The sequence below is a fragment of the Triticum aestivum genome, chromosome 1B (assembly GCF_018294505.1).
Source record: "Triticum aestivum cultivar Chinese Spring chromosome 1B, IWGSC CS RefSeq v2.1, whole genome shotgun sequence".
NCBI lineage: Eukaryota > Viridiplantae > Streptophyta > Magnoliopsida > Poales > Poaceae > Triticum > Triticum aestivum.
This window is the reverse complement of record NC_057795.1, coordinates 173,974,483-174,046,571: the sequence shown is the minus strand read 5'-3', so window position 1 is coordinate 174,046,571 and position 72,089 is coordinate 173,974,483.

Below are 72,089 nucleotides of genomic sequence, written 5' to 3'. Positions count from 1 at the left end.
TAGAACGCATATGAAGAATTTGTGAATAGATTGGGTTGAGTATAGCATAGAGGGGGAAGGGTCCGATCACATTCACTTAGCAGAAAAAGCAGCTTGAAGAAATAGCTATAAGTGAATGCTGTAGAGGACATAAACTCATATATACATATATAGCCAATGAAGAAAAACGAAGGAATCAGTGAAGATTTTGAAAAGTTAAAGAATTTTACAAAACTGAAGAATTTCAAAACTAAGGAAAAACTCAAATTGAAGATTTTCAACTTTTTGTGGTGGCGTGACCCACCGTATAAGAATGATGATTTCAGACACCGCGTACAATTGTCGTAGGGTTCTGAGAATCAAATTCTTCATTAATTTCTTCACACTTAGAGTGTTATTCTTCATTGATTGAAGAAAAACGTTTCTTCATGTGTTGCACATCTAAGTCATCAATTTTGCATAAGTGTTAGGATGTGTGTCCTTTTCAAAGAACATTCGAAGATTCTAAGATATTTAGCTCACACCGCAACTTGCTAAATCTCTTCTCATCCAAGGGCTTAGTGAAGATATCAGCTAGCTGTTCTTCAGTCTTCACGTGCTCGATGGAGATGTCGCCCTTCAACACATGATCACGAAGAAAATGATGACGAATCTGAATGTGCTTTGTCTTCGAGTGCTGAACTGGGTTGTGAGCAATCTTGATGGCACTCTCATTGTCGCAGAGGAGAGGCACATTCTTCACGTTGACGCCATAGTCCTTGAGTGTTTGCTTCATCCAAAGCAGTTGAGCACAGCAAGAGCCAGCAGCAATGTATTCAGCTTCCGCAGTGGACAGTGATACGCAGTTCTGTTTCTTCGAGGACCAACAGACCAAAGATCGTCCGAGGAAATGACAAGTGCCAGAAGTTGACTTGCGGTCCACACGATCACCAGCATAGTCAGAGTCAGAATATCCAATGAGATCAAAAGCAGAGCCCTTGGGGTACCATAATCCTAGTGTTGGTGTGTGAGCTAGATATCGAAGAATATGCTTCACAGCCTTATGGTGTGATTCCTTCGGTGCAGCTTGAAATCGGGCACACATGCAAACACTAAGCATTATATCTGGCCTAGATGCACATAAGTACAATAAAGAACCAATCATGGAGCGGTATACCTTGTGATCGAAGTCAATACCATTTTCATCAGTGCATAGATGGCCATTTGTGGGCATAGGAATTTTGACGCCTTTGCAATCTTGCATGCCGAATTTCCTCAGTACATCTTTGAGGTATTTCTCCTGAGATATGAATATGCCATTGCGCTGTTGACGAATTTGAAGACCTAAGAAGAATTTCAACTCTCCCATCATAGACATTTGATATTCTTCACTCATCATATAGGCAAATTCATCACTATAACGTTGGTCAGTACAGCCAAAGATAATATCATCAACATATATTTGGCACACAAACAGTTCACCATCATAAGATTTAGTAAAGAGAGTAGGGTCGAGTGAACCGGGTGTGAAGCCATTCTTCACGAAGAATTCCTTCAATGTATCATACCACGCCCGAGGGGCTTGCTTGAGGCCATAGAGGGCCTTATTAAGTCTGAAGACTTTGTCAGGATTCTTTGGATCTTCAAAACCTGGGGGTTGAGCAACATATACTTCTTCCTCAAGCTTACCATTGAGGAATGCACTTTTCACATCCATTTGATATAAGATGATATCATGATGGTTAGCATAAGCAAGTAATATGCGAATAGCCTCAAGTCTAGCAACAGGTGCAAAAGTTTCATCGAAATCAATTCCTTCAACCTGTGTGTAGCCTTGAGCTACCAGTCGTGCCTTATTCCTCACCACAAGGCCATTTTCATCTTGCTTGTTGCGGTAGATCCACTTTGTGCCAATGATATTATGCTTGCGAGGATCTGGACGTTTGACCAGTTCCCAGACATTGTTGAGCTCGAACTGATGTAATTCTTCTTGCATAGCCTGAATCCACTCCGGCTCCAAAAATGCTTCATCTACCTTAGTGGGCTCTGTGATAGAGACAAAAGCATAGTGCCCACAAAAGTTAGATAAATGTGAAGCTTTTGAGCGTGTGAGAGGACCTGGTGCTCTAATGTCATCGATGATCTTCTCCACTTGCACTTCTTTTGCAACGCGAGGATGAGCTGGTTGTCGCTGAGGAGTTTGGTCAGCATTTTCTTCAGCACCATTTTCCTCAGCATTTTCTTCAGGTGTATCAGCTCGATGTTCTTCATGAACTGGAATGAATTCTTCAGCAAATTCTTCAGTAGGAATGACATCCTCAGTTGCCTTGAACTTGATAGAATCCTCAGGTGCTGGTTCATCTAACACAGAAGGTAGGTGCTCTCTTTGCGAGCCATTAGTTTCATCGAACCGCACATCTACAGTGTCAACAATCTTGTGAAGAACAATGTTGAAGACTCTGTAGGTGTGCGAGTCCTTTCCGTAACCAAGCATAAAACCTTCATGTGCTTTCGGTGCAAATTTAGAATTGTGGTGAGGATCTCTAATCCAACATTTAGCACCGAAGACTTTGAAATAACTCACATTGGGTTTCTTGTCAGTGAGGAGTTCATAGGCCGTCTTCTTGAAGAATTTGTGAAGATATACTCTGTTGATGATGTGGCACGCAGTATCAATTGCATCAATCCAAAAACGATGAGGCGTTTTGTATTCATCAAGCATAGTGCGAGCCATCTCAACAAGAGTTCTGTTCTTGCGCTCCACGACGCCATTTTGCTGAGGAGTATAGGGAGCAGATAACTCATGAGTAATACCAAGTTCATCAAGATAGTCATCAAGACCGGAATTCTTGAACTCAGTTCCATTGTCACTTCTGATGTGCTTGATCTTCACACCAAAGTTGGTTGAAGCCCTCGAGGAAAAACGTTTGAAGACTTCCTGCACTTCATGTTTGTAAGTAACAATGTGTACCCATGTATATCGAGAGTAATCATCAACAATGACAAAACCATATAGAGATGCATCATTAGTGACTGCTGAGTAATGATTAGGTCCGAAGAGGTCCATGTGAAGCAATTCGAATGGACGAGTAGTGGTCATGATAGTCTTCGCTGGATGCTTGGCCTTGGTCATTTTTCCAGCTTCACAGGCTCCGCATAAGTGATCCTTGAGGAATTTGACATTCTCAATGCCAATGACATGCTTCTTCTTCGCAAGCGTGTGCAAATTCCTCATGCCTGCGTGACCAAGTCGTCGATGCCATAGCCAGCCTTCTGAAGCTTTTGCAAGTAGACACACGGCTGGTTGTGGTCCTGTAGAGAAATCAACAATATACAAATCTCCTCTCCTAAAGCCTTCGAAGACTTTGGAATTGTCAGCTTCCATAATCACAACACAGCGATACTTGCCAAAGACAACAACCATATCAAGATCACAAAGCATTGAGACTGACATGAGGTTGTATCCTAAGGACTCAACAAGCATGACTTTGTCCATGTGTTTATCCTTAGAGATCGCAACCTTACCAAGACCCAATACCTGACTTTTGCCTTTGTCAGCAAAGATGATGTGCTTCAGATGTGACGGTGATAAGGGAGCATCCATCAAAAGATTCTTGTCACCAGTCATGTGATTTGTACATCCACTATCGAGGACCCATTCAGTGGTTTTGGGTTGATCATCCTGCAGATGAATTAGTGTAACTTACAATCTCATATGCTTCATCAATGAAGAATATGATATCAAGTTCATCAGATGAATTTCATCAAGCAGTAAACAGATATAGCAGTAGGAGGACGTGTGAAAGTTTATTTCATCATGATTCGCCTGCGTCCTTTCAGGCAATTTTGTCAGGTCCCCAGCAAATTCTTCAGACGTTAAGGCACGTCTGGAGACCTGACCCTGCAGAAGAGATTAGTTCTTTTTCTTCACCACCCACATCTGAAGGGGTGGCAAAGAGTTCATCACTCTGCGAGCACCATACGAGAATGGTGGCATAGAAGCCAAACCATTTCGTTTCACATAAGAGGGGTTAGGGTAAGCATATGAATAAGCAGAGAAATTCTTCGAGGACTTATGAACATAATGGTTTGAAGAATAATGCACATATTCATAGCCCTTAGCTCTACCCTGCGAAACAGAGTTGTTAGCACGATGATAATCATATGAGGACTTTGATCCATTTGAGGAATTTGATCCATATGAAGAATTTGATCTGGGGTTCCTGTTCTTCACTGGTGGTGTCATGAGGACATTCACCTGAAGACTTTCAAGGCACTTCTTGGGAACCCAGATTTTCTTCATAGGAGAACCGTTCCTGCAGTTAGTGCCAACATATCTAGCAAATACTTCACCATTCTGATTTTTGAACAGTTTATAGTTGGAGTCAAATGACTCATCAGAAGGATGAGGAGATTCACATGTAAAGCCAGATAAGTTAGATGGATCAACTGGAGGTCCCTTTGCAGCAACCCATGAGGTTTTGGGGTACTGCTCAGGCTTCCAATATGTTCCATCAGCATTAAGTTTCCTCTCAAAGGCGATACCCTCTTTCCTAGGGTTTCTGTTGAGGATCTGCTTTTTAAGCACATCACAAAGAGTCTGATGCCCTTTGAGGCTTTTGTACATGCCTGTCATGTACAATTCCTTCAGCCCTGCATCGTCAGTGATACTAGCAATGTCCTCAGATGAGGAATTAGTGATAGCAGAGGCAGGTGAAGAATTTGTAACAGTTGAAGCATTTGAACATTCAGGTGAAGAATTAGCAGATTCACGTTCAATGCACTTTAAGCATGGAGGAACAAATTCTTCCTGAGAAGCGCTGATTTGTTGAGCTAGTAATGAATCGCGCTCCTTCTGAAGATCTTCATAACTCACTCTTAGCTTCTCAAGATCTTGCTTTCTTTGAAGAAATTCATAAGAAAGTTTCTCATGATCAGATAAGAGAGTGTTATGATGACTTTGAAGGTTATCAAACCTAGACTGAAGTCTCTGAAGATTTTCAGTCAGGGCTTTAGTGCGATCCATTTCTTCACCTAACATATCATCACTTTTGTCTAGCATGTTTTGAACCTTTTCAAAAGCCCTTTGTTGTTTTACAGCAATCTTAGCAAGTTTAGAGTAGCTGGGCTTGAGATCCTCATCAGATTCATTTTCACTAGATTCAGAGGAGGTGTATTTGAGTACCTTTGCACCTTTTGCCATGAAGCAATAGGTGGGAGCGTAGTCATCATTATCTTCATCAGGCTTGTCGGTGGGGTCAGTTTCTTTAGTGTTGAAGATGGACTTGCGAGCAGTAGCGAAGGCCAGACTCGCCACACCAGATTCGGATTCTTCAGACGCCTCCTCTTCCTCATGTTCCCCAGATTCAGCTTCAAAGTCCATTTCCTTGCCAATGAATGCCCGAGCCTTCTTGGAGCTTCTCTTCTTGTGAGATGAAGACTTCAAGGATTTTGATGACGAAGATTTTGACGATTTTCTTCTTCTTCGCATCATCAGAACTGTAATCCTTGTATTTCTTCTTCTTCAATTCCTTTTCCCACTGAGGACAATCTTGAATATAATGACCAGGTTTCTTGCATTTGTGGCACAGCCTTCTCTTATAGTCACTTGATGAGGAATCACTGCTTCTTGAGGATTTTCCAAAGCGACCACGTCTTGAGAACTTCTGGAATTTCTTCACGAGCAGTGCTAGCTCCTGGCTCAATTCTTCAGGATCACCAAGGCTACTACCAGAATCCTCACATTCAGACTCACACACAACCTTGGCCTTCAGGGCACGTGGTTTGCCATAGCTCGAACCATAGAGATCTCTCTTTTCAGCAAGCTGGAACTCGTGAGTATTTAGCCTTTCGAGGATATCGGCAGGATCAAGAGACTTGTAGTCAGCCCGTTCTTGTATCATCAGACCCAGAGTATCAAATGAGGAATCAAGCGATCTCAACAGTTTCTTCACCACCTCATGGTCAGTGATGTCAGTGGCACCGAGGGCTTGAAGCTCATTTGAGATGTCAGTGAGGCGATCAAAGGTTTGTTGGACATTTTCATTGTCGAGTCTTTTGAAGCGGTTGAAGAGATTCCGAAGAACATCAACTCGAGAGTCACGCTGAGTTGAGACTCCTTCATTCACTTTGGACAGCCTATCCCAGATAAGCTTAGCAGTTTCCAAAGCACTCACTCTTCCATACTGTCCTTTACTCAGATGGCCACATATGATATTCTTCGCTTGAGAATCGAGTTGCTTGAATCTCTTCACATCGGTAGCGTTCAGTGAGGGTGAGACAGAGGGAACACCATTTTCCACAACATACCAGAGATCGTTGTCAATTGCCTCGAGATGCATTCGCATCTTGTTTTTCCAGTAGGGGTAGTCCGTCCCATCAAAGGTAGGACACCCAGCCGAGACCTTGATCATACCTGCGGTCGACATAACTAAAACTCCAGGCGGTTAAACCAAAATCACACAGAACAAGGGAGTACCTTGCTCTGATACCAATTGAAAGTGCGTTATGTCGACTAGAGGGGGGTGAATAGGCGATTTTTATGAATTCTTCACTGAGGAATTTGCCGGTGAGGAAATTCCTTAGCGAAGAACTATTAGCAGCGGAATAAGTACTCAGAAGTAAGCATAACAGAATACAAGCATGGTCATCATGATGAAATGAAGACTAGCACAGAGTACAGAAAGCGTAATCACAGGATAACACAAGATGAAGACAAACAGACTGAAGAAATTGAACTGAGGAAATTGAGAAAGTCTTCAGTCAAAGTCTTCAAACACAGATATGAACAAACACTCAACACAGTAATGAGGAAATGAAAGGGTTGAGGAAATAGAACCAGTTAGGTTGGTGAAGACAATGATTTGGTAGACCAGTTCCAACTGCTGTCTCAGTTGTACGTCTGGTTGGAGCGGCTGAGTATTTAAACTCGAGGACACACAGTCCCGGACACCCAGTCGCTGAGCACGCAGCTCAGGACACCCAGTCCTCACCGTATTCTCCTTGAACTAAGGTCACACAGACCTCGTCCAATCACTCGTGGTAAGTCTTCAGGCGACTTCCAAACCTTCACAGACTTGGTCACTCGGCGATCCACAATTCCTCTTGGATGCTCTAGACCTTGACGCCTAACCGTCTGGAAGAAGCACAGTCTTCAAAGGTAACAAGCGTCGGATCCACGCAGGATCAATTTCTTCAGTGATGCTCAATCACTTTGGGTTTGTAGGGGTTTGGTTTTGGGTTTTCCTCACTCGATGATTTTCGCTCAAAGTCCTCGGAGGATGGGTTGCTCTCAAATGACAAGTGTCAAGTTCTCTCGGAGCAGCCAACCAGCTAGTGGTTGTAGGGGGCGGCTATTTATAGCCTAGGGAGCAGCCCGACATGATAAGACATAAATGCCCTTCAATGATATGACCGTTAGGTGGATAAGATATTTTGGGACAGCTGGCGCGCAGCACAGCAACGGTCGGAAATTTGACTCTCAAATTCCTCAGGGCTATCATGTTCCTCACTGTGTAGGTAATTCGCACTGACGAATTCCTAACTCCTCAGTCAGAACAAATTCATCAGCGACCAGAAGAACTTCGTCTCTGTCACTGAAGAAAGTGACTGAACTGTATGAGATTTCCAAAGGCTTCACTCGAAGGGATTGGTAGGTGCAGGATTTTGAGTTGAGCATCACATGGAAATTTTTCCTGAGTATTTCCTCGACCCCCTTTAACAGTACGGTGTTTCCTATGACTCAAGAAAGAGAAAATGAAACTACGAAAACAAAAGTCTTCACGCTTCATGTTCCACAAATGAATACCAAGTCTTCAAGGTCACACCAATTTCTTCACTTTCAAAGTCTTCAGAAAGTCTTCAGAATATCAAAGTCTTCAGTTGAAGAACTTCATTTTTAGGGGTCGACTTTCTCTGTAAATATCAAACTTCTCATAGACTTATAGACATGTGTACACTCACAAACGCATTAGTCCCTTAACCTATAAGTCTTCAATACACCAAAATCACTAAGGGGCACTAGATGCACTTACAATCATGAATTCCCCAAAGGGTTTAAACCCGTTAACATCGAATCATACGATGGCACAACAGACCCTGCGGTATGGATCGAGGATTTCCTTCTCCACATTCACATGGCCCGCGGAGATGATCTACATGCCATCAAGTATCTTCCCCTTAAGCTCAAAGGACCTGCCCGACACTGGCTAAACAGCTTGCCCGCAAATTCCACTGGCAGTTGGGAAAATCTGGAAGACGCATTTCTTGACAACTTCCAGGGCACATATGTGCGACCTCCGGATGTCGATGACTTGAGCCACATTACTCAACAGCCCGGAGAATCAGCCAGGAAATTCTGGACTCGGTTCCAAACTAAAAAGAACCAAATAGTTGAATGTCTGGACGCCGAAGCCCTGGCGGCTTTCAAGCATAATATCCATGACGAGTGGCTCACCAGACACCTCGTCCAGGAGAAACCCAAGTCCATGGCAGCTCTTACGACACTAATGAGCCACTTTTGCGCGGGCGAGGACAGCTGGTTGGCTCGCAGTAGCACTACACTACATTCTGGAACTTCAGATGTCCGGGACAATAACGGCAAGCAACGGCGCAACAGACACAAGCGACGGAACAACAGCGACAATACCGAGGATACGACAGTCAATGCCGGATTCAGCGGATCCCAATCCGGTCAGCGGAAGAAACCATTCAAGCGTAACACTCAAGGACCGTCCAGTCTGGACCGTATACTGGAACGCTCGTGCCAAATTCATGGCACCCCGGACAAGCCAGCCAACCACACCAACAGAGACTGCTAGGTATTTAAACAGGCCGGCAATAAACGCCGAAAACAAGGATAAGGGGCTGCACAGCGACGATGACGATGAGCCCCAGCGTCCGAACATGGGGGGACAGAAGAAATTTCCTCCCCAGGTGAAAACGGTCAACATGATCTATGCCACCCACATCCCCAAGCGGGAACAGAAGCGAGAACTGCGGGACGTATACGCGATGGAGCCAGTCGTCCCCAAATTCAACCCATGGTCAGCTTGTCCGATCACCTTTGATCGTAGGGATCATCCTACTAGCATCCGTCACGGCGGCTCAGTCGCATTGGTCTTAGACCCAATCATCGACGGATTCCACCTCACGAGAGTCCTCATGGACGACGGTAGAAACCTGAACCTGCTTTACCAGGATACAGTGCGAAAGATGGGCATCGATCCTTCAAGGATTAAGCCCACCAAAACCACCTTTAAAGGTGTAATTCCTGGAGTAGAGGCCCATTGCACGGGCTCTATAACATTGGAAGTGGTCTTCGGATCTCCGAATACCTTCCGAAGCGAAGAGCTAATCTTCGATATCGTCCCTTTCCGCAGTGGTTACCACGCACTGCTCGGGCGAACCGCATTTGCTAGATTCAATGCGGTACCACACTATGCATACCTCAATCTCAAGATGCCAGGCCCACGCGGGGTCATAACAGTCAACGGAAATATGGACTGCTCTCTTCGTACAGAAGAACACACTGCAACCCTTGCGGTCGAAGTACAATGCAGCCTCCTCCGGCAAACCACCAATCCAGCGACAACAACTTCAAGCTCCGTCAAGCGAGCGCGAAACACCCTGCAGCAAGATCAGCAGGCACGACAAGAGCAGGGCTAGCAGTCCGGCCTCCGCTCAAATCCCATCAAAGCAGCATTCCTACAACGCGTACACAATTACGCACTCAAAATACCATGGGCACAGGCGGAGGCGTATCAGGGGCTCAGTCAACAGTACGGTATCACTTCGTAACCTTTCCATTCACCCTTAAGGACATTGCTTTAGTGCAGCTTCTCCAGAATAGCCGGATTGCCGGACTCACATAGGAGAGGAAACCCAGGAGGCAACATGCTTTGGGCACAGTAGGAAACACCCAGGTGGAATCTATTTACGATTGTTGTTCCTGCTTTATCTATTTGTACGTAGCCTGCCCCTGGATAGGATATGTCAAATAATCCTATTTGTCTCCGCTTAATGCATACATTGTAAACATACGCCTAAACATATTATTTACCAATGGGAGACCACATATAGCGTCAGCTTACTTATTTTTATTTAAGCATTTTTTATAAATGTCTATTTAATTTTGCATCCGTACACTTTGGTATGCTTCGTTTGCCAGGGGCTTCTTATGGCACCCCATAATACGGCAAGTCAAGTCCGAACACTTTCAACAGTGCGGCACCCCGAACTTATAGCATTATTTGCATCAGCTCCGAATCATGTCTTGGGTTATGGTTGGGATAGCCCGGCTCCCTTGTTTTGGTGCCTTACGTTCCGTTAATTCGGCTAAGGTAGCGCAGGGAGAACTACTGCGATTGTGCCCTGGTTTTTCCGGACAAGCACCTCGGTAGAGAAAGCACAAAACTGTCCGACATGATGTGGCGAGAGACTGGTCGCTGTTCGAGAGGTCTTAAAATCCTTAAAGATTTTTCCGCTTTAGGCGCTAATTCGGCTTTGTCCGATATAGGCGTGTATAGCGCCCCAATTCGGCCTTCCGAATTCTAGGGGCTTCGCCGGAATTTAAAATTGTAGACTTCTATGGCTAAGTGAAAGTTATAAAGCCGCATAGTCCGATTGCCTTATTCGCTACGCTGGACACCTCCTTAAGGAACCAAACATTTGGATAAAGAGTGTCCGGGTTTTCCACGAACACCCCAGTACTAGTTACACGGGGGCGGAAGCCGACGACCGGCCTACTTTCAGAATTTGATAAAAAGTCGCACATAATGTAATATTTTAAATAACAAAAAGCGCTACATAGCGCAAGTAACTTCGTCTTTAAATTACAAACATGACAGAAGTGAATTCATTCAAAAATTATGTCTTTGGTACATTCATCGGCCACGTGGCAAGCACCCTTCATAACGCCATCATAATACTTCTCGGGGACGTGATGCGGCTTGCCCTCCGGCGGCCCGTCCTTCACCAGCTTCTCCGCATCCAGCTTGCCCCAATGCACCTTGGCGCAGGCAAGGGCCCGGCGGGCACCCTCAATGCAAACGGATTTCTTGATGACTTCCAGTCGCGGACAGGAATCCACCATCCACTTGATCTGGCCGAAGTAGCTGGTGGGCAGAAGCTCGCCAGGCCATATCCGGACTATGAGATCTTTCATAGCCACTTCGGCCGCCTTGTGGAGTTCGACCAGCTGCTTCAGTTGGTCACTCAGAGGCGTTGCATGTTCGGCCCCAGCATACTGGGACCAGAACAACTTCTCCGTTGAGCTCCCCTCCTGGGCACGGTAGAACTCTGCGGCATCTGATACGCTGGATGGCAGGTCTGCGAATGGCCCTAGAGAGCTCCGGATTCGAGTAAGTAAAAGAAACGCCTCCTCCACATGTTTGCTTTGCATAAAAAATTTCTTATCCGCCGCTATCTTTTTGGCCTCCTGGATCTCTTGCTGAGCCCTCTTGGTTTCGGCCTTGGCGTCTTTTATATTTGTAAGGGCCTTCGCAAGCTCGACCTCTTTTGCTTTAAGCTCCTGCTCCGCAGACTCGAGCTTCTTGTCGAGCTCCTGGAGCTCTTCTTGTACCTCGCCCACTCGGGCCTCTTGCTTTTTGTGCTCCTTGAGTTCCAAGGCCGCTTTGTGTTCGGCCTCGGACAACGCCTTCTTGAGAGACACCACTTCGGTGGTGGCCTCTGTTACCATATGAAGACATTTCATCGTTAGCATAATCAAATTTTATATACTATTCATTATATGAGAGAGGGGAATCATTCACCTTTGCTCTCTTCGAGCTGCCTCCTCGTGAGGTCGAGCTCTCCTTGTTACTGCTCTAAGTCCTGCGTTAGGCCGACGATTTCGGCCGTGCGAGCAGTAGCGGCCAGCAGCACAACCTGTTTATTTACATTCAAACTTATTGTTAGACTCCTACAGATTATAATTGACCCTCTGTTTGGTTTTTCTTTCTGAACACCAAACAAAGTATCAGGGGCTACTACCTATCGGGTGGTGATTTCACACATTTTTACTTACCTCAAAGCCTGTCAGGAGGCTGGTGCAGGCTTCGGTTAGTCCGCTCTTGGCGGACGAAACCTTTTGAATCACTGCACTCATGAGAGTATGATGCTCTTCATCTATGGAAGCGCCACGAAGCGCTTCCAGCAGATAATCTGGCACCTCGGGCGCAATGGAAGTCCTCAAGACAGACGGCCCTCCCTCCCTAATGAGGGGCTGCCCACCTGAATCCAGAACCACTAAAGGCTCCGGGATAGTGTTCGGCTGAGAGTCCGGCTTACTTTGGCAATCCGCGGGGATCTTGAACCCTGCAAGTCCGACGTCTGGGACCCCGCCTTCAGGCGCCTCCAGGGCCACCTCCCCCATTTCTAGGAGCCTTTGGGACAACACCTCCGTGTCGTCCGCAGGCCGAGGAGAAGTGGCCGTCGGGAGTGAGTTCATTGCTGACTCACTCGGGGACCCGTCCGAAGACGACACTTTGGGATGGGCCCTGGCCAGATTGCATGCAAGTTCGGCGTTATAACAAAACTATGAAGCGAAATTACGATGGAGTGCGGATACTTACGATCGCACTAGGGGCTTCTGCCTGGGCCGCCACCCTTCCTCGCTATCGGCGGCGGTGGCGGAGTAGTCCGGAAGGGACACCTTTCCCTTCTTGGACGCCCCAGTCTCCCCCCACCGGGGCGGCCTTCCTCTTCTTCCCTCCCCCGACACGGGGAGGTGGTGTTTCTTCCTGTTCCCGCGGGAGGAATCTGTCTCGTCGTCATCAGACGACACGGGTATGACGGCCTTGCACCGAGGGCCTCTCCTGGTCCCCTGGTCCGCCGTCTCAGGCCCCCTGTCCTGTCCGGATGGGGTGGCCTCCTCTTCTTCTTCTCCTACTTCCCCTTCGGGGGAGGAGTTTTCCTCGTCCTCTTCGGACAAGGCTTTGGGTGCAGCCTTACGCCGGGGACCCTTTCGGGTCCCTGGGGCCTTCTTTTCGGCCTTCTTCTCCGGCCCCTTGTAGGGTGCCGGGACCAACATCCTCGTTAGGAGATCGGTAGCTGGGCTTTCTGGCAACGGAGCCGGACTGTCAATCCGCTCCGCTGTCTCCACATACTCCTAAACAAATATACACAGTCGCTTAGGAATTCTCCATTAATACATTGTGAAGGACCGAACCCGGTGGTGGCCTGAGAACTCACCTGGGTAGGGTGCCGTGCGGCATGGAGCCCACGGTCCTCGGTTATGAGAGGAGGTACTTCGGTGGCCTTGAACAACGCCTTCCATGCGTTCTTGTGCTTCATGCCATAGAGCCTCTGAAGCGTCCGGTGTTCGGCCGGGACGAACTCCCACAGATTGAATGCCCGCCTTTGGCACGGTAGAATCCGGCGAATGAGCATGACCTGGATCACGTTGACAAGCTTGATGTTCTTGTCCTTCATGCCCTTGATGCAGTTGACGAGTCCGGTCAGCTCTGAAGATTCGCCCCATAACAGGCCCTTCTGTTCCCAAAAGGTGAGCCGCATAGGGGTTCCAGATCGGAACTCGGGGGCAGGCGCCCAGTTGGCATCACGTGGCTCGGTGATGTAGAACCACCCCGATTGCCACCCCTTCACGGTTTCCGCAAAGGAGCCGTCAGGCCAGGTGACATTAGGCATTTTGCCCACCATGGCTCCTCTGCACTCCGCTTGCTGGCTGCTCACGATCTTCGGCTTCACGCAGAAGGTTTGGAGCCACAAGCCGAAATGAGGCTTAATGCGGAGGAAAGCCTCGCACACGACGATGAACGCCGAGATGTTGAGGACGAAATTCGGGGCTAGATCATGGAAATCTAGCCCGTAGTAGAACATGAGCCCGCGTACGAAGGGGTGGAGTGGATGAAGGAAATATGCCCTAGAGGCAATAATAAAGTTATTATTTATTTCCTTATTTCATGATAAATGTTTATTATTCATGCTAGAATTGTATTAACCGGAAACATGATACATGTGTGAATACATAGACAAACATATAGTCACTAGTATGCCTCTACTTGACTAGCTCATTAATCAAAGATGGTTATGTTTCCTAACCATAGACATGTGTTGTCATTTGATTAATGGGATCACATCATTAGGAGAATGATGTGATTGACATGGCCCATTCCGTTAGCATAGCACTTGATCGTTTAGTATGTTGCTATTGCTTTCTTCATGACTTATACATGTTCCTGTAACTATGAGATTATGCAACTCCCGTTTACCGGAGGAACACTTTGGGTGCTACCAAACGTCACAACATAACTGGGTGATTATAAAGGAGTACTACAGGTGTCTCCGAAGGTACATGTTGGGTTGGCGTATTTCGAGATTAGGTTTTGTCACTCCGATTTGTCGGAGAGGTATCTCTGGGCCCTCTCGGTAATGCACATCACTATAAGCCTTGCAAGTGATGTAGGTAATGAGTTAGTTATGGAATGATGTATTACATAACGAGTAAAGAGACTTGCCAGTAACGAGATTGAACTAGGTATTGAATACCGACGATCAAATCTCGGGCAAGTAACATACCGATGACAAAGGGAACAACGTATGTTGTTATGCGGTTTGACCGATAAAGATCTTCGTAGAATATGTGGGAGCCAATATGGGCATCCAGGTCCCGCTGTTGGTTATTGACCGGAAACAAGTTCTAGGTCATGACTACATAGTTCTCGAACCCGTAGGGTCCGCATGCTTAACGTTTCGTTGACGATATAGTATTATATGAGTTATGTATGTTGGTAACTGAATGTTGTTCGGAGTCGCGAATGAGATCATGGACATGACGAGGAACTCCGGAATGGTCCGGAGATAAAGTTTGATATATGGGATAATAGTGTTTGATCTCCGGAAGAGTTCCGGAATTCACCGGAAGGGGTTTCGGATGTTTCCCGAAATGTTTGGGTACGAGAACACGTTATTTGGGCCAAAGGGGAAAGCCCACAAGGTTTTTGGAAAGCGCAAAAGGAAGTTTCCCGGAGTCCAGGGGCCAGACGCCAGGGTGCCTGGTGTCTGGGTCCAGACGCCGGGAATCCTGGCATCTGGCCCTGGAGTCCGAGAAGGACTCTTGCCTTTCGGGTGAAACCGACTTTGTGGAGGCTTTTACTCCAAGTTTCGACCCCAAGGCTCAACATATAAATAGAGGGGCAGGGCTAGCACCAAAGACAGATCAAGAAACACCAAGCCGTGTGCCGGCAACCCCGTCCCCTCTAGTTCATCCTCTGTCATAGTTTCCGTAGTGCTTAGGCGAAGCCCTGCAGAGATTGTTCTTCACCAACACCGTCACCATGCCGTCGTGCTACCGGAACTCATCTACTACTTCGCCCATCTTGCTGGATCGAGAAGGCGAGGACGTCATCGAGCTGAATGTGTGCAGAACTCGGAGGTGCCGTGCGTTCGGTACTTGGATCGTTCGGACCGTGAAGACGTACGACTACATCAACCGCGTTGTTCTAACGCTTCCGCTTTCGGTCTACGAGGGTACGTGGACACACTCTCCCCTCTCGTTGCTATGCATCACCATGATCTTGTGTGTGCGTAGGAATTTTTTTGAAATTACTACGTTACCCAACAGTGGAAACCCCAGTCCACGGATGAAGTGGGCAAGGAACACGACCCTCTCGTGAGGTCCTAGAGTTGGAATGACCTGCCCACCGTCTGGTAGCCAGTGCGCTATGTCTGCGGCCAAGTATCCGGCCGCCCGAAGACTTGCGATGTTCTTCTTCTTCACGGTGGAAGCCACCCATTTGCCTCCTGCTCCGGACATGTTTAGTTGTGCGGAGGAGACTTGGACTAGGGCGTTGGAGCTCGGGGAGGCAAGAGTGGGCAGAGGAGGAAGAAGGCGTGGGTAAGAATGGGGAACTCTTATCCCTTTATAGAGGCGACGAAAGCGGAGCGCCTCCCCACTAGCCTATTGAGAATCGCTTACTTCCCAAGCGCCACGATTGATGGCACAGGGGGATTACCCATACCCGTATTGATGAGAATCCCGTGATAAGGGGACATAATCTCTGCTTTGACAAGACGTGTCAAGGAAACCGCCTCACAATACGTGTTGTGGCTGGTTGTGAAAAAATGTTTTGATCTGACTGAAATGACATATCGCGTCGTCTAAAAAGTTGTCAGCTGGAGTATCATTCTCTCTACGGTGGTATGTGAAGATCATTTTGCAGATCCGGACACGGTCTACGTGTTCAATAATAATCTTGGAGTATTCGGAAGGAGGAACCCGCCTTGCAATGCCGAAGACAAGACTGCACGCCAGACTCATCGTCATTGAAGCCTGGTTCTGGGGCTACTGAGGGAGTCCTGGATAAGGGGGTATCCGGACAGCCGGACTGTATACATCGTCCAGACTATAGAAGCATCAATATACAAGACTCAAGACTTTGGCTCGTGTCCGGATGGGACTCTCCTTTGCGTGGAGACAAGCTTGGTGATCCGGATATTATGTTTCCTTCCTTGTAACCTACTCCATGTAAACCCTAGCTCTCCGGTGTCTATATAAACCGGAGAGCATAGTCCTTAGAAGGTCGATCACAATTACAATCATACCATCATAGGCTAGCTCTTAGGGTTTAGCCTCTATGATCTCGTGGTAGATCTACTCTTATATTCCACATATCTTCAATATTAATTAAGCAGGAAGTAGGGTTTTACCTCCATCGAGAGGGCCCGAACCTGGGTAAACATTGTGTCCATTGCTTCCTGTTACCATCAGCCTAAGACGCACAGATCGGGACCCCCTACCCGAGATCCGCCGGTTTATACACCGACAGTCAACGAGGGTGGTTCCTCCTTCACCATTCCCGATCCGGCTATGTTGTGCAACACCTCAAGTGTGAACCTCGAGGGTGGTTCCTCTTACGTTCACCTTGATGATTACATTGAGTGGAATCCTCGAAGGATGATTCCTTGGGTTTTTCCCCTTATTGTTTGGACACACGGTTACATTGACTTTACTTGAGACCTTGGTGAAAGTCGAGCGGGCCTGGAGAGCACCCGCAAGATAATTACGTGGCACGTCCGGGCATTCTGGGCCCTTGTCATAAGTCCACGAGACGGGGCGATGGGGTAACTTTCCATCGTGAGTCTTTGCTCGTCTCCGCAAGCTAATAATACACTAGGGTTTGGGTATTTGTTCTGAGTTGGCCTCTGGCCTTTACGCACCAACCACCACGCGAGAATAGTTATGGGCCTCGGCGTCGTGGTATCAGCCGAAGCTTTGTCAGACGTCCAGTTCAGCAGTCCGGCATGACTGGGCCATCACCATCCTGTAGTGGCGGAGCCTGGACCCGCCCTGTATGCAATGATCCAGAGTGCAACGGGCGGTGGCCCCAGACCCCAGATTGCTTAGGATGTAGACCGGCAGGGACCTCTCTACTGAGCCTAGGTAGGGCTGCGACGTGTTGATCTTCCGAGGCCGGGCATTGACCCAGAAAAGTGTGTCCGGCCAAAGTAATCAAGCGTGTTGGAAAACATGGTGCACCCTTGCAGGGAAGATTATCTATTAATAGCCGTGTCCACGGTAACCAACGTTCGGACTTATGTCTTGATCTTATACAACTACAAATGGATACTTGAGATTTGTGGCTCCGGGATTGCTTTCTCACAAGGAGTCGAGGAAGGATCTCTGGGCATTAATGTTACAACATGTTTGTTAATTAAACTGCTATTCTTTACTCTCCTACATGCTGCAAGATGCTCAGAGCTGCTTGAAGATGCTAGTCTTCGATAGGCTAGGGCTCCTCCTCTATTCTGGCTTTCTGCAGTTTAGTCCACACATACAAACCTTCCATTTGATACCAATGCATACTTAGTATAGATCTGATGCTTGTGAGTACTTTGGATGAGTAATCACGGTTGCTTTGCTTCCCCCTTTTCCCCCTTCTTTCTTCTTTCCGGTTGTTGCAACCAGATGGTGGATCCCTGGAGCCAGATACCACCGCCGATGGATGCTACTACGTGAAGATCACCGACGACCAGGAGTAGTTAGGAGGTCCCAGGCAGGAGGCTTTGCCTCTTCGATCGTTGTTGCTGTTGTGCTAGCCTTCTTAAGGCATCCTTGTTTAACTTATGTCTGTACTCAGATATTGTTGCTTCCGCTGACGCTTGTGTATCGAGCTATGTATTCGAGCCCTCGAGGCCCCTAGCTTGTAATATAAAGCTTGTATTCTTTTATTTGTGTTTAGAGTTGTGTTGTGATATCTTCCCGTGAGTCCCTGATCTTGATCGTACACATTTGCGTGTATGATTAGTGTATGATTGAATCAGGGGCGTCACAAGTTGGTATCAGAGCCGACTGTCTGTAGGATCCCCCTTTCCAACTCCATGGTCGAAGTTGAATCTAGTCGTTGAAAAACTGATTTAATAACATGGTTGTGTGGCTTACGGGCCCACGTCGCCATTGGGTGGTATTAGGATATTTTACTCCTCATCTATACTCTGGGACTCTGAACTCTCTTCTATTCAGGTTAAATGATTTTGTTAACTCTAACTCTAGGATCTTGTAAATACTTCTCCGGAGAGCTCCTCACTCCAGATGATTACTTGGTGCACCAGAAGATTCTGAAGATACTCTCCGATGTTTTACCGAGTCCCTTGTACCCTTCGCAGTTGCGATCCCTACCATCGATAAATCCTTAGGTGTAACTACCTGCATTGTCATTCATACAGTCATTCCTCCTTGATCTTGTTATTACAAGATACCCTGAATTTCTCCTTATTTGTTCCGAGAATACCTTGTGCCTACTGCCTTGCAGTTCCTTGCCGCATGAATACCCTTAAGGATAATTACTTGTTCCTATCGAGTATCCGTTCATCCCTAGTTATCCTTATGCTTCATAAGACACTTTGTGATACAATCCGAGCTTTCAATGACCTCTGACGCCTATTGCTCTAAAAGGTCTTACCTGCCTACACCCTGGTTAATTCCATATGCCTAGCAGTATCCATTGAGGTCCTTTGTCATTATCATCTTGAGTCTTTTGATTTGATATGTTTTTGTCGCAATCATCAGTTGATCCTTATAAATTATCATTCCAGCTCAAACGTCTTCCTGAACATGAGATGGTTCTCGGCCAATCAGATTGCCATCGGTTGTGCCCAAGTCTATTCCACTTATCCATTCTTGATCAGAGTGTTTGCTTCTGATCCCTTGATTTGGGAATCATTATTCATTTGCATTTGAACTCTGAATTAGTCAGTTGCTTCTATAATCTGACCTGCTTGCATTCTTCCTTCTTCTGGTTGAGTACCGTTGCTCACGTCAGATCCCTCGTGGACCACCAGATCCTTGGTTATCCGACAGTATCCTTCATATCCAGTAACCTGGTGAGCATTTCCTCGGATACATATTGCCTTTGGTAAATCGTATCCCCGCTCTTGCCAACCATACTCTGCTTCCGAGCTTGAGTTATTTATTCCTAAAGTTTGTGGTATATGTTCCTAATATGCCCATATGGGTTGAATCTTTGTCTTCCCTAATCCGCGTAAAACTCAAAAGCTATGCGGGTTATGCTCTACTAGCTTTTCGTCAGGTGAAATTTCAACACTACAACTTCTTCGAATGCGGGAATTGAATGGAAAGTTGTGCATTAGAGAAGTGGGAGTCGACCTTGAACCTTTGTGTTCATGCCCATGGACCCGATGTGGAACTTATCATGGAAGCTTCTTGTAATTATAATAATCCCCTTGTGATTTCATCTTGTAACTATGTTTGGTCCTTTGCAACTGTGGTTCCGACTATATAGTTCTTCTTTGATCCCATTTCTCGAACAAGTTGAAGTACTTGTCCTCTACAGATCTTTTCACGTGTCCAACCTCTATCATGTTCTACCTTCGAGTATTACCCTCTGGTATCTCAAGAATATCACGAAACTACATAACTTCTTATGAGTTCTTCACCAACTGTTATTTCTCGCTGACTCAAATTTTCCCACGGGTTCTGAGTTGTTAGACACTCGAGGACACCGATAACTGATTTGAGCCTACACTGTCCTTTCCATTGTTTTGTTTAACCTTTCTTGTGACCTTGCATATTTGAGTCGTAATAATTCCCTGCTTATGTAAACACCTCGGTGTACAAACTTTGTCAGTAAGACCTTGTTACTATTGTTGATGACATTCCGGTAGCCACCGATGGACGAGAACTTTGCCTATTTGTCCGCCTCGTCTTAAACAAGAAGGAAAATGGTTCTCTTCGTCCCTCGCCCTTGGTACCAACGTTGTTGCCAACATAACTGACAAGTTGTCCTCTGACCGGCCTTTCTATCATGACCGTGCAATAGTTAGCACCCTTCCCGCTTTTAACCCACATGGTGGGCCCATAACCCACATTTCCACAGGATCGAAACCCGACTCTCCTATACATCCCAGTTTCCAAAATTGTTCCCGCACTTGGCGATGTATGTAAATCACGAGCCACCTTCCTAGTGATCTATTCTAGTATCAGAAGCAATACTTATTCACATTGCTCTGAACCCCTTTCACCCTCTGTTTCAAGCAACGAACGATTGCCTACACGCTTGAAACTTCTTATTGCACCTTCTTACCTTGCTCTTGATGGCTTTCTTGAATTTTAACTCGAGAGATGCCTCTATGCCACGTTCACTGAGATAGTCCCCACGTACCTATCTTGTGATAAGCTCCATCCTTCCCGAGTCTTTCCCCCTTACTCCACCCCTTAAATCTCGGGATGAGATTTCTTGTATTGGAGGAGAATTGTGACGCCCGGATAATTAAGCTACAATAATCCCAAGTTAAGGATGCCATGTCATCACATTACTGTTGCTAATCCTCGCTTGATTCAAATCTTAGTTCTAACTCAAATTCAAAACCGAGTTTAAAGTCAAAATTCAAAATTTGTCAAACATGAAAACTAAAATGTTCGAAGTGTGGCAAATAATCCCTTGATATTTTGTCAGGTTGGAACCACCTTTTTATAATGTGTTTTAATGCCCTATAATAACTAAAACAGGGGCTAAAACCAATTATTAAATGTTTTTTTAAATAATAAAAAAATATAAAAATATATTTTTATTAAAGTGTATTGTCTGTGTCTTTAGCCTACTGTTTTACACTAATTTAGGTTCTAACTCTATGTTTTATAAGACCTAAACAAAAAAAACAAAACTGTTATTAATAAAAGAAAATAAAAAGGGGAAGGTCCCCCCCCCACTAGGCTGACAGACCCAGCTGGCCACCGTACCCCCTGGGCCTTAGCCCACCTGGCCGACCCGGGCAGTCCAGCTCCCCTCCCGCGTCGTCTTCACTGTGCGGGTTTTCCTAAAAAAAAAAAAGTCTTCACTGTGCGGGCGACCGAGCGACCGTGCCCGCGGTCGCCGCCCGATCGGCTCGCTGCTCCACGCCGCGGCAACGCTGGGGATAAGGACGAGCCCTCCCCCTCGACCTTGTCCTCGTCACCCACTGACCCCACTTGCCCCTCTCGCTCGCCTTTCCCTCTCCCCTCGTCCCGATCTGGACCTCCCGTGCGCCGTTGCCGCCGCGTTGCTGCGCCACCGCGGCCACCGTGCCCTCCTCGCCGCCCCGATGTGTTCACGAGCCCCGTGGCCCTCTACTGCTTTGTCTACCCCAACAACCTCAAGGCGGGAGCCACCCTAGCACCGGATCCCCTTCATCTTCCTCCTCGATCGCCGCCGCCGCTGCTTTTGACTCCGACCACCGCCACTGCGCTCCCGTTGCTCGCTGGGCCTTCGTGCGCCCACCCGGTGAGCTCCTCCCCCTCTCCCCTCTCTCACATAGGCCGCCTCCCTCTCTAGCTCGCTCGCCACTACCGTCGTAGCTTGCCGCAGCCCCGCTCCATAGCCGTTGTGGCCAGGCTCTCCACTGAGCTCGTCGCAGACGCGCGCTCAGGCCACCGCGCTCCTCCCTTGCCAGCACATCAAGCTCCTGGTGCTCCCAGGGGCCCGACAAGCTCACCCCCGCTTCCTCCCGAGCCCCCTAGCCACTTGCTCGACCTCACCCAAGCTCCATCGCCGCCTGCGTCGTAACTCCGTCCATCTCTGGCCACTTTCGGCACGCACGACTGGCACCAAACGACGCGCGGTGTCGCCCTGGTGTCGTAGATGCTCTCCGCCACTTAATTGGCCACCGGAGGGCGGATTTCGACGAGTCCCGAGGCGCGCCGCGGCTGTTTTGGCTCACCGGAGAAACTCCGGCGCGACCTGTCGTTGTGGCCAGGGCGGGGCCACCCTGAGTCAATGACCCGTGGCCCCAGGGGCCCGGGCTGGCCCCGTTGACCGAAGTCAACGCTGACTGGGCAGCCCCAGTCGCTGACATATGGGGCCCACCCACTGTTAATCAATTAATTTGATTAAGTTAATTAGATTAACCTAATTACAAACTGACGTGTGGGCCCAGTAGTTTAATTAAGTAGGTTTAGATTAGTATTAACTCTGTTTAAGCCCACTGTCTATGACAGGTGGGTCCCCGATGTCAGTTTTGACTAGTCAACGTCCTGTTGACTGCTGACATCACCCCTAACATCATGCTGACATCATATTTGTTATTTTCTAATTAAATTATTTGTGTTAACTCTAAAATATTTAAAGACTTTGAAAAATCATATAAACTAATCTGTAACTCGGATGAAAAAGTTTTATACATGAAAGTTGCTTAGAACGACAAGATGAATCCAGATACGTGGTCCGTTCATCCATGACACATCCGTAGCATAGCAAATGTCGAACCTTTCACCTTCGGTTCATCTGTCTGACAGACGCCCGGAACCGGGAAAGCTTTCCCGGATGTTTTCCTCCTTCGCCAGTATCGCCTAGCACTGCGTTAGAACACCTCTAGCATCGCTTATTGTCATGTAATGCATATGTTTGCGTGTATTTACTGTTTCTTCCCCCTCTTCTCTCCGGTAGACCCCGAGACCGCTGCTAATGCCAGTGTGATCGACTACGTCGACGACGACCCTCCTTCTCGTTTGAGCAACCAGGCAAGCCCCCCCTTTGATCATCCCGATATCGCCCATTCTATTCTCTCATGCTTGCATTAGATTTTGCTACTGTAATTGATTGCTCCTATTCTGATGCATAGCCTGCCTTTGTGCCTGCTTATTGTTACCTACCTGTTTATCCTAAACTGCTTAGTATAGGTTGGCTAGTGATCCATCAGTGACCCCCACTGGTCCTTGTTGCCCATGCTTCATCATCGACGTCTCCATCAACTTGATCGACGACCAGAGCTCGACACCTCACATCACATCACGCCCCTTTTTGTTGCTCGACTCTGCAGAGTTACCATCAAGTGCCAAGGGTGGAACCTCATACATCACTCCTGATGAGATCTCTGTAGTGTAGCTATTCGGTCGTGGTCAATGAGGGTGGTTCCTCCTTCACCATTCTCGATACGGCTCTGTTGTGCAACACCTCAAGTGTGAACCTCGAGGGTGGTTCCTCTTATGTTCACCTTGATGATTAGATCGAGTGGAATCCTCGAAGGGTGATTCCTTGGGTTTCCCCTTGATGTTTGTACACACGGTTACATTAACTTTACTTGAGACCTTGGTGAAAGTCGAGCGGGCCCGGAGAGCACCCGCAAGATAATTACATGGCACGTCCGGGCATTCTGGGCCCTTGTCATAAGTCCACGAGACGGGGCGATGGGGTAACTTTCGATCGTGAGTCTTTGCTCGTCTCCGCAAGCTAATAATACACTAGGGTTTGGGTATTTGTTCTGAGTTGGCCTCTGGCCTTTACGCACCAACCATCACGCGAGAATAGTTATGGGCCTCGGCGTCGTGGTATCAGCCGAAGCTTTGTCAGACGTCCAGTTCAGCAGTCCGGCATGACTGGGCCAGCACCATCCTGTAGTGGCGGAGCCTGGACCCGCCCTGTATGCAACGATCCAGAGTGCAACGGGCGATGGCCCCAGACCCCGGAGTGCTTAGGATGTAGACCGGCAGGGACCTCTCTACTGAGCCTAGGTAGGGCTGCGACGTGTTGATCTTCCGAGGCCGGGCATTGACCCAGAAAAGTGTGTCCGGCCAGAGTAATCAAACGTGTTGGAAAACATGGTGCACCCTTGCAGGGAAGATTATCTATTAATAGCCGTGTCCACGGTAACGAACGTTCGGACTTATATCTTGATCTTATACAACTACAAATGGATACTTGAGATTGGTGGCTCTGGGATTGCTTTCTCACAAGGAGTCGAGGAAGGATCTCTGGGCATTAAAGTTACAACATGTTTGTTAATTAAACTACTATTCTTTACTCTCCTACATGCTGCAGATGCTCGGAGTTGCTTGAAGATGCTAGTCTTCGATAGGCTAGGACTTCCCCCTCTATTCTGGCTTTTTGCAGTTCGGTCCACATATACAAACCTTCCATTTGATACCAATGCATACTTAGTACAGATCTGATGCTTGCGAGTACTTTGGCTGAGTACTCATGGTTGCTTTGCTTTCCCCTTCTTTCTTCTTTCCGGTTGTTGCAACTAGATGGTGGATCCCTGGAGCCAGATGCCACCGCTGATGGATGCTACTATGTGAAGATCGCCGACGACCAGGAGTAGTTAGGAGGTCCCAGGCAGGAGGCCTTGCCTCTTCGATCGTTGTTGCTTTTGTGCTAGCCTTCTTAAGGCATCCTTGTTGAACTTATGTTTGTACTCAGATATTGTTGCTTCCGCTGACTCTTGTGTATCGAGCTATGTATTCGAGCCCTCGAGGCCCCTGGCTTGTAATATAAATCTTGTATTCTTTTATTTGTGTTTAGAGTTGTGTTGTGATATCTTCTCGTGAGTCCCTGATCTTGATCACAGACATTTGCGTGTATGATTAGTGTACGATTGAATCGGGGGCATCACAACCAGGCCAAGGTTGATGCAATTGAGAAAATGCCATGTCCTAAAGATATCAAAAGTATTCGTAGTTTCCTTGGTCTGGTTTCTATAGGAGGTTTATCAAAGACTTTTCTAAAATTGCTAGGCCTCTTACGAATCTTTTGCAAAAGGATGTTCCCTTTGTGTTTGATGACGATTGTTTGGAAGCCTTTGAAACACTAAAGAAAGCCTTAATTACTGCACCTGTTGTTCAACCACCTGATTGGAACTTGCCTTTTGAGATTATGTGTGATGCTAGTGATTATGTTGTTGGTGTTGGTCTAAGACAAAGAGTTGATAAGAAACTGAATGTTATTCATTATGCCAATAAAATTCTAGACAGTGCTCAACGAAATTATGCTACTACTGGAAAAAAAAACTCTTAGCAGTGGTGTTTGCTTGTGATAAATTCAGATCTTACATTGTTGATTCTAAAGTGATTGTTCACACCGATCATGCTGCTATAAAATATCTTATGGAAAAGAAAGATGCTAAACCTAGACTCATTAGGTGGTTTCTTCTGCTACAAGAATTTGATTTGCATATCACTGATAGGAAAGGAGCAGAGAACCCCGTAGCTGATAACTTGTCTAGGCTTGAAAATAATCTTGATGGCCCACAACCTATTAATGATAGCTTTCCTAATGAATAATTAGCTGCAATAAATTTTTCTAATAGTACACCTTGGTATGCTGACTATGCTAATTATATTGTTGCTAAATACATACCACCTAGCTTCACATACCAACAAAAGAAAAAATTCTTCTATGATTTAAGACATTACTTTTGGGATGACCCACATCTTTATAAAGAAGGAGTAGATGGTATTATTAGACGTTGTATACCTGAGCATGAACAGGAACAAATCCTACGGAAATGTCACTCTGAAGCTTATGGAGGACATCATGCGGGAGACAGAACCACTCATAAGGTATTGCAATCTGGTTTTTATTGGCCTACTCTCTTCAAGGATGCCCGTAAGTTTGTCTCGTCTTGTGATGAATGCCAAAGAATAGGTAATATCGGTAAGCATCAAGAAATGCCTATAATTATTCACTTGCAGTTGAACCATTTGATGTTTGGGGATTTGATTTCATGGGACCTTTTCCTTCCTCTAATGGGTATACACATATTCTGGTTACTGTTGATTATGTAACTAAGTGGGTAGAAGCTATTCCAACCAGTAGTGCTGATCACAACACCTCTATTAAAATGCTGAAGGAAGTTATTTTCCCAAGGTTTGGAGTCCCTAGATATTTAATGACTGATGGTGGTTCACACTTTGTTCATGGTACTTTCCGTAAAATGCTTCCTAAGTATGATGTTAACCATAGAATTGCATCACCTTATCATCCTCGGTCTAGTGGTCAAGTTGAACTTAGCAATAGAGAAATAAAACCAATCTTATAAAAGACTGTCAATAGGTCCTGGAAGAATTGGTCTAAGAAATTAGATGATGCACCTTGGGCTTATAGAATAGCTTATAAAAATTCTATGGTATGTCTCCATATAAAATAGTTTATGGAAAAGCTTGTCATTTGCCTCTTGAGTTAGAACACAAAGCATATTGGGCAATTAAAGAACTCAATTATGATTTCAAACTTGCTGGTGAAAAGAGGCTATTTGATATTAGATCATTAGATGAATGGAGAACCCAAGCTTATGAAAATGCAAAGTTATTCAAAGAAAAAGTTAAAAGATGGCATGAGAAAAGAATCCAAAAGCGCGAGTTCAAAGTTGGAGAATATGTTATTTTGTAAAACTCTCATTTCAGATTCTTTGCAGGAAAACTCCTCTCCAAATGGGAAGGACCCTATGTCATCGAGGAGGTCTATCGATCTGGAGCTATCAAAATAAATAATGACGAAGGTACTAACCCGAAGGTTGTCAATGGGCAACGAATAAAACACTATATCTCAGGTACGCCCATTAATGTTGAAAGCAATATCATCCAAACTTTAACACCGGAAGAACACATCAAGGAAACCTTCCGGAGCACTCCAGAATCATGAAAGAAGGGAGATACGTGATACGGTAAGTAAACGGACTCCAAAAAATCTGCAAAAACACTTTTTGTCAGTTTTGGAATATTTAAAAAATTAAGAAAATAAGAAACTTTCAGGAAAGTGACCCTGGTGGGCACGATATACCAGGGCGCGCCTGGCATGCCAGGCGCACCCTGGTGGGTTGTGCCCACCTCGGGTACTTTCCGGACTCCGTTTATCTTCTGTTCTGCTTGTTCCACAAGATAAAAAATCTTTATATACCTCCCAAACCTGTTGACCTCCGTACCACAGAGAAATCTCCTGTTTTCTTTTCTTGCTGTTTTCTATCAGATTTTTTGAGCTAGGCATCATGTCTTCTTCTCCCTCTGATCATATGGAAGAGGATGCTTGGTTGATGAAGATCGAGTTGAAGAGAGAAGACCCCGTTGGAGCAACTAAGGAGGACAAGAGCAAGGAGGCCACCGGAGATCAAGTGCTGGTTGGCGAGCAAGCCTTTCCCGTCGATGAGGAAGAGGAAGAGGAAGATATCCTTAAACTCTACTATGCTCATCTTACCCCCACTGAGATTGCATCCTTCAGGATCATTGAAATGGTTCATATACAAAATAATTATCCCACTCGTGAATATATTCTGCATCTGGAGCACATCGCCTACCTCCGGAGCATCATCTGAAGATTGGAGAGTCTCTTGGACCTTAAGGACCGGATCCCTTCTACTTCATCGCCACCACTTCCTTCTTCACCACCAAAAGAAAACTAAGTATCGGGTATGGGCACTCCCCTTTGCTTTCACCAAGCTTGGGGGAGGTGCCCCGACATCGTATCATCTCCACTATCTTAGTTCGATCCATGGTTATCTTTTGCTATTAGATGAATAAAAGTTTAGTTTGATCTTTTCTTTTTGAGAGTTTGCTTAGTGATCAATCCTTGTAATCATGTGCGAGATATATAATAAAGTTTAGTTTGAGTTTTGCCTTCTTTACTCTCTTGTTTCAATAAAAGGAAAGGAAATAAATGAAAAATATCATATGCTAACCTTATGGTAAGTGATGACATTACACAAGGAAAAGTATAGGTAGTTAATTTTATTGTAGATTGACAAACATAGCATTGGTCAATGATGCAACTCATGAAAGAATTAATAAGGGAAGAGAAGTTTCACATGCAAATACACTATCCTAGAAATCTTTTATGATTGTCAGCACCTGTCAAAATATTATATGCCAAAATTGTTGGCGTTGGACAAGGAAGACAAGATAATGATTTATGTTTGTTCATATTCACAAAGAAGTTATATTGTCATAGATCCTTCAACATGTGGTGCTTGCCCCTATCTTTGCTAGCCAAAAATTCCGCACTAAGTAGAGATACTACTTGTGCATACAAAACCCTTAAACCCAAATCTTGTTTGAGAGTCCACCATACCTACCTATGGATTGAGTAAGATCCTTCAAGTAAGTTGCCATCGGTGCAAAAAGGGCAATAAAAATTCCTTCTAAAATTGTGAGATCATGTAGTGTAAGGGAAAATTGAGCATTGTACGAACTTGTGATGGTGAAGAATAAAAGCGATAGACTGCATAATAAAGGTTTCCATCACAAGGGGCAATATAACGTGACGTTCTTTTGCACTAAGGGTTTGAGCATACAAATAAAAAGTGCATGGCAACCTCTGCTTCCCTCTGCGAAGGGCATATCTTTTATTTTCACGTATTTACTTTCATGTAAGAGTCAAAGTTTTTCTCTCTATTCCCTTTATTTTTCTCCTTTGGCAAGCATCATGTGGTGAGGAAAGATCTAGGCACATATATCCAGTTGAATATGGGTAGCATGAGTTATTATTATTGACATCGCCCTTGAGGTGAATGCATTGGGAGGCGAAACTATAAGCCCCTATCTTTCTATATGTCCGGTTGAAACATTTTGCTCTTGTGTATGCGATGAGTGTTAGCAATCATAGAATACTAAATGATGGTTGAGTATGTGGACTTGCCTAAAGGCTCCGATACGTGACCCTTCCTAAAAAGATGATGTAGTTGCAAAGTTGACTGAGAACATAGTTTGTTGGTTTCCAATAAAGTTTATGCTTTATACTTCGATGTTGTGATGAATTGTCACTTATTCATGAGAAGTCTATGATAAAAGTTTTATGTTAAAGTTTATTGTTGTTACAATAAGTTACATGATGCTGCTATGTCCGTTTTTTTATCGGCACCTCTCTCTCTAAGCATGTGGACATGTTTTTCGATTTTGGTTTTTGCTTGAGGACAAGTGAGGTCTAAGCTTGGGGGAGTTGATACGTCCATTTTGCATCATGTTTTCCTACTGTTATTTATGTTGTTTTATTGTATAATAATGCTTTTTGGAGTAATTCTAATGCCTTTTCTCTCATAATATGCAAGGTATACACAAAGGGGGAGAATTCTGGCAGTTGGAAATATGGACCTGAAAAAGCTACGTCAAGCTACCTATTCTGGAAAACTCCAAATGAGTTGAAACTTCACGAGGATTTTTTATGGAATATTTAATAAATAATGGAGCAAATAAGTGCCAGATGGGGGCCACCAGGTGGGCACAACCCACCTGCGCGTGCCAGGAGGTCCACACGTGCCCTGGTGGGTTATGCCCTCCTCGGCCCACCTCTGGTGCCCGTCTTCTGGTATATAAGTCATTTTGACCTAAAATAATTGAGGAGATGACTTTTGGGACGAAGCGCCGCCGTCTCAAGGTGGAACCTAGGTAGGAGCACCTTTGCCCTCCGGCGGAGCGATTCCGTCGGGGGAACTTCCCTCTCGGAGGGGGAAATCAACGTCATCATCATCACCAACAACTCTCCCATCTTGGGGAGGGCTATCTTCATCAACATATTCATCAACACCAACTCCTCTCAAACCCTAGTTCATCTCTTGTGTTCAATCTTTGTACCAGAACTATAGATTGGTGCTTGTGGGTGACTAGTAGTGTTGATTACATCTTGTAGTTGATTACTATATGGTTTATTTGATGGAAGATTATATGTTCAGATTCAATAGGCTATTTAATACCCCTCTGATATTGAGCATGATTATCATTTGTGAGTAGTTACTTTTGTTCTTGAGGTCACGGGAAAAATCATGTTGCAAGTAATCATGGGAACTTGATATGTGTTCGATATTTTGATGATGTGTATGTTGTGATTCCCTTAGCGGTGTCATGTGAATGTCGACTACATGACACTTCACCATATTTGGGCCTAAGGGAATGCATTGTGGAGTAGTTATTAGATGATGGGTTGCGAGAGTGACAGAAGCTTAAACCCCAGTTTATGCGCTATTCCGTAAGGGACCGATTGGATCCAAAAGTTTAATGCTATGGCTCGAATTTCTTCTTAATAATTTTCTCATAGTTGCGGATGCTTGTGAGAGGGTTAATACTAAGTAGGAGGTTTGTTCAAGTAAGAATAGTACCTAAGCACCGGTCCACCCACATATCAAATTATAAAAGTAGCGAACACGAATTAAGCCAATATGATGAAAGTGACTAGATGAAATTCCCGTGTACCCTTAAGAACACTTTGCTTATCATAAGAGACCGTTTTGGCCTGTCCTTTGCTTCATAAGGATTGGGCTACCTTGCTGCACTTTTGTTACTACTATCGTTACTTGCTCGTTACAAATTATCTTGCTATCAAACTACTCCGGTACTTACAATTTTAGCACTTGCAGACATTACCTTGCTGAAAACCACTTGTCATTTCCTTCTGCTCTTTGTTGGGTTCGACACTCTTACTTATCAAGAAGGCTACAATTGACCCCATATACTTGTGGGTCATCAACAACCCCAGTGCTAATTTTGCTGAACGTACGCAAGGATTACCATGTATATTGTAACGCTTCTCATCATGGACTCGGAGGAGTGCTCATGCAGGAAGGAAAGGTTGTAGCTTACACCTCCAGACAACATACCTCACGAGATTAAGTATGCCACACATGATTTGGAGTTAGCGGCCGTAGTGCATGCCCTCATGACCTAGATACGTTTCCTTGTCAGAAACAGTTGTGATGTTTACACGTATCATAAGAGCTTGAAGTACATTTTCACGTAGAAGGAGTTGAACCTCAGACAAAGGAGATGGCTAGAGCTGATCAAAGATTATGACATGAGACTACATTATCACCCAGGGAAAGCAAACATTGTAGCAAATGCCTTGAGCCGTAATAGCTATGTGACCCTCATAGCAGGAGGATTACCGCAGGAGTTAGGTGATGATCTCAGAGATCTCCGGTTGGAGATAGTTCCAAGAGTATTTGTCGCCACCCTGGATATTCATTCCACTCTGACTGAAAGAATCCGAGAAGCCCAGAAGTCGGGCAAGGAAATTGTAGGGATAAGGGAAAGGATGAGTAAAGGAAAAGCTAAAGGTTTTCGCGAAGATGAATATGAAACTATACGGTTTGAGGATCGTTTCTATATGCCCAATGACCCAAAGGTCAAGAAATTAATTCTGCAAGAGGCCCATGATTCACCATACTCGATACACCTAGGAAACACCAAGATGTATCTAGATTTGAAGGAAAGTTTCTGGTGGACAGGTCTGAAGAAGGATATTGCCGAGTACGTAGAAGTATGCGATGTTTGTCAGCGAGTAAAGGCAGAACATCAGAAACCAGCAGGGTTACTCCAACCTTTGCCGATGCTCGAGTGGAAATGGGAAAAACTTGGGATGGATTTTATCAAAGGATTACCCAAGACTCGTTCAGGTTATGATTCTATCTGGGTAGTGGTTGATCGCTTGACCAAGGTAGCTCACTTCATTCATGTGAAGACCACATATACCAGTGCTAAGTTAGCCAAGATATACATGGCTAGGATCATATGTCTATATGGATTTCCAAGGAGTATCATGTCAGATAGAGGAACACAAATTTACCTCAAAGTTTTGGAACCAGTTGCACAAAAATTTGGGCCCGAGGCTGGAGTTTAATACAAATTTTCATCCGCAGACAAATGGACAGACCAAAAGAGACAATAAGATTATGGGGGACATGTTGAGAGCTTGTGCGCTAGACTATGGAGCTAGTTGGGTTGATAATTTACCGTATGCAGAGTTCTCGTACAAAAAAAAGCTATCAGACTAGTTTGAAGATGGCCCCTTTCGAGGCTCTATACGGAAGGAGGTGTAGAACACCATTGTTGCGGGATGGTGTTGGGAGATCGAGAACTTTTTGGTCCCAATCTTATCAGAGGTTCTGAAGAGAATGTCAAATTAATTCATGACATACTCAAGATAGCTTAGTCGAGACGGAAGAGTTATGCCGATAGTGAGTGCAAGGAGGTAACGTACGAAGTGGGAGACTGAGCATATCTCCGTCTGTCCCTACTTTGAGGAATCAAGAGATTTGGTGTTAAAGAAAAGTTGCATACAAGCTGGAATTGCCAGAAGGATTGTCAGGAGTTCACGACGTCTTTCATGTTTCCCAGCTGAAGAAGTGCCATGCTGAGATGGCTGATATCCCTTTGAGAGACCTAGTGCCCCTAGAGGCCATATAGCTCGACAGTGATCTGACTTACAAGGAGAAACCCGTCAAGATCTTGAGACTGCGAATAGAGTTACATGCAGCAAGATCATCAAGTTTTGCAAGGTTCTGTGGAGCCACCACTCCGAGGAGGAAGCCACCTGGGAACGAGAAGAAGACTTCCGTCGAGACCACCCGCATCCATTTTCTAGCCAACCCAAATCTCGAGGGTGAGATTCATCTTAAGGTGGGTAGGTTTGTAACATCCCACATTTTCAATTTGGAATGTTTTACAATTATAGCTAAGCATCTATTGCATTTTGTTTGAATTGTGGTGGAATTTGGAATTTCAGAGGCATTTGAATATTATCGGTTTAAATGTGAATTCACTTCAAACTGGCATTTGAAATTCATTTCAAAAATACCTGACAAATACTTTAATCAAAAGTGTGAGTGGAGGTAACATGACACCTCAAAAAAGTCAGAAGAAAATAATGCCGAAAGTATTCGAATTCAAATTTGGTTTTATTTGGAGTTTAAAAAAAATGATTTTTATAAAGTCTGTATTTTGCCTCTGAAAAGTAGTTCATCATTTAGAAGTTATTTTCTGATCTTTTGATATATATATTGTTTATATAAAATTATTTTCTTTTTTCCCTATTTCCCTATTTTCTTTTAGTCAAATTCAAAAAAAGGAAAAACTCTTGCCAATGCCCGGGCAGGGCCAACCAGCCGGCCCACTAGCCAAAGCCCCCTCCTCCCACTAGCCACGGCCCACGAGCCACAACCGGCCTACCTCGCCCACGACCGCACCCGAACCCCCTCCCCATCGGTTGCCCGCTACCTCTTTCCCTCTCTTTCTCGCACCGACAGGTGGGCCCAGCTCTCTTCCCTAACCCCTCGCCCACGCCATGCCACTCTGAGCGCATCGAGATGGGCAGATCGCCCGATTCTCTCGGGATCACGATCCTGCAATGACCCCTGCCCCACGGCCATGACCTATATATACCTCTCGACCACCTTGACTGAACCCCCTAAACCCCATGTCGAAAAAACCAACATAGCCATCACCCTCGCCGTCCCAATGTCGCTTCCCCTGCCACCATACGTTGCTATCCTCGTTGCCTGTGAGCACTCCCTTGCCTCCAAACCTCGTCAGCCGGACCACCTCCACCTTGTGCATCTGCTTGACATTGTTTTACCCTCTAGGTCGCACCGGAGACGCCACCTTGAAGATCGTTGTCCTCCACCGGAGCTCCGCACGTCGACGACCCGTTGTTCCCATCGTCCCCGACCGTAGCAGAGACCACCCCCGGCCTCGTCTCGCTCTGTCGCCTCCAACCAACGCCACCCCCGACCACTAGAGCCACGCCAGTCGGCGACCGCCACCCGAGCCGCGCCACCGTCGAAGCCCCGCTGTAAGTCACTGGCCTCCCCTCCCCGATCGATCTACAGTTAAGACCCAGATTATATCTCACGAATAGTTAGGTTTAATTTTTTAGATTGGTTTGTTTTTTCGGTTTAGTCTCGGTTTAGATCGAACCACCCAGTCGGTTTTCTTTTAATTAAGCGTACGCACCCAAAGTTGCTAGATCTCGGCCATCCGCCAGTTTACTCCTGTCAAACACCCCCCATAGCCAATCGGCTTGCATTGCGCCACGTAGCACGTGCCCGATCTGTTTTGTTGTTCTTACTTTTGTTTCTATTTTAAAAACAGAAAAGTTTCAGTATTAGAAAATTCATATCTCCTAGGATCTTTAGTGTTTTAATTTGATTCTTTTTGCATTAGATCAGAATTTTTATGAAGTTTCTGTAGATATCAAGTTTGACTAGTTTTGAAAATTTGGATTTGGATTTACATGAAATTTTTCTCAAATAACTAGATTGGCTATAACTTGAGCTAGGAATATTATTTTTCAGTGGTTCTCTTTGCTAGTGGTTCTTTGTGACATTGTATCAGTAGGAACAAATTGATGAATTTTAGAATTATCTAAAATTAGATTTTCATGAAAATAGTACTGTTTTAGTGTTTTTACAACTTTTGTGCTATTTCTTTTAATTTTAATTGCTTTAAATTGTTTTCTTTTGTTCTATTTGTCATGTTCAGATTAGTTTATGTATAGTTAACAATAGCAATTTTATCTGTAGTAAAAAAATTATTTTTTAGTATTTTATTTCCTATTGTTTTACTAGAATTTTTTTGGCCATAATAGAAGTTTTATAAAAGGTTTTAACGTGATTCTTTTTGCATAAAATTTATCTACTGTTTTCCTTTCTGTTATTTAGCAAAAACTTTGTTTTTGTTCTGTTAAAAATTTATTAGTGGCAGAAGACATAATACTAGCTTGTTTCACTTGTAGTTAAGCTTTGCATTGAGTTGTGTTGTTTTCTTTGGTTTAGTTTTGGTTTTCCTTGTATGTTTCAATGATTGTGTTATTACTAGTTATACTTGTTGTTATGTTATTATTTTTGTGTGATGGTATACTTATTTATGTCTTGTTTGTTTCGACAGAGTATCCTGAGTGCGAGGCTTGTTACTACGAGTCTTTAGAGTGATAAGATCGTCACCAAGGCAAGTCTTGATAATATATTTTCTTTATTACCTATGTTTTTATTGCATTAGTCGATATCCTCCCCACCATGCATGCAAGTAGGTGAATTTAAGTTTTATTCTTGAGTAGTATCATGTGGTAGGATGAACCCAATTCCCCTTGTCACCAATGCCCGACATGTTGTAGTTATTTTGCTGTGCTTCGTAGACCGGGTTGGTTGAGTGAATTACATGGGAGTTGTGAGAGTCAAGATGATGACTACAACCCAAGACTTCAAGATCTCAAGACGGACTTCAATTCACTATTGGGTGGAGGACGAATGGACGAGCACCCTGGAGTACCCAGTGGTTGACCCAAGGATGCATGGAGAAGCGCCATGACATCTTGCTGAAAGTTTTACCCAGCCACGAAGAGATGCATGGATATACCTTGGCCGGAAGCTTACCTGTGTAGCTGCAAGTCACAATGGGCTCTGACTTGGTCAACCCTAGGCGTGACTCTGGACGGACACTGCCAGCGGATGTAGAAGAACGATAGGGAATGGATGAGCACCGGCAGTGGCCCAGAGGAGCTCTATGGAAGACCTTGTTTCGTTCGTCCCGTCTTCAAACACCATGTAGTGCGAGGACATAAAGGAGAGAACATTCTTGTGGGTAAAGTGCACAAGACTCTGCAGAGTGGAAATCTAATCGGTTAGTCGTGTCCCTGGTTATAGACATCTGAGCCTCTGGAATTGGATTTCATTCGGAACTCAACACCAATCATAATTAATTAATTGATGGGTTATTAATGATTTCGGGTATGAGACACTGGTTGGCAGGACCATCTCAATAATAACAAATATTTTGTAGTAATTGCAAGCAAGTCCTTTTGTTGTAGGAAAAAAATTGCTTTTCGTAGAAAGTTAAACTTAGAGCCCCACAGCTAAGGGGGCGTCAGAGGCCTGCTGGTGAGCCCACAAGCTCACATGGCGCACCAAGGGGGCGTCACCTGATCTTGTGAATCATTGGTGGGGCCTGGTGATTCTTCTTCCCACATTTTTTATTAATTCCAAAATAAATCTTCGTAAATTTTTAGATTGTTTGGAGCTTCGTAGAATATCTATCTCTGTTGTAGCTCTTTTCAGGTCCAGAATTCCAGCCGTCGGTAATTTTCCTCTTCATATAAATCTTGCATACTAAGAGAGAAAAATTATTAGAATTGCCTCATGAAGTGAGACTTATTGTGGTTATCTGTGCGGGGGGGGGGGGGGGGGGGGGTGAATGAATGCATTGTGAAAACCATGGTTTCTGGCAGGAGAGAAATTGAACAGGCGACAGTTAATCTCTCGAACGACCGCTTGGTTTTCTTTCTTTTTAGAAGAATCGAACAACCACTCGCTTGGTTGGGTTTTGAATTGAGCAGACTGGACGCACCGGTCCAGTTAACGAAAGCCTAATAAACGGAAATGAGCGAACGTGCCGGCTCGACCCAGCACCATCGTCCCCCATGCTAATAGAATGATGGCATTCCCGTTCATTAAACGTCGCGCCATCACTGCTGCCCGCTGGCTCGGGATCGGCCACATCAAAACGATATCATTTTTTACTTAATGTTTTTTGTCACTGTCAGACTTTCGGGCCTGTGCGAAATGTCACAAATCATAAAGTGGTGATTTTTCGCTAATCATGATAGGATTGTGGTGGTTCTGTACATTTAACTCCAGGATTAGGGTCCGGCCACTTTTTTATACAAAGAGAACGATTGGCTCATATCTTTTAGAGCCGCTCTTTATCGTGAGAGTTATATCTCGCTCAACCTGAGATGGAAACAAGTGTTCCCTGGAGGATTTCCTGTGAGCCACAACCGTAAAGAGGGCAATGGTTCGTTGTTCGCTTCAGTTTCCTCTGTTTTTTTTTCTTCTAGTTTTTGTTTCTTCAATGGTCTCTTTGTTTTTTGTTTGTTTTTTCTTTGCTTTTGTTGCCTCTGTATTTTTTTTGTTTATTTCTTCGTTTCCAATGGTTCTTTCTTCTGTATTCTATTTTCTTTATCTTTCTTTTGTTTTTTTTCTTTCTTTCTTGGTTTTCTTTGTTTTTCTTCGTTTCTTCCTCGGTTTTCTATGGTTTCATTCTTTTGCACTAATTTTCATTTGTTTTCTTCATTTTTGTTTCTTTTGTCGATTTTTATCGGATTATCCGTTCTCTCTATATAGAACATCAATATATTTTTATAGATGTTTATCATTTTCTTGAATTACAAAACATTTCTTATATACACGAGGAACATTTTTTCTGTTGACGTTGAACATTTTTTAACTACATGATTAACATTTTCCTCAAAGATATATTTCGATGCCAACCTTTTACACACATATTAAAATAATCCTACGTCATGAACATTTTTTATATAAGTATTTAACATTTTTTAAATACATAATCACCATTTTTTGAAAACTTACATTTTTTATGCCTATCTTTTTCCATGCACGTTGTATTTTTTTGCAGACATCATGACCATTTTTTACATAAGCAATCAAACACCAGATTAGCATTTTTTCCAACATATATTTTTTGATGTCTACTTTTTTTTCACACACACACACATTCCATATTTTTGTATACATCAGGCATATTTTTTATACACAGATTTAACATTTTTCAAATACATTATTAATATTTTTGAAAAATATATAATTTTTATGTTTACTTTTCCCACTAACATTGCACGTTTTTTGTATACACCAAAAGCATTTTTATATATAATTTACTGTTTTTGAAATACATGATTAACATTCTTTCCATATATATGTTTTGATGTCTATTTTTTCATACACATTATACAAATTTTGTATAAATTAGATACATTTTTATATACATGTTTAATATTTTTCTAATGTTCAATTAACATTTTTCAACTTTTTTACATAAAGTTACTTTTATAATAGATGTATTCAGAAAAAATAAAACTTCAAGCAGAAATAAGGAAATAAAACCAAAATTCAATAAAAAATGTACAAAAAAGGGAAATGAAAATGCCTTGACCGCCTGTCCGAGCAGGGCCGGCCCAATAGGGGGAGGGGGGTGCCTCAAGCAAGAGGTCCCACTTTCTCGCTTCAGTCGAGACATGGGTTTTCTAAAAAAACAAAACAAAATGGCAAGACATAGCCGTGTCACCTTTTTCTTTTTCTTTTCGAGGGGTCATAGTTGTGCCACCTCTTCAGCGCCTTAAGAGGAAGTACAATAGTGTGACATGTGGGCTATAAGAGATGTCACATCATATTCGTGGCTAGTTGGTGGAGAGAATGGATGAAAAAAAAGGAAAGCGGACTACCAGCTTACAATCGATTGTAGCACGTGCTCCAGCAATCTTTATGAGAGAAAGAGGTGGCCATATATTAATTGTATAGCATACTAGTATGACTAACTATTGTATGAGCAGACTATTAGTTTTGGCTACAAGTACCCGCAAAAAAAAGTTTTGGCTACAAGTAACACGACAACTTCATATAGCCGGCTTTTGGCTATACTATTACCCATGATCGAAGCGTTACTTCGCCACCTGGCACTCACATGGGTGTGTTGTGGGCCGGCCAAGCAACATGTACGTTCTCTAGTTCGCTCGCTAACTTTGCTCGCGTGACACACTAACTGCCAGTTAACCATTGAATTTGGGGAAAAAATATGAATTTAAACAATCATAAATCCAGAAAAAATGCTCATTGGTTGTTGACTTATGGTGGAGCATTTTCAAAAAAGTTCACGAGTTTTTAAAATCTTAACAATTTTCTAAATAAGTTCACAAATTTGGAAAATAATCACGTGTTTCGAGGATTTGACAAATAGTTCACGAACTCAAAAAGTTTATAAGTTCAAAAAAAGTCGTATTTGAAAAAAAAGTTCACAAATTCAAAAAATTGCACATTTATAAAAATGTTCATGCATTTGAAAGTGTTCACAAATTTAAAAATAATTTACATGTTTCACCGATTTGAATCACGTTTTGAGAAGAAAAAAAGTACACAAATTTGGAGAAAAATATGCGCATATTTGAAAAATATCACATATTTCAGGAAACTTTAACAACAAATCAAGAAAGTTGGCGCACTTGAGAAAATGTTCAAGAATTGGGAAAAGTTCACACATTTAAAAAGGAAAAAGGAATAAGAATAATAAAAAAGAAAAAATCAAGTAAAAATCAAAGGAAAAACGGCCGAACAAAACCAAAAGAAAGAAAAAAGTATTCTCCTTTTCCGCATTGCATTTGAGCACAACAAAGATGAGGAAAAAGTAACTAGGCGCATTAGGTGAGGTTTACAAGTTGGTTATTCCGGTTTGTATTGAGCCGCGAGATTTATAGTTTGAATCGCTGAGGGTGCCAATTAGGAGTTAGCCATATCGTGCTGGTCCAAATGGCAGTAAATCCGACTTGGTAAAGTTCATCAAAAAGAAAAATTATACCTAGAAGGTATGCACGACCAAACATATGCTATGGTTTTTTTTCAAATCTTCTCGAGGGGTATATGAACTCATTGTCTCCTTGCTTCGAAATTTCAGGTGGTGAGCAAAGGAGAGAAAAAAATAAAACAATATGGGTATCTTGAAATGATATGACACAATCGAAGTACTTGGAAGGATTGTGGTTTAGAAAATATGGATCTTTTTAATCTTGGGGATGCGGATAAGCAATAGTACCATATGGTTGGCTGGCCCGATATATGTAAGCCCCACGACCAAGGAGGGCTCGGGATCACGTCGTCCAAACGGATGAGCATTGTCCTGCAAACGCAGTGGCTTTGACGGATTGCGAGTGGGGAGGGTGGCCTCTGGCTTGACATCATCTAGAACAAATACCTCCGGAGATAACCAACCGCCCGCCTTCTGCGAGCGTACTATTGGCTCACAGTTCTAGCAGTCCATTATACAGCTCCTTCCGGTAGTTCACATCGGGACCACCATCTCGGTGCTGTCTGATGACTACTACACAACCTTCTTATTTTAGACGTTGTTGGGCCTCCAAGTGCAGAGATTTGTAGGACAGTAGCAAATTTTCCTCAAGTGGATGACCTAAGGTTTATCAATCCGCGGGAGGCGTAGGATGAAGATGGTCTCTCTGAAACAACCCTGCAACCAAATAACAAAGAGTCCCTTGTGTCCCCAACACACCCAATACAATGGAAAATTGTATAGGTTCACTAGTTCGGCAAAGAGATGGTGATACAAGTGCAATATGGATGGTAGATATAGGTTTTTGTAATATGAAAATATAAAAAAGCAAGGTAACTAATGATAAAAGTGAGGAAAAACGATACTGCAATGCTTCGAAACAAGGCCTAGGGTTCATACTTTCACTGGTGCAAGTTCTCTCAACAATAATAACATAATTGGATCATATAACTATCCCTCAACATGGAATAAAGAATCACTCCAAAGTCACTAATAGCGGAGAACAAACGAAGAGATTATTGTTGGGTACGAAACAACCTCAAAGTTATTCTTTCTGATCGATCTATTCAAGAGTCCGTAGTAAAATAACACAAAACCATTCTTTACGTTCAATCTATCATAGAGTTCGTACTAGAATAACACCTTAAGACACAAATCAACCAAAACCCTAATGTCACCTAGATACTACAATGTCACCTCAAATATCCATGGGCATGATTATACAATATGCATCACACAATCTAAGATTCATCTATTCAACCAACACAAAGTACTTCAAAGAGTGCCCCAAAGATTCTACCGGAGAGTCAAGACGAAAACGTGTGCCAACCCTTATGCATAAGTTCACAAGGTCACTGAACCCGGAAGTTGATACATCAAGTAGATCACGTGAATATCCCATTGTCACCACAGATAAGCACATGCAAGACATACATCAAGTGTTCTCAAATCCTTAAAGACTCAATCCAATAAGATAACTTCAAAGGGAAAACTCAATCCATTACAACAGAGTAGAGGGGGAGAAACATCATAAGATCCAACTATAATAGCAAAGCTCGCGATACATCAAGATCGTGCCAAATCAAGAACACGAGAGAGAGAGACATCAAACACATAGCTACTGGTACATACCCTCAGCCCCGAGGGTGAACTACTCCCTCCTCATCATGGAGAGCGCCAGGATGATGAAGATAGCCACCGGTGAGGGATCACCCCTCCGGCAGGGTGCCGGAACAGGGTCCCGATTGGTTTTTGGTGGCTACAGAGGCTTGCGGCGGCGGAACTCCCGATCTATTGTGCTCATCGATGTTTTTAGGGTATATGTATATATATAGGTGAAATAAGTCGGTCAGGGGAGCCACGAGGGGCCCACGAGGGTGGGGGGCGCGCCCAGGGAGGTAGGGAGCGCTTCCCTGCTGATGAAGCTATGTACCTAGGGTAGGGTCATGGACCTGTCCAAACTACCCTACCCAAGGACATCTCTAAAAGAAACCACCTGTCAATCGACTCAGAAGTGTTCCACTCGACGGACTCGAGGACACTCGACCATGAAGCCAACCACTCGACCATGAAGCCAACCACTCGACAGCCAGGAGATCTAAAGTCACTTTGCACGCTAACGGTCGGTCATTAAGTAGCTTTTATGGTCATCACCGCACTTTATGTATGGCGTTACCAGTAACGCCCAACCTTAATGTATCTTTAAACCCTTCATAACTGAGGGCCGGAGGGGTCTGGCTGACTCTATATAAGCCACCCCCCTCCTTAGTGTAAAGGGTTCGCACCCCTGTAACTCATACGCATATAATCCAGTCGACCGCCTCCAGGCTCTGAGATGTAGGGCTTCTACTTCCTCTGAGAAGGGCCTGAACTCGTAAATCTCTTGCGTATACAACTACTCCATAGCTAGGATCTTGCCTCTCCATTAGTACCGCCCTACACTACTGTCAGACTTAGAACCACGACAGTTGGCGCCCACCTTGGGGCAGGTGTCTTAGCGACTTATTGGAGAAGGTGCAATTTTTTCCGATCTCCTTCATCATGGTTTCAGGCGGAGTTTTGGTTGAGGGCTGCGAGATCCGTCTCGGGGCGCTCACGTTCGACGCCGACGACTCTGCTTGGCTTCAGGAGGCTCCGCTCGACATCGACGCGCTCCCAGTCCGCGGAGCGATGCACTTTCGCGCATGCATCCGCGGCGTCCTCCTGCGGCAACCGTCGACCCAGTATCGGTCGGTCATTGTGTCATCCTCCCTCCCTGCTTCTCACCGGCGCAAGCGCTCCGGTCGGTCGAGGCTTCAGCGGTGGGTGAGGCATGCGGTGGCCCGCCAGTCGGCCACCCCCCAAGTCGCGGCAATCGAGCCCGACGAATCTCTCTATGGCCTGTTCGACTGGCTCCGCAGAGACTGCATCCGAGTGCGACAGCAGTGATCCAGCGGCGGAGGTTCTGATGGTCGATGGACCACGCGGTCCTCCCGGATTTCCCGGCGTCGACGGAGGCGATGGCGGAGGCGATCCGTCGCATGCCCATGAAGAGTATCTCCCTGAGCCCCTCAATTCGCTGCAAAGGGAAGAACTTCGCCGCCGGAACATGGATGCGCTTCACACTCCTATCGTTGGAGAAACCCCTGAGGCTCGTGCCTTAGAGGACGCGCGCTTGGCCAACTTGGTTGAGTGCACTCGAATGGAGAACCTTCAGCGAGCACTCGACGAGCGTGCGCGGCAACGGGTTCCAGATTCCAGTCGATGACAGCTCTTTCCACAACCGACTCAGGTATATCGAACTCTGATTCAGAATTAGCAGCTGCACCCCGTATAGCAGAGTCAATTCAGCCTTCCCAGTCAGAGGCTGGCAGAGGCTTGTTGCAGATCAGAGATTTACTCCGGGCAGCAGGAGATCAAAATTCAGCTGTATCGCAGTCGCGGAACAGGATTCACAGCAGATCCGTAGCTGCAAATACAGTTCAGTTGGCTCACAGCCCCAGATCGCCCCCGAGGCGTGAGGGACGTGGGGACCGACACGATCAGTACAAGAACCGTGAGCAGTATGATCACCGATTCGATCGCGATGATCGACGTCGAGTGCCCACCCCTCCCCCAAGGGGTGGATCGTACGCGCGTTGGCAACAGGATGATAGACGCCAGCATAGTATTGGGCGAAGGATTCCAGTCGACCCCAGGGAACCAGGCTTTGATGTGAGATCCATTATCATTCAAGGTCTGGTCGATAGGAACAGAGCTCACCGAGAGGGCCACGACAGAGATGCACCCACCAGCAACAGAGTGCATGTCTCAGGACCAGAGTGTTTCAGCAGAGCCATCAGGGCCGCGGTGATTCCTCCCAACTTTAGGTTGGCGACTGGAGTCAGTAAGTTCACTGGTGAGTCCAAGCCTGATACTTGGCTTGAGGACTACTGAGTGGCTGTTCAGATTGGCGGCGGCAATGATGAGGTGGCCATGAAACATCTGCCTCTTATGTTGGAGGGCTCGGTCAGAGCATGGTTGAGTCAGTTGGCACCCAGCAACATTTACACTTGGGAAGATCTTTCCCGAGTGTTCGTCAGAATGTTTGAAGGAACTTGCAAGCGACCAGCAGGACTGACTGAGCTGCAAACTTGTGTGCAGAAGCCGAATGAGACTTTGAGAGATTACATCCAGAGATGGATCACATTGCATCACATGGTAGAGAATGTATCTGATCACCAGGCCGTCTGTGCCTTCAAGGAAGGCGTTAAGTACAGAGAGCTGAACCTGAAATTCGATCGAACCGGAGACATGTCTCTGAGTCGAATGATGGAGATAGCCACCAAGTATGCCAATGGTGAAGAAGGGGATCGGCTCCGGAGTGGCAAGCACAAGTCAGTCGCCCACGAAACCGGAGGAGGGAACTCCAGTCGGAAGCAGAAACAGAAAGCCGAACCAGCTGCTCCTGGAGAAGCCTTAGTCGTGACTCAAGGAAAGTTCAAAGGGAAGCCCAAAGGGCCTTGGAACCCTAAGAAGGTGAAAGACAAGGAGGGAAATGACGTGATAGATTTGCCATGCCACACCCACACGAAGAAAGATGAAGAGGGTAACTTCATTTACCCGAAACATACCACTCGACAGTGTCGGCTCTTGATCCAGCAATTCCAGGGGAAACAACCCAAAGATAAGGAAAAGGAGTCGGACAAAGTTGAGGACAAAGAGGATAGTGATGATGGATATCCCCAGGTCAATTCCACCCTGATGATTTTTGCTGACGTTGAAAGCAAAAGTCGACCGAAAGTTATCAATCAGGAAGTGAATATGGTTGCTCCGGCGACACCCAATTATCTGAAATGGTCTCAGACTGCCATCACATTCGACCAGTCCGATCACCCGACACACATAGCCACCCCTGGGAGGCAAGCTCTGGTGGTCGACCCAGTCGTCAAAGGCACTCGACTGACTAAAGTGTTGATGGATGGTGGCAGTAGCCTGAATATACTATACACAGAGACATTGCAAGGGATGGGCATTCCGATGTCCAGACTCAGTACCAGCAACATGAGTTTCTATGCATTCATTCGTGACAAGAAGGCTGCGTCACTCGGACAGATTGCTCTTGATGTGGTTTTTGGTGATTCAAAAAATTTCCGCAAAGAAAAGTTGACATTTGAGGTTGTGGATTTCCAGAGTGCCTATCACGCTATTTTGGGCAGGCCAGCTTATGCACGTTTTATGGCTCGACCATGTTACATGTACCTCAAATTGAAGATGCCTGGCCCTAAAGGTGTGATCACTGTTACTGGCAATCGCAAGAAGGCGGAAGAGTGCTTTCAGAAAGGCTCAAAGATCGCCGATGCTCAGATGGTAGCAGAAGAGTGGCAGGAACACCAGAAGAATGCAGACCCCAGTGATTTGTTGCGAGCTAAGAAGCCCGCTACAGAATCAGCGTTTCAGTCGTCCGGTGAGACAAAAACGGTGCACATCCACCCGACCGACCCCAATGCTGCTCCGACTAATATCTCGACAATGCTCGACCCCAAATAGGAAGAAGCGCTCATCCAGTTCCTCCGTGAGAACTGGAACATCTTTGCATGGAAACCTTCTGACATGCCAGGTGTACCCAGGGGGCTAGCTGAGCACCGTCTACGAGTCGACTCAAAAGCGAAACCTATCAAAGAACATCTGCGACGGTCCGCCGTCCAGAAAAGAAAGGCCATTGGTGAGGAGGTGGCTCAGCTCTTAGCAGCAGAGTTTATCCGAGAAATTTAACACTCCGAGTGGCTCGCCAATGTTGTCATGGTCCCCAAGAAGGACAAGTCACTTTGCATGTGCATTGAATTTAAACATATCAATCGGGCCTGCCCGAAAGATCATTTTCCTCTCCCCCGCATCGACCAAATAGTCGACTCGATTGCGGGATGTGAGCGATTGTCTTTCTTAGACGCCTATTTCGGGTACCATCAGATCCGTCTGTATGGACCCGATGAGATCAAAACAGCTTTCATCACCCCATTCGGGTGCTTCTGTTATGTCAGCATGCCATTCGTCCTCAAGAATGCCGGAGCCACGTTCATGAGGATGATTCGGAAGTGTTTGCTCACTCAAATCAGTCGGAATGTGGAAGCATACATGGATGATATTATGGTCAAGTCACGGAAAGGTTCCGACCTGCTGATTGACCTTGCTGAAACATTTGCCAACCTCAGGAGGTATGATATCAAGCTTAATCCATCAAAGTGCACATTTGGAGTTCCTGGCAGAAAATTACTTGGTTTTCTCGTTTCCGAACGAGGAATCGACACAAATCCAGAGAAAGTGGGCACTATACTCCGAATGAAACGACCTATGCGTGTGCACGATGTTCAGAAGCTTACTGGTTGCTTGGCCGCTTTAAGTAGATTCATCTCTCGTCTCGGTGAAAAGGCACTGCCTCTTTACCGACTGATGAAGAAGTCAGACAAGTTCGAGTGGACTCCTGAAGCTGATGCAGCGTTTGCAGAGCTAAAAGCCCTGCTTTCCACCCAGCTGGTGCTTGCTGCCCCGATCAGCAAAGAGCCTTTGCTGCTTTACATTGCAGCCACAGGACAAGTCATCAGTACAATACTTATGGTCGAGCGGGAAGAAGAAGGAAAAGCCTTTAAAGTTCAGCGCCCAGTATATTATATTTCCGAAGTTCTGACCCCATCAAAGCAAAGATACCCGCATTATCAGAAGCTTGTATATGGGATTTAAATGACCACGAAGAAAGATGCTCACTACTTCTCTGACCATACCATTACAGTCGTCAGCGATGCCCCATTGTCAGAGATTCTGCACAACAGAGATGCAACTGGTCGAGTAGCAAAATGGGCGATTGAACTCCTTCCCCTGGATATCAGATTTGAGGCAAAGAAAGCTATCAAGTCCCAAGCAATAGCAGATTTCATCGCCGAGTGGACTGAACAGCAACTGCCGACTCAAGTTCACTCGGAGCACTAGACCATGTTCTTTGATTGCTCTAAGATGCTGAATGGTTCCAGTGCTAGGGTAGTGTTGGTTTCCCCTCGAGGAGATAAGCTCAGATATGTACTCCAGATTCACTTTGATTCCTCCAACAACGAAGCAGAATACGAGGCTCTTTTGTATGGATTGCGTATGGCCATTTCACTCGGCGTCCGTCGCCTCATGGTCTACGGCGACTCAGATTTGGTGGTTAACCAAGTGATGAAGGAGTGGAACGTCAGAAGCCCAGCCATGAATGGTTACTGCAATGCAGTAAGAAAGCTGGAGAAGAAATTCGAGGGGTTAGAGCTTCATCATATACCCCGACTGAAAAATCAAGCAGCCGATGATTTGGCAAAGATAGGTTCCAAGAGAGAAGCCATTCCCAGTGGTGTGTTTTTGGAACATATCCACGCACCGTTAGTTCAAGAGGGTCCTTTCACCGAGGAAGCCCCGCAGCCAAAAAGTGCCATGGATCCGACTGAAGTCGAGGTCCCAGCCGTGGTCGACCTGATCATGGAAGTTTTGGTTATCACTCCTGACTGGACAGTGCCGTACATCGCGTATATCCTAGGGAAAGAGCTCGCAGAGAATGAAGAAGAGGCTTGACAGATTGTCCGTCGGTCCAAGGCATTTACTGTGATGAAGGGACAGTTGTATAGAGAAAGCGTGACTGGAGCCAGTCAGAAATGCATAACACTGGAAGAGGGTCGGATAATTCTTAACGACATCCACTTGGGGACCTGTGGCCATCATGCGTCCTCTCGAACTATTGTGGCTAAAGCATACCGAGCGGGTTTTTACTGGCCCAGAGCAAATGAAATGGCGAAATAGATAGTCGACAAGTGTGAAGGATGTCAGTTCTACTCCAATATGTCGCACAAGCCCACCTCAGCCTTGAAGACCATTCCAATCGTCTGGCCCTTCGCTGTTTGGGGATTAGATATGGTTGGACCACTGAGAACTGGCAGGAGCGGCTTCACCCAGGTACTGGTGGCAGTCGACAAGTTCACCAAGTGGATCGAAGCCAAGCCTATCAAGAATCTTGATGCCGGCACTGCTATCAGCTTCATCAGAGAGTTGATATTCAAATATGGAGTTCCGCATAACATCATCACTGATAATGGGTCAAACTTCGATTCCGACCAATTCAAAGCCTTTTGCGCTTCTCAAGGCACACGAGTCGACTACGCTTCAGTCGCTCACCCCCAGTCGAATGGACAAGCAAAAAGAGCAAATGGCATAATTCTCAAAGGAGTGAAACCCCAGTTGATGCGTGATCTCAAACACGCAGCAGGCGCGTGGGTCGACGAACTTCCATCAGTTCTAGTGGGTCGACGAACTTCCATCAGTTCTTTGGGGATTAAGGACTACTCCTAATCGGTCGACTGGGTGAACTCCATTCTTTCTGGTCTATGAAGCTGAAGCAGTTCTGCCGAGTGACCTGCTTCACAATGCACCCCGAGTCGAACTCTACTCTGAAGATGAAGCAGAACAAGCCCGGCAAGACGCAGTCGACCTTCTAGAAGAAGAAATAGAGATGGCCTTGATCCGATCGACCATCTATCAGCAGGACTTGCGTCGTTTCCATGCCAGAAACGTGAAGAGTCGAGCCTTCCAAGAAGGGGACTTGGTCCTCCGAGTGGATCAACAGAAGCCACACAAGCTCGCCCCTACTTGGGAGGGCCCCTTCATTGTCACCAAAATTCTCCACAATGGAGCATACCGTCTTTATAATGTCGGCCGCCAGATTGATGAGTCACGAGCTTGGAATGTGGACCTGCTCCGCCCCTTTTACACTTAAGTACTCACTCGGGTGAGATGTAATAAAAAGTACTCCTGTAGTTTGATTATCAAAGACAAAAGTGTTATAATTTTCCCTTTGATTATTGTTGCTTTTGTTTATGTGAGAAATCCCCCAGTGGGTGGCTTATCTGCGAATCCGTTTCGCCTAAGTTTGTAAAAATTTCTCCTACCGAGTGAAGAGCAAGCCTCTCACTCGGGGGCTTAGTTGCGAATCCGTTTCGCCTAAGTATTTGAAAATCCTACCGAGTGACGAGCAAGCCTCTCACTCGGGGGCTTAGCTACGAATCCGTTTCGCCTAAGTATTTGAAAATCCTACCGAGTGACGAGCAAGCCTCTCACTCGGAGGCTTAGCTGCGAATCCGTTTCGCCTAAGTATTTGAAAATCCTACCGAGTGACGAGCAAGCCTCTCACTCGGGGGCTTAGCTGCAGTCCAGTACTCGCCTAAGTATTTGAAAATCCTACCAAGTGGAGAGCAATCCTCCCACTCGGGGGCTTAGCTGCAGTCCAGTACTCGCCTAAGTATTTGAAAATCCTACCGAGTGGAGAGCAAGCCTCCCACTTGGAGGCTTAGCTGCAGTCCGGTACTCGCCTAAGTATTTAATCCATTCCAATCCGCAAGGACGACGAGGTGCAGATCGGCTGCCACCTTCTCCTTCGGAGCTACGCCATAAATACAAAAAATCCTACCGAGTGGAGAGCAAACCTCCCACTCGGAGGCTTAGCTGCAGTCCAGTACTCGCCTAAGTGTTTGAAAATCCTACCGAGTGGTGAGCAATCCTCCCACTTGGGGGCTTAGCTGCAGTCCAGTACTCGCCTAAGTGTTTGAAAATCCTACCGAGTGGTGAGTAATCCTCCCACTCGGGGGCTTAGCTGCAGTCCAGTACTCGCCTAAGTGTTTGAAAATCCTACCGAGTGGTGAGCAATCCTCCCACTCGGGGGCTTAGCTGCAGTCCAGTACTCGCCTAAGTGTTTAAAAATCCTACCGAGTGGAGAGCAATCCTCCCACTCGGGGGCTTAGCTGCAGTCCAGTACTAGCCTAAGAAATTCATTTCGCTCTGCAAGGATGACGAAGTGCAGGTCGACTGCTACCTTCTCCTTCGGAGCTACGGCACAAATACAATGTGCGCTCTGCAAGGACGACGAGGTGCAGGTCGACTGCTACCTTCTCCTTCAGAGTTACGGCACAAATACAATGTGCGCTCTGCAAGGACGACGAAGTGCAAGTCGACTGCTACCTTCTCCTTCAGAGCTACGGCACAAATACAATGTGCACTCCATCCCGACCCGCAAGGACGCAGGTCGACTGCTACCTTCTCCTTCAGAGTTACGGCACAAATATAATGTGCGCTCTGCAAGGACGACGAGGTGCAAGTCGACTGCTACCTTCTCCTTCGGAGCTACGACACAAATACAATGTGAGCTCCATCCTGACCCGCAAGGACGCAGGTCGACTGCAATCTGTGCTCCAACCTGCAAGAGTACGTCACAAGCACTAAAATATACTCCGAGTGGAGAACAAGGTTCGCTCGAAGGAAAATGCAAGCATATTCAACGGCAAAGCCAAGTTCAGATAGCATCCTATGGGTCCAGAAGTGCTCAGGCATCAAGCCTGTTAAAGTTTATCGGTTACAAAATCACTCGGCATTCCGAGGCAAATTTAAGGCATCAAGCATAGAAAGTTTTTTACTCCTCAGGTGGAGGACTGGAAGGCGCGACAAACTGGTCCAGGTCGATTCCATCTGCAATCCGAGTGGCAGCAGCGATGAAGGTCTCCATGAAAGATTGGAAGTCATGCTTCTTGGTATTGGCCACCTTAAGGGACGCCAGCTTTTCCTCTCGTGCATCCTTGCAGTGAACACGGACCAAAGACAGAGCGACATTAGCACCACACCTGGCGGAAGACTTCTTCCATTCTTGCACTCGACCTGGAACTTCATTCAGTCGAGTCATCAGAGACTCGAGGTCATTCTGAAGCGTCTCCCTTGGCCAGAGTGTCGTGTCGATTCGTGACGCTGCAACCTTCAGTCGAGCAAGATAGTCAACCACACCAGCGACACGAGACTCCAGTCGGAGCATGTTCATGGCAGTTTCGTCCTTCACAGGAGAGTTGATGGGATCTAGGCCTGTCTCCACTCGACTGGTCTCTTCCTCGAAGTTTTGGCAGAATTCTGTAAACACAACTCAAAGATAAGCCAGCAGTTCTATGATAAGTCAATGACTACAAGTCAGTCGGGTAGGAGAGATTACCCTCAAGCATGATGAATAGCTTCTTGGCGAGCCCTCCCAGATAAGCCTCCAAATCGTTCTTCTTTCCCACCAGTTCACTAGCCTTGTCACTCAGAGCAATCTTGTCATTCTTCAGACGGCTGACTTCCTTGTTGGCCGCGTCGAGAGCAGCTTTCAGGTTGGCGTTCTCCTCTTCAAGTTTGCCGACTGAAGCCAGCTTCTCTTCCGCAAGCTTCGTTTTGTCCAAAGCCGCCTTCTGTGCCTCGGCAAGTTCCTGGTCCATCTTCTTTAGAGCCTCCTTCGTTTTATCTACAAAATGACAATGAGATCAGAATCAAGAATGGGCAGAAGGATAAAAATAGTCGTCAAGTTCTCACCAATCATACCTTTTGCTTCATCCTTTGCCTTCTGGAAGTTCTCCTGAACAAGCTTCGAGTCAAGGTCGAGCTGGATATGTTTGTTTTCCAATTCAGTATAGCGGGCGACAAGCTCGCAAGATTTCTGTGAAGAATTAGTTGACAGTTATCAAAGAGAGGTTGCTTCCGAGTAACTAAGAGAAAAACCGTAACATTTCTAAGACTACAGTCGAATCAAAATATTCAACAATACTCTCGGGGACTACACCCAGTGGGTGCACTCAGCGTGCCCCCACTAGTTTTATCGACTTGATCCGATTAGTCGACCGAAAGGAACAAAGAGATTGTGGTTCCAAAACCATAGCTAACTGCCAGCAGTCAGTCATGGTCTCATCACGATCTACCAAAAAAAAGAGAGAGAAAGTTCTTCAGACTACAGTCGACTTCCAGCAGTCCACCATAGTCTCGGGGACTACACCTAGTGGGTGCACTCAGCGTGCCCCCACCGGTTCCAAGGTTCCATTCGACATGGTCCGACCAGACCGATTGAAGAAGTTCGAATGAGGAAATTCAAAATACAAAGACTACGGTCGACTGCCAGCAGTCGACCATAGTCTCGGGGACTACACCCAGTGGGTGCACTCAGCGTGCCCCCACTAGTTCAAAAAATCAATCGATGCACCCAGTGGGTGTACAGATTCAAAGATCTTTGGAAAGAAAGCCTTCAGATAGCATATCCTAACAGAACAGGCGGTGACCAACTAACCTGGACATTGCTATGAAGGGCTGAGATTGCATCATAAGCCGCTTGGCTAGCTTCCCGGATCGCCTTCACCTTCTCCACCATAATCCCCGCCTGGCGTATAGCCTCCTTAACAGCACCCGCTTGGTCCTCTGGGACGTGGTGTGTGGCGAAAAGGGAGGGCGGATCAGCAGTCGATGACGAAGGTCGGGCACTCGTCAGCGGCACAGCGAAGATCACAGAATGCCGAGTGACATTGCCACCTTCTTGAACCAGTACCTCATGTATTGATGCAGTCCGAGTGTCCTTGCCAGCCGACACCTTTCTATTCTTCCCCGCCTTCAGTGGCACCTCGTCGTCATCATCAGGGAGATCAATGACATGATGAGGAGCTGCATGACAAATCCAGAGTCAGAAACAAAATCCAATCGACCAAAAGTGAAAATGCAAGAGAGCATACTAGGGTTGGAGGTGGCAGCGTCTTCCATTTCCTGGTCGTCGTTCTTGGCGGAGGTCTAGGAGGTAGCAACACTGCAGATTTCAAAAATCAGTCGGTTAGTCGATGAGTCGACCAGAAGTTCGTCCGAGCTAAACAAGGAAACACAAGATCTGCTGTTACCCGGAGATAGTGGGAATGGCCATTCTCATCTTGGGCAAGGCCTTCGGCGGCTTTGACGGCTTCGGCTGCTTCGGCGCTTTCTCAGTCGGCGCCGGAGAAGCCGCTTGAGGGCGCTTGGACGACTGCACAACAGGCGCGACCGCTTTGCCACGCTCACCTGCGGGGTCGTGGGAAAGCTTGGATCGCCTTTCTGTGCGAGGAGGATCGACTTCCATTTCCTCCTCCTCCTCGCTGGAGCCGTCGTCATCCTCTTCCCCCCCACCCTCAGATTGCCACTCCTCCTCCTCGCTTTCACCTCCACTCGCCTCTCCCTCCTCAACTTGTTCTTGCGCCCCGTTGGGCATCGAGTACATCTCAGTCGTGGCCTAGAAGACAACAAACATGACAAAAGTCAGTCGACTGATTTTAAGCAAGCAGAATGGAGAAAGCAGAATCACAGTCGGAAATGCAGAATCAGACCTTGTCTACTTCGTATGATTGGTCGAGTGGGACTATCCTCCTGGCTCCGCGGGGGTTGTCTTTGTTCCCTGTGATGCTCGCCATCCACCGCTCGAGCGTGGCATCGTCAATCTCCTCCGGATGGATCCGAGTGGTGTCCTTAGTGCCAGAATACAACCACATTGGATGATCTCGAGCTTGGAGCGGCTGGATGCATCGTCGTAGGAAGACCTCCAAGAGGTCCATGCTAGTCACCCCGTCGCGGATGAGCTGCACGACACGCTCGACCAACACCTTCACCTGCGCCTTCTCTTCCGGGACCACCTTCAAAGAGGAGGGCTTCCTCACTCGTTCGATGGAAAAGGGAGGGAGCCCAGTCGACTGCCCTGGCGTCGGTTGGTCTTTGCAGTAGAACCAAGTCGACTGCCATCCACGGACGGAGTCGGGCAAAATCATGGTCGGGAAGGAGATCTTTCCTCTCAACTGCACCCCAAGACCCCCACACATCTGAATCACATGTGTTCTCTCGTCACTCGGATTGGCCTTCTTCACCGTATGGGAGCGACATGTGAAGATGTGCTTGAAAAGACCCCAATGAGGCCAGCAACCCAAGAAGTTCTTGCACAAAGACACATAAGCAGCGAGGTACACGATGGTGTTGGGTGTGAAGTGGTGGAGTTGTGCCCCAAAGAAATTCAGAAATCCCCAAAAGAAAGGGTGGGGCGGCAAAGAAAACCCACGGTCGACGTGGGTGGCCAAGAGAACGCACTCACCCTCCTGAGGCTGCGGCTCCGACTCCCTCCCCGAGAGCCGCGCCGATCCATGGGGGATCATCCCTCCATCAGCCAGGTCGTCGAGATCTGCTTGACTAATTGTCGAGCGGATCCATTCGCCCTGGATCCAGCCCGGCGGTAGGCCGGTCCTCGATGAAGATCCGCTCCGAATGGTTCCCCTCCCCTTCGCCTTTGCCATCGCTTTCTTCGCCCGCTCCAGGGCTGTCATCTTCTCCTTCACCATTGTCGCCGGCGAGGCATGCACGGAGCAGCGGCACTGAGGCAGAAGCGGACGCGGCGGAGGTGTCTGGAGAAGAGAGGGGGGGAATGAGGGTGCACTGTTCAAAAACCCCTGTCCGGCGCCTTATATAAGGCTGCTTCCGAGTGGCTGACATGTAGGCCCGGGCGATCCTGTCAAATCCCGCAACAGTCGCGCGCGCGATACATGGCGAAAAAGGTGGCGCGGAGATTGAGGCGTCCCTGCCTTATCCCATCCGATTACTGTGGCCTCGCCCCGCCCCGCGCGCTTTCCAAAATTCGAATCCCACAAAATCCGCGCGCTTCCCAAGATCTCCTCCACTCTGTCACTCGGAGCTCTCCAAGTGAAAACTTCACTCGACAGATACAAAGAATGGATCAAGGCGACTGAAAAAGAAGTTGGTGCCGTCACCTAAAGTTCATTGATCCAAGACAAGACATACTCATAGCACGAGAAATGGGTCGGAAGAGTTCTCAACTCCTTCCCCACTCAAACCTCGATCCATTCGGGGGCTAATGATGAAGCTATGTACCTAGGGTAGGGTCATGGACCTGTCCAAACTACCCTACCCAAGGACATCTCTAAAAGAAACCACCTGTCAATCGACTCAGAAGTGTTCCACTCGACGGACTCGAGGACACTCGACCATGAAGCCAACCACTCGACCATGAAGCCAACCACTCGACAGCCAGGAGATCTAAAGTCACTCTGCATGCTAACGGTCGGTCGTTAAGTATCTTTTATGGTCATCACAACACTTTATGTATGGCATTACCAGTAACGCCCAACCTTAATGTATCTTAAACCCTGCATAACTGAGGGCCGGAGGGGTCTGGCAGAATCTATATAAGCCACCCCCCTCCTCAGTGTAAAGGGTTCGCACCCCTGTAACTCATACACATATAATCCAGTCGACCGCCTCCAGGCTCTGAGACGTAGGGCTATTACTTCCTCCGAGAAGGGCCTGAACTCATAAATCTCTTGCGTATACAACTACTCCATAGCTAGGATCTTGCCTCTCCATTAGTACCCCCCTACACTACTGTCAGACTTAGAACCACGACACCTGCCTTGTGGCTTCCTCGAAGCTTCCCTGATGTCTACTCCTAGTCTCCTGGATTGCTTCCGTTCCAAAAATAACTCTCCCAAAGGTTTCATTCCGTTTGGACTCCATTTGATATTCCTTTTCTTCGAAATACTGAAATAGGCAAGAAAACAACAATTTGGGCTGGGCCTCCGGTTAGTAGGTTAGTCCAAAAAATGATATAAAAGTGTAAAGTAAAGCCCATAAACATCCAAAACAAGTAATATAATAGCATGGAACAATCAAAAATTATAGATACGTTGGAGACGTATCAAGCATCCCCAGGCTTAATTCCTGCTCGTCCTCGAGTAGGTAAATGATAAAAACAGAATTTCTGATGTGGAATGCTACCTAGCATATTTCTCAATGTAATTCTATTTATGTGGCGTGAATGTTCAGATCCAAATGATTCAAGATAAAAGTTAATATTGACATAAGAATAGTAATACTTCAAGCATACTTACAAGTAATCATGTCTTATCAAAATAACATAGCCAAAGGAAGTTTATCCCTACAAAATCATATAGTTAGGCTATGTTTCATTTTTGTCAACAAAGTACTCCCATCATGCACAACCCCAGTTTCAGCCAAGCAATTGGTTCATACTTTTTAACGCGCTTCAACTTTTTTCACTCTCATGCAATACATGAGCGTAAGCCATGGATATAGCACTATGGGTGAAATAGAATATGATGATGGAGGTTGCGTGGATAAGACAAAAAGGAGAAAGTCTCACATTGACGAGGCTAATCAACGGGCTATGGATATGCCCATCACTTGATGTCAACATGAGGAGTAGGGATTGCCATGCAACGAATGCACTAGAGCTATAAATGTATGAAAGCTCAACAAAAGAAAGCAAGTGGGTGTGCATCCAACTTGCTTTCTCACGAAGACCTAGGGCATTTTGAGGAAGCCCATCGTTGGAATATACAAGCCAAGTTCTATAATGAAAAATTCCCACTAGTATATGAAAGTGACAACATAGGAGACTCTCTATCATGAAGATCATGCTGCTACTTTGAAGCACAAGTGTGGAAAAGAGATAGTAACATTGTCCCTCTTTTTTAATTTCTTTTTTTTGGGCCTTTCTTTTTTCTGGCCTTTCTCTTTTTTTTGGCCTTTCCCTTTTTTATTTAGCCTTTCTTTTTTTTATATAGGGGCTCAACAAAAGAAATTTCATGTGTTTGGGGTTTGGAGAATGCAAAAGAAATTTTACTTTGAAGAGAAAGGTACCAAGTCTGACAAGGTAAAAGAAATTTTTATATAGGGGTTTGGAGAATGCAAAAGAAATTTGGGATACTTTGGTTGATATGCACGAAGGTACCAAGTCTGATAAGGAATCCATGTTGGATGTGCTTCAAATTAAACTTGACAAGTTCAAGATGAAGGATGGTGAAGGAGTCGCCGAAATGTACTCTAGGCTTGCTCTCATCACAAGTGAGATTGCCGGCATAGGAAGTGAAGAGATAACTGACAAATTCATCATCAAGAAGTTCCTTAGAGCCTTGGATGGAAAATATGATACCGTGTGCACATTGATCCAAATGATGCCCAATTACAAAAATCTCAAGTCCATGGAAGTCATTGGTAGAATTGTTGCTCATGAGATATCATTCAAGGATAAGGAAGAGCTTTAAGTGGTGCTTACAAAGCCTTAAGTGATGCCCCTACAACATTAAGTGAGAAGCAAGTCTCCAATGAAGAATTGAGCTTAATGGTGAAGAACTTCAACAAATTCTACAAGAATAGAAGCAAAGAGAGATGCTCCAAGTCAAGATCCTACAATGACAAAAGATCTTCTAGTCGTGATCGTAATTGCTACAATTATGGAAGACCCAGACACTACTCCAATGAGTGTACAGCTCCCTACAAGAAAAGAGAAGCAAAAAGTAGAAGTAGAAGAGATGAATCACCTCCAAGAGAGATAAGGAGTAGAGATGATTGTTATGAATGAAGACCCTCTCGAAGAAGCAAGGATTCAGAAAGGAAGTACAAGTCATCAAAGAGCTACACAAGACAAAGACATCAAGCTCATGTTGGTGAATGGGTATCCGGTTCTGACTCTGATAACTACTCCGAGAGAAGCTATCACTCCAACTCCGACTATACTCAAGATGAAGGTGTTGCCGGTCTTGCACTAGATGCTTCATGGCTGAAGGCCCCAAGGTATCATAGCTCGAGTATCTTGATTTTGATAGTGATGAGGATGATTTGCTAGGTAATGATGATTTACTTGTTGATAAAACTAGTGATGAAATCTATGATGAACTTGCTAGTAATCATGCTAATCAAGATGAAACGAATGACAATGATAAGAAGGAGATTGAGCGTCTAACTAAAGAACTAAACACTCTTAAGTTAGCTCATGAAACAACTCAAGAGGATCATAGAGAGCTTCTAAGGATTCATGAGAAGCTACGCTTCGAGAAGCTAAATTTAGAGCCATTTCCTATAAGCTATCAGTGATGATCTTCAAAAGAAGAGTTCTTCTTCCATTGCCAAACGTCTCTTCTTGTCTACTTATATGCCACAAGTAAAAACTTGCAATAAGAGCAAGAATGATTCTTCTTCTAGTAGTAACAATAATCATGCTAAATGATGTTTGATTGAACTACGTCGGTATTTCCCCAAAGAGGAAGGGATGATGTAGCACATCAACGGTAGGTATTTCCCTCAGTGATGATACCAAGGTTATCGAACTAGTAGGAGAACCACACAACACTATGTAAACGGTACCTGCACACAAAGAATAAATACTTGCAACCCGACATGTTAAAGGGGTTGTCATTCCCTTTCGGGTAATGGTGCAGAAATTGTCAAGTTGACGAGATAAAATTGTAGTAGATTGATAGATGCAAATAAAAGAAAAGAAAATTCAGCGAGGTATTTTTAGGTTTTTGGATTAATAGATCTGAAAATAAAAGAGAATAAAAATAGATCTCAAAGGCAAATATGATAAAGAAGAGACCCGGGGGCCATAGATTTCACTAGTGGCTTCTCTCGAGAAAAATAGCATATGGTGGGTAAAAAAATTACTGTTGGGCAATTGATAGACCTTCAAGTAATTATGACGATATCCAGGCAATGATCATTATATAGGCATCACATCCAAGATTAGCAGACCGACTCCTGCCTGGATCTACTACTATTACTCCACACATCGACCACTATCCAACATGCATCTAGTGTATTAAGTTCATGGAAAAATGGAGTAATGCAATAAGAATGATGACATGATGTAGAAAATATCTATTCATGTAGGAATTAGACCCCATCTTGTTATCCTTAATGGCAACGATACATACGTGTCGGTTCCCCTTCTGTCACTGGGATCAAGCACCGTAAGATCGAACCCATCACAAAGCACCTCTTCCCATGGCAAGAAAAATCGATCTAGTCGGCCTAACTAAACAAAAGATTCAAAGAAGAAATACGAGGCTATAAGTACATGCATATAAGAGATCAAAAGACTCAAATAACTTTCATGGATAAAAACATAGATCTGATCATAAACTCAAAGTTCATCGGTTCCCAACAAACACACCGCAAAAAAGAGTTACATCAAATAGATCTCCAAGCACTACAAAAAAAAGACACATCCATGAAATTTTGGGCCAAACGAATTTTTTTCTTTCATGCTTATGACACTTCTATGACGATAATTGTGACAAAACCTAGTATCATCATAGATGTGGTGGGCTCCTACTTCTATGATCGAAAATCATGACAGAAAATGGGCTTTTCATCCTGGGCGAGCCGGAGACGCAGCTGCATGACATTCTTTGGGCCGCCCATGATGGAAAAAACCGTGGTAGAAGCGAGGGCGAGGAAAATATTAGGGAATTCCTGGTTATGATGGGTGATCGCGGCCGAGCAATGCACGGAGGTTTCTGCGTTTCTCTCGTGTACATGCGTATGTGCGAGGCGTTGGCTAACTGAACCTGAGCGATCGCACGTTACTGAACCCGAGAGATTGATCCCTTGGCTGTTAAATGAACCCAAGCGATTCATTCGCTGCTGACTGAACCCGAGCGATTCCTTCGTTGCGGCTGCTAACTAAACCGAGCGATCGATCACTGCTATTGCTTTGAAGCCGATTGAGCCCCCGTGCGAGACATAGCCAGCCGGTGTTGGGTTGCCTCTTGATAAACAGTGACCATTTCTACCGTGCGCGCGGTACGTAGAACGAGTCGAGATGTGGTGAGTCGAGCCGGTTGGTTGGTTGTCGATGAACAGTTCCCGGTGGGGGGTGGATGAACAGGATCCTGTGGTAGTAGGCAGTTGCGGCTAGATGAACAAGACCCCGAGGAGGCCGCCGTTCCCCAGCCGGTTGGAGGTGGATGAACAGGACCCCGTGGAGGCTCTCTGAATAGTAGTCGGTGGAGGATGTATGAACAGTAGCCCGTGGATGAATAGTAGCTGGTGGAGGCTGGAGGAGCTCTACGTTGGATGAACAGTAACCCATGGAGACTGGAGCGAGGCAGTAGACAGTGGATGAACAGGTGTAGGATTGAAAGTATGTCTAGAGGGGGGGGGGTGATTAGACTACTTGACCAAATAAAAACTTAACCTTTTCCCAATTTTAATTCTTGGCAGATTTTAACAACTTAGCACAAGTCAAGCAATCTTAACACAATTCAAGCAGGCATGCAAGGAGTATATGAGCAGCGGAAAGTAAAGCATGCAACTTGCAAGAATGTAAAGGGATAGGTTTGGAGAGTGCAAACGCAATAGGAGACGCGAATGTTTTTGTCGTGGTTCCGATAGGTGGTGCTATCATACATCCATGTTGATGGAGACTTCAACCCACGAAGGGTAACGGCTGCGCGAGTCCACGGAGGGCTCCACCCACGAAGGGTCCATGAAGAAGCAACCTTGTCTATCCCACCATGGCCATCGCCCACGAAGGACTTGCCTCACTAGGGTAGATCTTCACGAAGTAGGCGATCTCCTTGCCCTTATAAACTCCTTGGTTCACTCCACAACCTTGTCGGAGGCTCCCAAGTGACACCTAACCAATCTAGGAGACACCACTCTCCAAAAGGTAATAGATGGTGTGTTGATGATGAACTCCTTGCTCTTGTGCTTCAAATGATAGTCTCCCCAACACTCAACTCACTCTCATAGGATTAGATTTGGTGGAAATATGATTTGAGTGGAAAGCAACTTGGGGAAGGCTAGAGATCAAGATTCATATGGTTGGATTGGAATATCTTGGTCTCAACACATGAGTAGGTGGCTCTCTTTCAGAAAATAGGTAGTGGAAGTGTAGGCACGATTTGATGGCTTCTCTCATGAATGAGTATAGGGTGGAGGGGTATATATAGCCTCCACACAAAATCTAACCGTTACACACATTGCACCAAAATCGGTGGGACCGAATCAGAAAAATCAGTCGGACCGATCTAGTACATATGTGACCGTTAGGCAATTTTGGTGGAACCGACATGTCATCTCGGTAGGACCGATATCATTAGGGTTAGGGCATAACGTAATCTCGGTTGGACTGATTACTCAAACTCGGTTGGACCGAATTTGGTAATAAGCTAACAAAGAGTTGGTCAGGCAAACTCGGTGGGACCGATTTGCTTGTCTCGGTGGGACCGAAGCGTTACGAAAAGGAAACAGGGAGTTTGCATTGCAGACTCGGTGGGACCGATCACTCATCTCGGTTTGACCAAAACGTTACGAAGGGAAACAGAGAGTTTGCAACCCCATCTCGGTGAGACCGAGATCCCTATCGGTGAGACCGAAAAGACTAGGGTTTCTGGCAGTGGCTATGTCAAATGAACTCGGTGGCGCTGGATGGATCAAATCGGTGGGGCCAAGTTTGACTTTTGGTTTGGGACATATGTGGATATGAGAATGTGGCTGAGGGCTTTGGAGCATATCACTAAGCACTTTGAGCAAGCAAGCCATTAAGTAACACCTCATCCCCTTTTAATAGTATTGGCTTTCCTATAGACTCAATGTGATCTTGGATCACTGAAATAGAAAATGTAGAGTCTTGGACTTTAAACTTTGAGCCAATCTTTTGTCCTTAGCATTTTGAGGGGTCCACATTCCTTATCCATGCCATGCCAATCATTGAACTTTCCTGAAATATTTGTCTTGTAATGGCATTAGTTCAATGAGCTATATGTTGTTAATCATTACCAAAACCACCCAGGGATAGTTGCACTTTCAATCTTCCCCTTTTTGGTAATTGATGACAACATATAGATCAAAGCTTCGACAAATGATAATAAGATTGAAATACATTGTCGTTTTGAGAAGTATGTGACAAACAAGAGCCCCCCCTAAATTTGTGCATTATTTAAAATTTGCTTTGGACTGCAAATGCACAATGTGTTAGGATCATGGGTCACTCTTCTATGTCACATACATCTTGGTGGAGCGCTCAAAATGATAATAATTGAAAACATGCACTCATCACCAAGCACAGTGAATGATCATAAATGGATATGAAGGATAATATCATTCAAGCACACATTAAAGTAGCATATGATCAAACACATGATCATCCAAGTATTTCACAAAAGACATAGTGTATCAAGCAAACACACAATAAAGTTCAAGCAAATAAAATGCAAAGAGAGACAAAACAACTCTCTCTCTCTCTCTCAGACTATGATCTATACATATTTCTCCCCCTTTGGCAACAAGTTACCAAAAAGTTAAAAATATGCATAGTGCTATGTGTCTCTCAGGCTTGGTCTTCATGAGGTGGTGTAGAGATGACTCCAAGGACGAAAGCTTCTGTAGATGTAGCTGGAGCTGGTGGAGTGGCTGCTGGAGCTGGTGGCACTGAAGCTGTGGCTGCTGGTGCAGATGTAGTAGCTCTTGTATCTGGGACAGGCACTACAGCAGACCTCTGAATTCTGGGCACTCTAGTGAAAGCATCTGTAGTAGACTTGCCCTTCTTCTCCTCCACTTCCTCCTGAAGTTGCTCAACCACTGACTAAATCTCAGTTACCTTGACATCAAGATCATAGAATTTCTGCTCAATGATCCTCTCCAAGCTCTCCTGGTTTTGAGTCAGGGTGGCCAAGCCCTTCTCAATCCTCAAGGTGGATTGGATCAGATATCCAAGCTGATCTTGCTTGCTCTTCAAGAACACCTGAGATGCCTCTTCAGCTGTTGGCATCTTTGCAGCTTTCTCAGCCCTTGCCTTCTCTCTCTTTTCATGTGCTTGCACTGAGGAAGGATCTTCCTCATCCATGACAACAATGTTGTCCTCAAAGTCTGGCCTGAGGGGTAAATGCTCCTTGTCCAACAGATATGTGCGTGTGCCCATCTTGTAGTTGATGAGCACCTGAATTTGTGGAGCATACCCACAAGACCTCTTCTGATCTGTAGTAGTCCTCTTGATTGTTTCCACAATCAGACTCATTACTTTGAACTTTTGTGGGACATAAAATATATGCAGCAAGTTGATGGAATGTCCTCTTATCATTCTGTGATCTCCAGATTTTGGCAACATAGTGTGCCTCAGAATGGTATTGATAGTTGGTAGCCCTGACAGCAAGTGCTTCACTGAGCCAAACTTGTGAGTCTCCAGGTCTACATCAGGGATCTCCTTGTACATGCTTGCCATTGAGTTATGATCCTTCTTATTCTTGGCATAGACATCCAAGTCATCTTCATGAGCTTCTAGGGCATTGATCAGTCTAGCCGACTCATCAACTGTAGACCGGTACCTTGTACGCTTTGACATCCATACAATTCTACCATCTAGATAGAAATGAGCAGTAGAGTAGAATTGCATGATCAGCTCTTCATTCCACTTTGTGAGCTTCTGGCCAACAAACTTGTCCACTTCACATGCCTTGAAGCTGTCGTAAACACCTGGGAAGTGATCTTCATTCTCTCTAATGTAGGTCCAGTCAACCCATCTCATGTCACACAATATGGGCTTCTTGTCAAGCAGGATTGTCTCTTAGAAATCTTGTTGTTCCTTCTTATGGAACCTATAGTCCACAACAGTTTTCCTCTTGACAGCATATGGGTCAGCCTTCCTCCACTGTCTCAGTCTTGCATCCTTCCCAATCCTCATGTCCTCTGCAACAGGATGTGCATCATTATGGTCTGGGATCTTTGGCTTCAGCTTCCTTAGCACTTGGGCTTCAGCTTCCTCTTCTTCAGCTTCAGGCACTGGGGCCTTGTTCTTCTCCTCAGCAGGTATGTTCCTGGTACTCCTCTTGGGTGTAGTCTTGGGAACTGGAGCAGCAGCTTTGGGAGCAGATTTGGGCTTAGCAGCAACCCCTGACTTAATAGCATCTCCCATGAGCTTCTGTGCCTTAGGTGCTAGAGCAGCATCCTCTTCCTCTTCATCATCATATCTCACCATTGAAGATTTTCCAAGTACTTTGGTTGTTGTTGTTCTTGCCCTCTTCTTCTTCTTGTCCTCACCAGCTGCCCCTTCTTCATATTCAATGGTGAACTTCATAGTTTCACCTATGGCAACTTTCCTTGGCTTGGATGTAGGCACTGTCCTAGCTGGTGCCTTTATGTTCATGCCTGGCCTAGTTGATGCAGTAGTGCCAAACTCTTTCTTCACCACCTTCTTCTTGGAAGTGGCCTCATCCTCAGCTGCAATATAGTCTTCATCCTCCGAATCAGAAGTTCTCTTCTTCCTTGTTCTAGTAGCTGCCTTGGGAAAGTTACTAGGTGTGCTTCTGCTACCCTCATCATAGTTGCTGGAGGGACTAGTGCCCTCACTCAACTGCTCTTGCTGTTCAGACCTGTTCTAGTTGTCACTCTGGTCAGACATCTTGCAGGCAAACTGTCAGCAGACCCTGTGAATAGGTTGTAGATAAGGTTGAGTAGATGAGCATCACAAAGTACAGAGGTTTTGCAAAACAAATTGAGTCAAAAAGCTTAGTTTTAGTTCTCTATAGAAGTGATCTCGGAGCTACCGAATTGACAAACTCGGTGATACCGAAGCAACACTTGGAACCTAAACTAGCGAACTCAATTGGACCGAGTCACAGTTTGGTGGCACCGAGATTGCTAGGGTTTCATAGAATCCTGAACTCGGTCACACCGATTTGCACGTTTCGGTCAGACCGAAAAGCGCATGTGCAATGGCCTAAGCCGAATCGGTAAGACCGATTTCTACATTCCGGTCGGTCCGAGATGAGTTCTGCTGGGAGCTAACCCTAAAATTTTCGAATCAATCTAGATCTAAGGAAGATTTTGTTGGATAGATTAATCTCATTTGTGGCAAGAAACATGGCATTGTCCTTGTGCTAGGAATTGGAGTGAAAATGATAGCACAAGGGGTCGAACACGTTTTAGAACGACGAGTGTTCGCTACGACGGAGCAGAATTCATCAACGACGGCAGAATCCAATGGGAGGTCGTTGGCGGCCAGGAGACGACCCGGAGACCCGAGGGGGTAGAGTAGGACACGCGCGGGCTGAGAGGATTTGAAGTAATTTCCAAAATCTCACCCATGGGTATTTATATCCCGACCATGTCGGTGTGACTGAGTGGAACAACTCGGTGGCACCAAGATTGCAGAATCGCAAGCGGTTGCTGCAACTCGGTGTGACCGAAGTGTTCAAATCGGTTGCAACGAGATGAAAACCTAGATCAACTTAGGTGAACTTGGTTTGACCGAAGTGGATTACTCGGTCAAACCGAAATACACAAAGAGGTTTTGTAAGTTTAAGTCTATGACGAATCGGGAACTCCGAGTGCTCCTCACACAGAGTGGTTCGAATATGACTTGATCAAACTTTGTGATGTAGCATGAATAGAGTTTGAGACGAGAAAAGCATAGATAGCTAGAGAAGGTTCTTAGGCATTCTTGTCCATCCACTTGGCAAAAGAAAAAGAGCCAAACAAACAAAGCAACAAGTGGATGTCCTCGAATGAGTAAAAATGCAACCAACATGCTCACGCAATAAGATGGCAAATGAAACATGTGGCAATGCATGCACAACCAATTCTAGCATCTATCAAACAACTGGCGATGACTAGGTCATCTATATGTGAGTATATTGACTTAGGAGTCAAATGAGAACATTTGATCATAGGTCATACTCATCGTTTAAGCACAAGTGGGGTTACCACTTTTACATAAAGCATTGTTATGTTCACATCATTTGAGTTGCTTTAGCTCAATTCTTTAGAGTAAAGCTCCCCCTAGATGTGAGATCCCTCCTAAGAAGGATGAACTAACCTTGGGTTTTGTCGATGATGACTTCATGTAGGTGTTGAAGATGTGGATGCTCAATGTTGTTGTAGATCATTTGGAGCAATCCATTGGAGTGAGTTGCACTTTCAATACCTACACGGGTTAGTCCCACAAGGAACAAGCAAGGATATCCATAGACATAGAGTGATGCACACACAAGATGATGTCCATGAAAGCATTAGGTTACCTTGTCCCTTGTCTTACCAACAAGAGGGTTTGTGACTCCTTGAACTAGTGCAAGATGTGGAAGTTGATTGCACTTGTCCTTGCCAAAATGATGTGAGTGAAGAATATTGGCGGAGTCACCCTCAAGAACTCTCTAGTCCCTCTTCTTTGGGATCCACATCATCTTGATGGGAATCCTTGGGGTTGTAGTGGAACTTGATGAAGTAGAACTTGATGTAGTCTTGGGAACCCACTTGACCAAGGCCTTGGGAGCTTCTTCAAATGCATCAATCTCCTCTTGAAGCTTGTCCTTGCCTTTTTGCTTGTGGTCTTGTGGTGGAAGATCATCTTGAGCTTGTGTCCCTTGGAAAGAAGTAGGATCATACTTCTCTTCTTGGGGAACAAACTTCGTCTTGGGGTATTGATCTTCTTCCCACTCAACTCCATTGGCATTGAACTTTCGTTCAAAACCAACACCTTGATTCTTCCGGTGCCTTCCTTGCTTGTGTACAATTTCCTCAAATTGCTTGCTCCTGGCAAGGCTTTTGTAGACACCCTTCTCTATAATTCCCTTCAATAAGCTATTTTCTTGCTCAAGTGTAACTTGGCTAAGAGAATCATTAGTGGAATCAAGAGAACTACTAGAAGCAACAACATTGGATTTAGCATGATTATTGTTACTACTAGAAGAAGAATCTTTCTTACTCTTGTTACTAGACTTGACTTGTGGCATGTAAGTAGATAAGAGTAAATGCTTGGAATGCAAGAAGAACTTTTCTTGCAAAGATCATCATTGATTGCCTTTAAAAACTCATGCTCTTTATCAAGGTTGAGCTTTTCAAAGCGTAACTTCTCATGAGTCTTTAAAAGTTCTCGATGATCTTCCAAGGTAGTTTCATGAGCTGACTTAAGAGTGTTTAGTTCTTTTGTTAGGCGCTCAATCTTCTCCTTATCATTGTCATTCGTTTTATCTTGATTACCATGATTAATTGACGTTTCATCGTAGTATTCATCACTAGAGTTGTCAACAAGTAAATCATGATCACCTAACAAGTCATCTTAATCACTATTGAAATCAACATACTCGGGGTGTGATACCTTTGGGCCTTTAGCCATGAAGCATCAAATTCTTTCATTTGGTGAGTCAAATATGTCATAGGAGTTGGTTGACACAAGTGCTAGACCGGCAACACCTTCATCTTGAGTATATTCGGAGTCAGAGTGATAGCTTCTCTCGGAGTGATGGTCGGAGTCAGAACCGGATACCCATTCACCAACATGAGCTTGATGTCTTTGCTTTGTGTAGCTCCTTGATGATTTGTTCTTCCTTTCTGAATCCTTGCTTCTCCAGGAGGTTCTTCGTTCATAATGATCATCTCTACTCCTCCTCTCTCTTGGTGGTGATTCTTCTCTTCTACTTCTTCTTTTGGGTGAATCTTCTCTCCTTTTGTAAGGAGCCGTACACTCATTGGAATAGTGTCTGGGTCTTCCACAATTGTAGCAATTACGTTCACGACTCGGAGATCTTTTGTCATTGTAGGACCTTGACTTGGAACTTCTTTCCTTGCTTCTACTCTTGTAGAACTTGTTGAAGTTTTTCACCATTAAGCTCAATTCCTTGTTGAAGGTTTGTTTATCACTTGATGATGTAGGAGCATCACATGAGGCTTTGTAAGCACCACTTGACTTGTTGTGAAGCTCTTCCTTATCCTTGAGTGATATCTCATGAGCAACAATTCTTCCAATGACTTCCGTTGGCTTGAGATCTTTGTAATTCGACATCATTTGGATCAATGAGCACACGGTATCATATTTTCCATCCAAGGCTCTTAGGATCTTCTTGATGATGAATTTATCGGTCATCTCTTCACTTCCTAAGCCGGCAATCTCATTTGTGATGAGAGCAAGCCTAGAGTACATTTCAGCGACACCTTCACCATCCTTCATTTTGAACCTGTCAAGTTGACTTTGAAGCACATCCAATTTGTATTCCTTGACAGAGTCGGTACCTTCATGCATGTCAATCAAAGTATCCCAAATTTCCTTTGCATTCTCAACGCGACTGATTTTGTTGAATTCTTATGGGCACAATCCATTCAAGAGGAATCACAAGCTTGAGCGTTGTATTGCAACATCTTCAACTCTTCCGCGGTAGCTTCATGGTTCGATTCTCTCCCATCAAAGAATTCACCTTGCAAGCCAATACACACAATAGCCCAAACGGAGGGTTATGTCCAAGAATATGCATTTTCGTCTTATGCTTCCAACTAGCAAAATTAGTACCATCAAAGTAAGGACCTCTACGGTGGTAATTTACCTCGCTAGATGCCATACTCTCCTAGGTTGTGAAACCAAGGCTATGATCACCAAAAGCTATGGAAATCAAGGCAAATGGAGACCAAAGCTCTGACACCAATTGTAGGATCAAAAGTATGTCTGGGGGGGGGGTGATTAGACTACTTGACCAAATAAAAACTTAACCTTTTCCCAATTTTAATTTGTGGTAGATTTTAACAACTTAGCACAAGTCAAGCAATCTTAACACAATTCAAGCAGGCATGAAAAGAGTATATGCACAACGGAAAGTAAAGCATGCAACTTGCAAGAATGTAAAGGGATAGGTTTGGAGAGTGCAAACGCAATAGGAGACACGGATGTTTTTGTCGTGGTTCTGATAGGTGGTGCTATCGTACATCCACGTTGATGGAGACTTCAACCCACGAAGGGTAACGGCTGTGCGAGTCCACGGAGGGCTCCACCCATGAAGGGGGCATAAAGAAGCAACCTTGTCTATCCCACCATGGCCATCGCCCACGAAGGACTTGCCTCACTAGGGTAGATCTTCATGAAGTAGGCGATCTCCTTGCCCTTACAAACTCCTTGGTTCACTCCACAATCTTGTCGGAGGCTCCCAAGTGACACCTAACAAATCTAGGAGACACCACTCTCCAAAAGGTAATAGATGGTGTGTTGATGATGAACTCCTTGCTCTTGTGCTTCAAATGATAGTCTCCCCAACACTCAAGTCACTCTCATAGGATTCGATTTGGTGGAAATATGATTTGAATGGAAAGCAACTTGGGGAAGGGTAGAGATCAAGATTCATATGGTTGGGTTGGAATATCTTGGTCTCAACACATGAGTAGGTGGTTCTCTCTCAGAAAATGGGTAGTGGAAGTGTAGGCATGATCTGATGGCTTCTCTCACGAATGAGTAGAGGGTGGAGGGGTATATATAGCCTCCACACAAAATCTAACTGTTACACACATTACACAAAATTTGCTGGGACCGAATCAGAAAACTCGGTCGGACCGATTTAGTACATATGTGACCATTAGGCAACTTTGGTGGAACCGACATGTCATCTCGATGGTACCAATATCATTAGTGTTGGGATATAACTATTAGGTATGACCCGCCCAGGAGGGGCCGGGTTATACCTACAAGTACTCTTAAAGCCCAAGACCAAGGTTAAAGATGGCGGTTCAGTTAAGGGCCCAAAGTCCAGAGGCGACTTAAGGCCCGTAGAGATAAACCACCATATGTACATGACTTGTATTGTAAGGCAAGAATAGTTAAGAGACCGAGCCGGACACTGTTTATGAGCCAGTCGGGACTCTGTGAGCCGCTGGGCGTCGACCTTTGTATATAAAGGGACGACACGGTGGCGGTTCAGGGCAAGTAAGATCAGATTGAAAGCTAGGTCAAGCGATTCCGCTCCCTAGTAATCGAGTCATGAGCAATCCCACTCAAAACTGGATCATAGGCTTTTACCTTCACCGTAAGGGGCCGAACTAGTATAAACCCCGTGTCCTTTGTCCCGATTAACCCCTTTAAGCTTCCTAGTTGTGATGGCTCCACGACTAAGTCCTTTCACTAGGACATCTGACATGAAAATTCCACGACAATTGGCACCCACCGTGGGGCCATCACACGATGGATTTGATTTCTTGAAGGGCAGCTTCGAAGGGCTCAGGGGATACACTGTGGGCCGGATGACCAAGAGTCGTCGCGGCAAGCTCTACATCAATGACGAAGGCTGGGGCCTCTAGGCCGGCTCAATCGAGTACGGGTATCGGGTCCCCTTCGGCAGAATCCACGTCTTCATCGGCAAGATCGGCAAGCCGGGCCCTGAGACAGACATCTGCACTGACCTCGTCGAGACGGCTCAGCATGCGAGACCCGCCCGGGCTCTGCCTGTCATGAAGCGTGCCTTCGTGGGATGCATCCATGGAGGACTCTTTGAAGGATCTACATCTGGCGATGAGACGGCCATCTATTCTGATGGTGAGTCGTCCACAGGTAAGACGGATTTGTTGTATCAATTGCATGACAGCGGGTTTGGGGGATGTTCCGATGGCAACAGTATTCCGGACCTCCTTGAGCTGCCGAGCAGAGTTGGGATCTTCATGGCTGGCATGCAACCCCTTCAAAACTCCACAACTGCGGTAGCAATAACCTCTAGGTCAGAGGTAGCCTGGATAGGAGGCCCTGTGCGCCCGCCGGCTCAGGTGCTGATGGATCTCATGGATAAGATGACCGCTTTGCTAGTCTCCACGGTCAACCCGGTGGATCAAGCTCAACATGATGCGGAAGTGGCACAGTTAAATCAAGATATTGTGCAGGCTAAGGAAGACCTGGTAGCGGAAGATGTCAGGATGACCGCAGAGTGGGCGGCTCTCGACGCTCAGGCTCAGAGGATTCAGGCTCAGACTTTTCGGCTCACGATGGATTAGAATGCATCCAATGAGGTCATGAGGAGGAGGTACCAGAAGACTCAATCTCGTCTGCCTCCGGTTTATGATCCTCGAAACCTCTTCCATACACCTGGTGTAGGACCCAGTAACCCGCCGGAGATAGACCGGGTTGCGACACCCGGGGATGGGACACCGGTTCAGCTGCGTACAATGGAGCCTCCCCGGATGAATACTGTGCCACCTCGGTATGTACCAACACCACCGGGTCATTACTCTAACCCGTTGGAGAACATGATCGCTGCGGCGACACGATTGGCGACTCTCCCGGTGGAGGGCGACTCTCCGACGGCGGTGAAAACTCAAAGGATTAGAGAGCTTCTTCAGACGGCTTTGGCACAGCAGGAGGCGTACTTGTATAGTCGAGACATGATTCATTCGACCCCTCGTCCAAGCCGGAGCCCGAGTTATAGCAGGCACATGGACTCAGCGGCCGTTTCAAGCAACGCCCGACACCATAACCAGCCAGGCGGGCATGACCCGACGGGCGATGGAGCCCTTAACTTGCTTGATCAAGATAGAATACATCAAGAGGCTGAGCGAGCAGCTCAGCTGGCAGCTTACCAGCCTTTTCCGGTTTATCCAATGACTTCTATTGAGGCAGGCGCGACCACCAGGACCGAGGTGTCCCTTGTGTGGTGCCGGCTCTATGTAATGAGCGTTTGCCCAAGGATTTTAAGGGCCCTCGGAAGGTACCAAATTATACGGCCGACTTACAGCCTGGGGCATGGATTGAAAGCTACGAGATGGCTATGGAATTACTGGAGGTCAGTAACGCTGCTATGGCCAAGTACTTCACCATGATGTTGGATGGGACTGCCCGTACTTGGTTGAAGGGGCTGCCGCCTAATTCCATCAGTTCATGGGCAGAGTTAAAAGCCCGGTTCATTCAGAACTTCAAAGATACATGCAAGCAGCCCATGTCAATTGTGGATTTGACTAATTGCAAGCAGGAGGAGGGTGAGTCCACGACCCATTGGGTGTGCCGGGTCAAGGCCATAATACATTCGTCTGATAAGATGGATGTCGGCTCTGCGGTCTTAATGTTGGAGAAAAATTGCCGTTTTCAGCCTCTGAAGATGAATCTAGGGCGGCTCAAGCGCGATTGTAATGACATGGGTCAGCTAATGGCGGCTTTGGTCAAGTACGCTGACTCTGATAGTACCAAGGATCCCGAGTCTGATGATGAAAAGACAGAGAAGGGAAAAAATAATGGCAACGGCAAGGCCCTCAACATAGCCTGACAAATCAAGGAGGTAATAATAAACATAAGGCTGATGGTAGCTCGGAGTTTGTGACTAACACCAATGCGCATGGCAACAATCAACGACGTAAGGGAAGGCCCCCCATCGGTCCGGCGGGTCAAGTCCCACGCTTGAGCAGTTACTAAATGAGCCCTGTCCAAGGCACGACACTCAGCAGAAGCCGGCCACTCACTTATGGAAGGACTGTATGATCATGAATGCTTTCAAGAATTCCAACATGTTTGACGGTAATCATGGGCAGGGCGGCTCAGGTGGCGGCGGCTTTCATGGCCCAGGCGGCGGTTCAAATTCCGGTTTTTAGAACTCTCAGGGTAACCAAGGTGGTTATAATCAGCAATCTGGCCAGGGAGGTCAGCAGCAGCAGCAGGGTGGATACCAGATCCATCCAAAGCAGCTAAATAGTGGACAATATCATGTGTTTACCACTAGTTTGTGCAAGCGGGATCAGAAACTTCATAAGAGGGCTGTGAACGCTGTTGAGCCAGTAGTTCCTTATTATTTAAGGCGGTCTGAGCAGCCTATTCTGTGGAGTAGGGAATATCACCCTCCCCGGGTTGACAATCCGGGTCACTTGGCCTTGGTGGTAGCACCTCAGGTTGGTGGCTACAAGTTCACTAAGGTGCTCATGGATGGAGGCAGCAACATTAATATCCTCTATTATGAGACCTTTCGCCGCATGGGTTTGACTGACAAAAATCTCAAGACTTCCAACACTGTTTTTCATGGAGTGGTTCCTGGTAAGTCAGCATACCTAGTGGGTAAGGCTGAGCTGGAAGTGGCCTTTGGAGATGAACATAATTCCAGGGCCGAGTTAACCTTTGAGGTGGTTAAAATCAAGAGCCCATATCACGCCCTCTTTGGGCGGCCGACTTATGCCAAGTTCATGGCGAGGCTGTGTTATCTTTATTTGCAGCTCAAGATGCTGGGTCATAAGGGCACCATCACAGTGCATGGGAGCCGGAAGATAGCCTTGGAATGCGAGGAAGGCGATGTTGCTTACGCTGAATCTGTTTGTGCAACAGAGGAGTTGAAGTTCTACAAGGACAATGTTGACCTGGCGGACATGGCGTCTTTGAAAAAACCAACCATAGAGCATGAGCCAGTAATGAAGTTTAAGTCGGACGATGATACTAAGCTTGTTGATTTTGTTCTAGGCGACT